The 56,698-nt window shown below is 44.3% G+C and overlaps 4 protein-coding genes across 6 annotated transcripts; 3 read left to right on the forward strand and 1 right to left on the reverse strand.

Moving 5' to 3' along the window:
• Positions 1-10,152: 10,152 nt before the first annotated feature.
• On the forward strand, positions 10,153-11,256 carry LOC134289651 (large ribosomal subunit protein mL64). Its single transcript, XM_062855839.1, has 2 exons — positions 10,153-10,627; positions 10,690-11,256. The coding sequence occupies exons 1-2, from the start codon at positions 10,267-10,269 to the stop codon at positions 11,169-11,171; spliced, it is 843 nt and encodes a 280-aa protein (XP_062711823.1). The 5' UTR covers positions 10,153-10,266; the 3' UTR covers positions 11,172-11,256.
• Positions 11,178-12,251, reverse strand: LOC134289652 (ER membrane protein complex subunit 10). The gene is made up of 4 exons (XM_062855840.1): positions 12,092-12,251; positions 11,768-12,031; positions 11,408-11,698; positions 11,178-11,348 (listed from the first exon to the last, which is right to left on the reverse strand). Exons 1-4 carry the CDS (start codon positions 12,146-12,148, stop codon positions 11,268-11,270), a joined length of 693 nt encoding a protein of 230 aa, XP_062711824.1. The 5' UTR covers positions 12,149-12,251; the 3' UTR covers positions 11,178-11,267.
• Positions 12,252-22,083: 9,832 nt separating this feature from the next.
• LOC134289649 (uncharacterized) lies at positions 22,084-51,769 on the forward strand. The gene is made up of 3 exons (XM_062855829.1): positions 22,084-22,794; positions 28,939-29,413; positions 51,063-51,769. Exons 1-3 carry the CDS (start codon positions 22,708-22,710, stop codon positions 51,506-51,508), a joined length of 1,008 nt encoding a protein of 335 aa, XP_062711813.1. The 5' UTR covers positions 22,084-22,707; the 3' UTR covers positions 51,509-51,769.
• On the forward strand, positions 39,192-44,664 carry LOC134289647 (uncharacterized protein K02A2.6-like). 3 transcript variants are annotated; one of them, XM_062855828.1, is made up of 2 exons: positions 39,192-41,679; positions 44,013-44,664. In XM_062855828.1, exons 1-2 carry the CDS (start codon positions 40,213-40,215, stop codon positions 44,193-44,195), a joined length of 1,650 nt encoding a protein of 549 aa, XP_062711812.1. In that variant the 5' UTR covers positions 39,192-40,212; the 3' UTR covers positions 44,196-44,664. The 3 variants fall into 3 exon arrangements, with proteins under 3 accessions (XP_062711812.1, XP_062711810.1, XP_062711811.1); XM_062855826.1 differs by having other exon boundaries at positions 39,193-39,530; positions 39,783-44,664; XM_062855827.1 differs by having other exon boundaries at positions 39,194-41,482; positions 41,540-44,664.
• Positions 51,770-56,698: the final 4,929 nt, after the last annotated feature.

Here is a 56,698-nt window from a genome sequence, read left to right on the forward strand (position 1 = left end):
GCCAGGGGATTCAGATGAATCCCGCCAGGGGATTCAGACGAATCCCGCCAGGGGATTCAGACGAATCCCGCCAGGGGATTCAGACGAATCCCGCCAGGGGATTCAGACGAATCCCGCCAGGGGATTCAGACGAATCCCGCCAGGGGATTCAGACGAATCCCGCCAGGGGATTCAGACGAATCCCGCCAGGGGATTCAGACGAATCCCGCCAGGGGATTCAGACGAATCCCGCCAGGGGATTCAGACGAATCCCGCCAGGGGATTCAGACGAATCCCGCCAGGGGATTCAGACGAATCCCGCCAGGGGATTCAGACGAATCCCGCCAGGGGATTCAGACGAATCCCGCCAGGGGATTCAGACGAATCCCGCCAGGGGATTCAGACGAATCCCGCCAGGGGATTCAGACGAATCCCGCCAGGGGATTCAGACGAATCCCGCCAGGGGATTCAGACGAATCCCGCCAGGGGATTCAGACGAATCCCGCCAGGGGATTCAGACGAATCCCGCCAGGGGATTCAGACGAATCCCGCCAGGGGATTCAGACGAATCCCGCCAGGGGATTCAGACGAATCCCGCCAGGGGATTCAGACGAATCCCGCCAGGGGATTCAGACGAATCCCGCCAGGGGATTCAGACGAATCCCGCCAGGGGATTCAGACGAATCCCGCCAGGGGATTCAGACGAATCCCGCCAGGGGATTCAGACGAATCCCGCCAGGGGATTCAGACGAATCCCGCCAGGGGATTCCGACGAATCCCGCCAGGGGATTCAGACGAATCCCGCCAGGGGATTCAGACGAATCCCGCCAGGGGATTCAGACGAATCCCGCCAGGGGATTCAGACGAATACCGCCAGGGGATTCAGACGAATCCCGCCAGGGGATTCAGACGAATCCCGCCAGGGGATTCAGACGAATCCCGCCAGGGGATTCAGACGAATCCCGCCAGGGGATTCAGACGAATCCCGCCAGGGGATTCAGACGAATCCCGCCAGGGGATTCAGACGAATCCCGCCAGGGGATTCAGACGAATCCCGCCAGGGGATTCAGACGAATCCCGCCAGGGGATTCAGACGAATCCCGCCAGGGGATTCAGACGAATCCCGCCAGGGGATTCAGACGAATCCCGCCAGGGGATTCAGACGAATCCCGCCAGGGGATTCAGACGAATCCCGCCAGGGGATTCAGACGAATCCCGCCAGGGGATTCAGACGAATCCCGCCAGGGGATTCAGACGAATCCCGCCAGGGGATTCAGACGAATCCCGCCAGGGGATTCAGACGAATCCCGCCAGGGGATTCAGACGAATCCCGCCAGGGGATTCAGACGAATCCCGCCAGGGGATTCAGACGAATCCCGCCAGGGGATTCAGACGAATCCCGCCAGGGGATTCAGACGAATCCCACCAGGGGATTCAGACGAATCCCGCCAGGGGATTCAGACGAATCCCGCCAGGGGATTCAGACGAATCCCGCCAGGGGATTCAGACGAATCCCGCCAGGGGATTCAGACGAATCCCGCCAGGGGATTCAGACGAATCCCGCCAGGGGATTCAGACGAATCCCGCCAGGGGATTCAGACGAATCCCGCCAGGGGATTCAGACGAATCCCGCCAGGGGATTCAGACGAATCCCGCCAGGGGATTCAGACGAATCCCGCCAGGGGATTCAGACGAATCCCGCCAGGGGATTCAGACGAATCCCGCCAGGGGATTCAGACGAATCCCGCCAGGGGATTCAGACGAATCCCGCCAGGGGATTCAGACGAATCCCGCCAGGGGATTCAGACGAATCCCGCCAGGGGATTCAGACGAATCCCGCCAGGGGATTCAGACGAATCCCGCCAGGGGATTCAGACGAATCCCGCCAGGGGATTCAGACGAATCCCGCCAGGGGATTCAGACGAATCCCGCCAGGGGATTCAGACGAATCCCGCCAGGGGATTCAGACGAATCCCGCCAGGGGATTCAGACGAATCCCGCCAGGGGATTCAGACGAATCCCGCCAGGGGATTCAGACGAATCCCGCCAGGGGATTCAGACGAATCCCGCCAGGGGATTCAGACGAATCCCGCCAGGGGATTCAGACGAATCCCGCCAGGGGATTCAGACGAATCCCGCCAGGGGATTCAGACGAATCCCGCCAGGGGATTCAGACGAATCCCGCCAGGGGATTCAGACGAATCCCGCCAGGGGATTCAGACGAATCCCGCCAGGGGATTCAGACGAATCCCGCCAGGGGATTCAGACGAATCCCGCCAGGGGATTCAGACGAATCCCGCCAGGGGATTCAGACGAATCCCGCCAGGGGATTCAGACGAATCCCGCCAGGGGATTCAGACGAATCCCGCCAGGGGATTCAGACGAATCCTGCCAGGGGATTCAGACGAATCCCGCCAGGGGATTCAGACGAATCCCGCCAGGGGATTCAGACGAATCCCGCCAGGGGATTCCGACGAATTCTGCCAGGGGATTCCGACGCATCCCGCCAGGGGATTCCGACGAATCCCGCCAGGGGATTCAGACGAATCCCGCCAGGGGATTCAGACGAATCCCGCCAGGGGATTCAGACGAATCCCGCCAGGGGATTCAGACGAATCCCGCCAGGGGATTCCGACGAATCCCGCCAGGGGATTCCGACGAATCCCGCCAGGGGATTCCGACGAATCCCGCCAGGGGATTCCGACGAATCCCGCCAGGGGATTCCGACGAATCCCGCCAGGGGATTCCGACGAATCCCGCCAGGGGATTCCGACGAATCCCGCCAGGGGATTCCGACGAATCCCGCCAGGGGATTCCGACGAATCCCGCCAGGGGATTCCGACGAATCCCGCCAGGGGATTCCGACGAATCCCGCCAGGGGATTCCGACGAATCCCGCCAGGGGATTCCGACGAATCCCGCCAGGGGATTCCGACGAATCCCGCCAGGGGATTCCGACGAATCCCGCCAGGGGATTCCGACGAATCCCGCCAGGGGATTCCGACGAATCCCGCCAGGGGATTCCGACGAATCCCGCCAGGGGATTCCGACGAATCCCGCCAGGGGATTCCGACGAATCCCGCCAGGGGATTCCGACGAATCCCGCCAGGGGATTCCGACGAATCCCGCCAGGGGATTCCGACGAATCCCGCCAGGGGATTCCGACGAATCCCGCCAGGGGATTCCGACGAATCCCGCCAGGGGATTCCGACGAATCCCGCCAGGGGATTCCGACGAATCCCGCCAGGGGATTCCGACGAATCCCGCCAGGGGATTCCGACGAATCCCGCCAGGGGATTCCGACGAATCCCGCCAGGGGATTCCGACGAATCCCGCCAGGGGATTCCGACGAATCCCGCCAGGGATTCACAGTAAGCGCAAGGGAACCGATGTTCGGTTAACATTGGAATATTATGCTTTTGGTCGAAATACGAAGTGACCGAACGTGCGAAAATTGATTTTTAACCTACTTAGAAATGTCGCAACTCAATTTGGATTAGTACATATTGTTGCTCTTAATTAGCTTAATGATGCGCAACAGAAAAAATAGATTCAAATTTACTTCGCAGCTGCAACTTCGCATGTGCTTCTACCGACGACTTCGATTTGGTGGTGCGACGATAATAACAACCGAACATGTTCGGTACATTTGACAATTGGTGCAATCAAAACGCTTTAACGAGGGCTCGGTGATAGCTTCTTGAACCGAGCAGGAAACCGAGCGTTCAGCAGATAAAAACTCGGTTCAAAATCAACCGAGTTCGGTTATATTTTCTAAGTGTTTAATTTCCGTGGATAGAATGACAGTTCAATCGATAAAGTGACAGTTCGGCCGGAACAAAAAAATTTCCACACACAAACTTTCAATGCATTTTAAAAATAGTTCTCGGGCATTAAAAATGATGAAATTCTTTATTTCAACTATTTTTTGGACGAAGATTTCGATTATGCAATACAGTCCGGATTCGCTGGTTGGGTCACGACTGCCCGGATAAAAACTAACCATAGGGTGTATGGTGAAACCATTCCTGCACCATACAGTGTACCAGCTACAATAAAGTGTATTGTAATGAAATGGTTCGCTATACTATACATTTACATTGGATTTTTATGTAACAATATATTATACTGTTTTTCTTACGTTTGAACCATTCACTTTTCCGAAACATTATTTTTCCGTGAATTTTTAATTATTTCTGGTGTTCGATTTGAATAGATCGTATGTTTGCTGTGATTCCTATGCAGATTCGACCTATTCAAATCGAACACCAGATTTATTCAGTTTAAGATTTTTTCCGTGCTTTGTTTTGTTGATGTTTGTGACTTTTTTGATGCAAAGGAAAGGAAAGAAAAAAAAAGTGAATAAGTTGAAACATCAATTTAACCTTCTGGAATCGATTTTTTTCGCCGCTGTTGACGCAACCTCGCTGGTGTCGAACACGTTTGTTATGCTCGGTTTCATCGCCGGGGTCATATATGACCCCTCCGGCTCCAAAGGGTTAATGCCAATAACATGTTTAAATCAGTGGTAAACCAGATGTCCTAAGAACTGCAGGTCCAAGCAGGGGTCCAAGAGATATGGCGGGCTCGAGGGCGGGCTAGGTGTGTAGAGTGCGATGAGAGAAATACTAATGCAATGTAGGCCAACCCGGAAAGATGCAGGTCAGATTACCGTAAATCAGTAGATGAGTTCAACACTTCAACACTATTCTTTCTGTATTTGCATTTAGGGGAGTTTTCTCCTCTTCTCTCATGTGAACTTGCCTTCGACCACAATCGAATCAAATGCGGTTGACAAACTTTATCTTTGACGTAGAGCCATCTTTAACATATGGACTGGACTGAACACTGAAATGACTTTTAATATAGGTTCGTCTGCGGGTTCGCTTTTTAACCTAACTTATATTTGAATCGAACTTGACAGTTATCTCATGAGTTATGTATTTCAAACTTTAGTCAAACTGGTGCCTCAATATTGCAATAACGGTTAAGCACGCTGTAATGATACCCACTTCATGCAACTACATTAGTGGTCTAATAACACTTAGCGCGCTCGGCATAGTTCCATCATGCCGCTCAAAGTGTTGCCACAAATAATGCTTAGTTTGCGAAACCCGGTTATCTGGCTGGTGGGGAATGGGAGCCTAAGCTTCAACTGTTAATGCAATCAGAGACTACTCAGACTTAGGCGTGGGCGATCCTATCCAGCTTTTTACGCTTGATGAGGGGTGATTATTTTTTGACGGATGTTGCCGACAACCCATGCAGCAACACAGTAGCCAAAAATTTCAGTTCATTGCTCCTGAATTGTCAAAAATTTTCACTATGAACTATTTCAGCTAGTGGTAACGTTTGTAATGAATTAAAACATTATTTCTTTTTAGGATTGTGATCGTTATCCGCCACATTCAACCGTAGAACCAGTTGATACCGAGAAACTGCAATTCTTTGTTACGCCCGCTCAGTCCCATGAACTCCCAGGCGCAAACATTCCACCGAGGCTTCGCGAGTAGAAGAAAAACAATGAATTACGATTGATGGCTTATATTGGGAGAGTTCTATCGTCCCTACGGGCCCATGTTCGCCCTATTACACCTTTAATTACGGGTAATACGTGTATGGTATCAATGCGGAGCACTGATGATAATGCCTGGTGTTCTGCCGCCCGGTCGTCCAAACTTCCGTTGAGCCCTAGTGGAGTAGCTTCACCGACCGGAATTGAACGAGGGGCTCTCGACTGTCGACGTGGCTTTCGGATACGGGACATTTTTGCTTCACATTCTACCAGGTTCTCTTCCGAAACCTGAACTTTCCTTCAGTTTCCGTCCGAGGTTGTGGGTGTGTAGTCTGAGTCTCCGAACTCAACTCAGGAGTATTTAACCTCGCCGTCCGTATAAGATTTCTTTTGTAATTTTAGTAATGATCTAAGAATTTCCGACGTTGTTCTGGGAACTTCCACCGGGGGAATCCGGTGGGAATTCCCAGAGTAATCGTTGGTTTGAAATCATCGGTAGGAATTCCTGGAGAATTCCCCGCTGGGAATTATTGGTGGAATCTTCGGTGAAAAAACTAAGATGAATCCGTGGTTGGAATTGCTTTAGGAATTCCTGGAGTAATCTCCAAAGGGAACTCATGGAGGAAAAATTCTCACTGAATTCTACAGTAGTTTCTTCCGAAAATTTTGCCCACTACCAATGAACCAAAAATTATTTAACAAGTTATTTTGGAGAATCTTCCTTACTGGAGTATCCGCCAGAAATTGCTTCTGGGGAATCCTCGAGCAATTTCTCCGTAAGCAGTATCTTTTGGTCAATCTTCTATCAGATCCATCGAAAAATCTGCTGGCGATCACTTTTGGGAGATGTTTACAAGGCAATCTCTTTGATGAATTTATAAAGTTTGTTGTGGCGGTAGCAATGGTAACAACAGGTGAAAATTTTTGACAGATCTGGAGCAGTGAACTGAAATTTTCGGCAACTGTGATGCTGCAAGGGCTGTCGGCAAGACTTGTCAAAAATGAATCACCCCTCACCACAGCGTAAAAAGCTGGATATATGAAGGGTTATCCAAAACGCTCTGGGAATTCCCAAAGCGCATTCTAATAAATCTAACAAGCCTAAGATGCCATTAACAGGAGGAAAATGGCAAGATAATATAACAATATACGGTTTATGTAATGTAAAACAATTCAATATAACAAAAGAGAACCATTCCAAAACCATTTGATTAAATGTATAACCAGTAGTGAAATTACAATTAAAACAATTTATTTACGGTACATTTTATTGTTTGAAACCATTCATGTACCATACAATGTACGGTATATTTAAACCCACGTATCAGTATTTTGAACAATTCATTAACAATAAAATGTATGGTTTTGCAAAAAAATATATATGGAGAAAAATATTTTTTTATATTGTTACGATACTTAACAACCTGTATAATATATTGTAAAAATCTTATTTACAATTCACGGTATGGTATCCTACATTACATCTTATTGTTTTTGTATTTTTATTTTTACAGTGGTGTCTATTGTAAAAATATGGTTCTAAATAGTACTGTTACAATATAACGTTCGGTTTTTCTACTGTATTTTTTATTCGGGTGCGCCCCGATTAGCGAATCGTGTTCGTTCGTTGGGGCAACTGACAACTGATAAAAATGCTCTAGACACACGCAAGTGACGAGAAATACGTCACGGAACACTCACATACTTGCGCAAACGTTCTGTATACAGGAGCTGTGATGCGACGGCGGTCAGACGTCAAACTCGTTTTGACATCTATTTTGACATTGACAGTGCTTTTTAGTTGGGTTTTGCCCCAACCAGTGAACATTCAACCATCGAGACAGCCCATCTAACGAGCTCTCAACGAACGAATCGGCACTGTAGAGTGTGACGTAATTTGTGTACAGCCCCTTGTAGTGAGCACAGATTTATGTTCAAAAGATTTATAATAACCAAATTTTAGGAACAGTTCATTCATATCAATGATAGGAAGAAGGAATCTTAAATTTCTATTTAATTTGACTAAATTGGATTTGTGATCAAAAAAAAAAAATAATTTGAAATTATATTTCAATGATAAGTTTTGTGCGCGTTTTGTTCAGTGTACTGCTTGCGAAATAAACATCGCATAGCCTGTGGGAAAGCTTTGTGTTGTGCTTTCGAAGCGAAAGCTTGTTCGAGCCTGCCTTCGGTTCGGGTGCGCTCGCTTGAGTCAGAAAGCAGAAACCGTTAATGGTATGACCTAGAGTGGCTTTAACTTAGAGTGGCGTCAATGTCAAAATTGGAACAGCGGTCATCTGTCAAATACATACAAATTCCTGTTCCAAACGAGCAGGAGACCTGTCAAAATGGGAACATGACGCCACTCTCCCTTCCAGTCACTCTAGTATGACCAACGCATGAATGGAATGGATGAGAATGAGGGATGTGATAGAGTGAGACAGGTACATGGTGGTGCTGAACATGGCTTCGGCACTCGCGTCGGTCGACCGGAATGGTGATTGCCATGAACAGTTGGGGAGTCAGTTTGTTAACGATTTTTACGTCGGACGGATGTTCGTAAATATGAAGTGAATGAACGGATTTTTCGGTCAGGTTACGATTGAACCGTCGGTTTTTACTGCGGATTGTGCGGATAATGCTGCGGATACTACACCCCTCACTGAAAATTTAACGTTTAAATGGTGCCGGCACCTCCCAAACGTCAAATTTTCTGTGAGAGTAAGTAGGCCAGCATAAATTTGTGCAGTGGACCATAGTCCTTCATTATTTCCAGCAAAGCAGACTTGCCTATGTTCGGACATTTTTCGTCGAGATTATTTTCGACCTTTTCAACCGCTCCAATTTTCTTTCTTCTTTCTTCCTGGCGTAACGTCCTCACTGGGACAAAGCCTGCTTATCAGCTTAGTGTTCTATGAGCACTTCCACAGTTATTTACTGAGAGCTTCCTCTGCCAATGACCATTTTGCATGCGTATATCGTGTGGCAGGCACGAAGATACTCTATGCCCAAGGAAGTCAAGGAAATTTCCTTTACGAAAAGATCCTGGACCGACCGGGAATCGAACCCGTCACCCTCAGAATGGTCATGCTGAATACCCGTGCGTTTACCGCCTCGGTTATATGGGTGCGTTTACCGCCTCGGCTACACTCAGAAACAATACAAATCGTGATCAGTTTAAAATTTATTATTTTTTGTCATATGTCCAACATACACTTTACTTATGTCGTTTTCGTTTTTGCGGCGGTGCTACACCGCTTCGTGCTACACTTTTTGCAGAATAAACGAACATTTTCGGTGCAGTTGCATTGGTGTGCGTGTATAAAAACCAAAATATTGACAACTTTGCAAACGCTGATTGGTGGACACGGTGTGCACCAGCTACACTCCTGATTTTTTGAGTGCTACACTATCATGCGCGGTGCAGAAAAAGTGCTGCACCGGTGTAGCACGAAAATCAAAAACGAACATTTTCGGTGCAAAAGTGCTACACCGGTGTAGCTCCACCGCAAAAACGAAAACGACATTAGTTTAAAAGGTATACTAGCTTCACATAATAAAGTAAACTTCGGCAGATTTTCATTAGATAATTTTGACCAGTGTTTAAGTTGTTGTTTGTGGCCGCCCAGATCAAATTGTAACGGATCGGAATTTGAAAAATCAGAAGTCCCGGGATGTGGCCAGCGCAGGGGCCAGCGTTTGCATATCGATGGCTAACCGCAGGTAAGTAATGTAAAAGTGCTCAAAATGGTTCAGTTATTGGAAATCTTGCGTTTCTTGTAGTTCTTGTAAGTTGCTGGAATTGCGCACGGATGGCAGCGGAAAATAATAGCACCCGGATGCTATTTATCGTCGTTAGTAGGACCCAACCCAGCCAGAAAATACCATCAAAAAGCAACAGTCGAAAATGCAGCAACCTGGCCAAAAAATGGAAGTAGCTAGAGCATTCAGAGAACAGTTGAGAAGCAACCCAAATACTTCCGGAGGGTGCAACCGTGATGCAGATGTGTGTGCATTTGTGCCGCACGACCTCGGAAGTGGATTCTGTCAGTCATCTGAATGTAGAAGCGCCGGGATATTGTGCCTGGATGAACCTGTTCTGTTCTGACTCTGGAAGGACCCCCCACGAAGCGGGTCATTAGCTCATCAGGCGAAGCTTCTCTCGACGCTGTCATCATCCGGACGGAAACCTCTGGATCCCATCATCTAATTCTCATAGCGTTTGTCGAGGCGGTGTGTCACAGCTATCGCAGCCGAAAACGTCGTTGAAGGATTTTTAATTTTATACTATAAATAAAAAGATCATATTTAGGATTGTTTACTATTTTTCGTTTTGTTTTTTTTTTCAATTTCAACAATATTAAAAAAACAGCCACTTCTACGCAGAATAACACTAAACCTGGATTAAACAGAACTAAATATAGTTTACTTATACTAGCATACGTTTAAGTGAAAGTTATACTAGGTTAGTTTGTTCTGCATTTAAACTAGGTCTAGGGTCAACCAGGCGAAATTGAATTAGAATGGGATTTATACTAAATATAGATTTTTTTCTGAGTTATATATATATATAACCGCTCCAATTGTCTGAAACATTTCACCCATATGGGAGCTGTCAAAATTTGTCCGGGAGCCCGTGACGATGATTGACCGACTGTCAAACTAAAGCAAAACAAAAACGAGGTTTTTCTTACACAACTTGTAGTTCCAGCGAATATTCTCAAATAAGTCGTACATTTATTAGATCTTCAGAGGAAACATTCAGGCGTAAGGATGTCTTCGATCCGGTTGTTAACCGCGAGCCAGAACAATCGGTTGTTCTCGGCATATCTGCGGCTTCCTCGATTCTACGCCTCGCAAGCCAAAGACGCTGCCACAGAGGAGAGCTCGAGTGCGACGACGGCTGCCGACTCTGATCTGCCGGTCACGTTCGTCGAAGATGAAGATCTACAAGCAGCGCGGGAGGCACGGATCGAGCAGCTGAGGAACAAATCCCGACTGTTACCGCAGCATCGGAATATGTTACACAACCAGCTGCCGTATGAGGGATCCCAGTCGTGGATCCATGAAACGGTGAAGTACAAACGCACTATGCTGGGTCGATATGGGCTGGAAGGGAGCAAGGTGGATCCGCGTAAGTTTGGTGGCTCAACCGTGCATACTTTGTATAGCTAACCACGCCCTTGTATATTCCAGGCATTTGTTTCCCAACAAAACAAGAAGCACTTGAGAAAACCGAATACGAGCGAGTGGCTTTCCCCAAAACCCTCCAGCAGATGATGGCCGAGAACAAGAAGTCGAAAGAGGAGCAGGTTGCTCGTATCCGAGCCCGTGAAGAGGATGTGGCCAAAAAGATGGAAAAGCTGGATAAATGGGTTTCGGATTTGAATGCCCGGGTTGCGAAGAAGGAAGCGGAAGCTCGCGCAGCTAAGGATCGCAAGGACCGACTGGTGGAAGAGGTGCGTCGACACTTTGGATTCCGGATTGACCCGCGGGACGAACGGTTCCAGGAAATGTTGGCCCAGAAGGAGAAGGAAGATCGCAAGAAGGTCAAGGAAGCCAAGAGGAAGGAGAAGGAACTGAAGATGATGGAGAAGCTGAAGAAGCGAACAGCTGACCTGGAGGACGATGGTTCCAAGGGTTCGCCAGCAGATGCCGAGGATGATGAGAAAAAGTAAGGAGTGTTGTATGTTATTGTAGCGAACTAGGTTTTATTAGATGGAAAGAGAACTGCTACTAATAAATAAAACTTGATGAAATGTGTATTCTTTGTCTTAACGTTGTCCACCCGCGGCTTCCGGGTTAGTGGCTCCGGAAATGAGAACCAGAATTGCAACCGGAACGATGTACATCCACTGAAATCAAGAATGTATTTAAGCTTTCGTTGGTAGATAATAATTTCATCACAACTTACATATTTAGCGAAGAAACCTCGGTTATCCTTGGTTTCACCACGCTCTCGAGCTTCCCGTTCCCGTTCCAGCTTCTGAATGAAGCTGGCCGTATCCGGAATCGGGGCACTTTCCATCGGTTTCACATACACATCGGTGTTGAATTCGTCCAACGCCTCGAAGTCCCGAGCGGTCAAATCCCGACAATTGTCCGTATTTCCGTTATTGACCGACTGCGTGATGGCCGTCACCGACCCGGCATGATCCAACGAAACCCACAGGACGTCCGCCAGCTGGGATTTGGCCAGTGCACACTGAAAGGAACACACGTAATTAACATTACCCTCAGTTGATAGATAGTGGGTGCGCAACGCAATACTCACCGCCTTGGAAGAGGTCATAAACTTGGACCGAGTCCCGTCGGCTTCCAGAACGTGAGCTTCCAGCCGATACAATCGATTCTCTTCCGCCAGTTTGCGGAGCTGATTTCGCTCGTGCACCGTTAGCGGTTCTTGCGAAACCGACGATGCACCGCTGTTCAGACTGGTGATGGTAACGTTGCCCCGGCTGGTGAACTTTTGCGGTTCGTGGACGTCCAGCGCGTGGTAAAGCTCGATGTTGAGCCATCCATCGTACTCGAGGTGGGTCTAAGAAAATTGAAGTTCTAAAAATAAGAGAACTTTTCATACAAACAAATGAAAACTTACCGCATGCAAAACCAAAACTAGATTGCACAGTATTGCGAAAAGCACTTTTCGCATCATTTTGGTTGGTTTATTTGATTAAACTTAACAATTTTCAATAAATAATTCCGGAATAAAATTTTATTGATCTGACTGCAGAACGGATCGGCTGATTTTGTGTTGACGTTTTAAGAATGACATTTCACCATTGAAATTGTTCGTTTTTATGTCAGATGAAATGTTTCACGTTTTGTGATAACCGTCAAACAGGCCGAAATCAAATTGGCCGAAAATGTAAATTTTTTTCAGATTCAGATTTTCATCATAATCACAGACCACCAGACTACTAATCCTACACTGAAATAAATTTAGTTGTGGAAACTACCGATTCCATAGTAAAATTACTAACCGTACCTATGATTCTCAACCGACAACAATTTCCAGTTAATTCCACTAAAACACTGTCAACTTAACTAGCAGTGCAGTTAACATTACCAAAAATAATCTTAATTTAACAAATGAGCATTGCATTTTTAACCATACTGTGTTGTAATATGCGTGTCCTGGAAAAATTAACAATGTTCTGTTGTTGAGACGACTATGCTTTTAGTTGAATTTACTTCAATGCATTGTAATTTCGAGCATATTACAGTTACCTTAACAGATTTTGTTGTCGGTTGAGAATCATAGGTACGGTTAGTAATTTTACTATGGAATCGGTAGTTTCCACAACAAAATTTATTTCAGTGTACATTATAGAGATCTGCGGAGGCGGCCATTGTAAGCCAATCGTGCAGAAAGAACTGTCAAAGTGTGAGCCACATGAACAGGCTGATCGTTCGTAAGAAGGCATCGATTGAACGGTATTGCAATCCGAGCTAAATAAATTAAAATTATTTATTTTTAATATCGAGAAATTGACGGTGTAAGTTTAGTAAAAAGATAGAATTTAATTAATTCTGCTTTCAAAAGCTCAAGCTTATGACGAAACTTTTGTTGCTGCACTTCTCGAAAAAACTTTCATTGCTGCTTCTTGCTTCAGTTCTGCCGATAATGTTTAGCTTAACACTTTACAATAAATATCAGATTTCATCGATTGCTCCGCTATTTTTTTTTCAAAATTTTGAAAAAAAATCTATTATAATTAGAAAATGTAAACAAAGCAACTTGAACCACTACGAAGTCACGCACAAAGTTTGAACATCTAGCTTTGCAGCAAGTGTTGGCAGCTGATGTAAACAAAATGAACAGCGTTGCCGAATCGACATATGTAACTTCCGCTTATCTCTATGGCCAGTAGTACACAGGGTCAAATATTTGACAAGGAAAGAACTCAAGAAACAACATCAGTTTGACACTAATGAAAATTCGATCGAGTCAAACAAGATGTTTGAGCATTGGTTTCTTTTTGGACAAATATTTGACCCTGTGTACTAGCAGCTTATGTAGAGGATTTCTACACCAGACGTATCACTTGCACGGAAAAAACAGATTACCTAAAAAATACGTTAAAAGAACGCAAAAATAAGTAAACCGCTGAACTTTTTACCCACTAGTGGGCAGTGTTGGTAAAAACTCAAATTCTCAAATCTCATGATTGAGTTGTTTCACGCGCGATTCTTGACTCGCCAAACTCACCACCGAAAAAATCATGCATGAGTTGACTCATGATTTCACTCATTACCTTATTTCTTAGTGTTCTTATTATTTATATCGAAACTTTTAGGATCGTTTGATAGAACAAAAGCAAATCTAACGTGCAACAACATTAAATGCCGTTCAAATTGATTTGGATTCGTTTTACAAGCGAACGAGATTTCGGCGCTTGACTCGTGATAGCGAGATTTTGGATGAAATTGTCGCGCGTGAGAAAACGATTCAAAATCGCGCGCGAGTTTGCTCACGCAGGAGCGGTTCATGAGAGTGCTTTGAGTGTGAGTTTACCAACACTGCTAGTGGGTTGTTTTCTCGCTCTCCCGCTCGCAATGTTGTCAAAAACAAAGCGAGAAGCAGCTACCTACCCGAATAGAAATTTATGGTTCATGGTAGGTATCACTCATATCATAACATGTCCATTCGCGGAATAATAATGATAGATTCAATAATAATTTAATGATTGAATGATGGAAATCCATGAAATGAGATCATACAGCACTTTTTAAATATCATAGTATTAATGATAACGATTCACGGTATGGTTTTCAAATAATTTTGAATATTTTTTTTTGATTACCATCCTGGCCATAATCAATTATTGATACTTTTTAACTGGCATTAGGTCGTTATCAAAACGTAATTATGACAGCATGCGTGTACCTACCTTTTGATCCATGCCCGAACAGCACCACTCAATAGAAATTATCTGGAAATATCTATTCCCAAACACCCAGCGCTTTGTTCCTGTTGCGTTCTTGTGGGGAATATGTTGATATCGCATGTTGCAGGCGGTGCGGCAGCGGAACATACCATCAGTCGGATCGAGGAAGAGTAGTTTCTTCGGAAATAATGTGTCCTTGCAAATCAGCTTCCGCCGTGATTCCTTCCATTCACGCAACTTCCATTGCCGTTCGACATCCAGACTCGCTTGCCACATAGTTTGTTCATGTCCAGATGGCCTTCCGGTAATCTTCCTCCTGGCCTCACCCTAATATTATTTTCTTTGGAATGCTTCCTTAGAAAAACTTCACAACATTATCACCTTCGAAACACCCGCGAGCACTTAGAGCAACATTAACGGCGGCTACTATTCGAGCAACCCGCGCAGCGCTACCATTTTGACTTAACCACCCTTTTCCACACCGGTAGCAATCAAATTAGTCACCCTGATTCGTATCGGGAGGGCTGCCATATTCCCATAGAATTTTTAGCAGCGCAACTGTCCCGCTACTATATTTGGTCACCCACCCATAGCGCTACTATTTTGCGAGCGCATCCAGCAGCGACCGGTAAAGTTTGCTGCAATGACGGAGGGCTGCCAAACGGGGTATAGAAGCGCACCGTTAAAGGTGCTCTTACTGTGTATAGCGTAATCGGTAACAACGTGCGGTGAGAAACGGAGCAACCCCGGGATCCAGAGTTCAATCACCAACTACCGACAAAAAACATTGGAACACAACGATTAACTCAACGGTAGCCCAATTTGACAGCAACGACATATGCGCGCAGGGGTGGACATTTTTTTAGTCGATAATGCAGAAGTTGTGAAATATTTCAGTTTTGTTTTGATGATTCCATGTATCATATAGCGAATGATAAAGTGATTATTGCATGAATGATATCATAATTTTTTTGTTCGAGAAAAAATGTGTTTTTGAATGGTAACGATTTAACAACCCATTCGGTCTATCATAAAAAGTTCGAAAATTGTACCTGCTATCATCCATATGATTCACGCTATCATTGGCTTACACACTTAGCAAAAATCACCGACTTCGGTAATATTTTACCGAAATCTCAACCGTTAAGTTTTTTACCGGAGAAATTCGGTGACGTTTACCGAACTTCGTTAAAATTTGACAGATAAACGATAACATTTTACCGAAATTTGGTAATTTTTACAGAATTTCGGTAAAAAACCATTACCGAACGTTCAGCTGTTGAGATTTCGGTAAAAATTACCGAACGTGGGTAGCTGTGTACAATCCATTGTATGATAACATGTATAATTAGAAAATGATAACCTGTATTAGCGCTGTATGATACCGTTTTATTCGGGTAGGCCACCGATCCGTGACGCGAAAACTAAATTCTGTATGGGTTGTTCTAATAGCGGTGGAAACCCAAATTTTCGGAACTTCGGAACTGGTACTAAGTATTGTTCCGAATCACGTTCCGAATGCTTTCAAGTTTGGTGCTGGTTTCTAATAAAGAAGTCTTCATGGACAACGATCACGAACCTAAAACGAAAGAAATTTGAAATCGTAATGAAGGTTCCCACTCAAACACTACTCAAACCGCTTTGAAAACATTCAGGGTGAAAATGTTTGACAATTCTGGAGCAGTGAACTGAAATTTTCGGTTGCTGTGATGCTGCAAGGGCTGTCGGCACGATCTGTCAGAATTGGATCACCCCTCATCACAGCGTAAAAAGCTGGATAATTTTTATTTTTTAGCCTTTTGTCTCGTCCCCGAGGGGAATGGCAGATCCGGATTTTTTGTGAATTTCGCTACTTTTCCTTCAAACCCCCAAATGATAGCTTCTAAGAAATTATTTTTTTAATATCCTTCCCAAACCCCCATCTATCCGTCGCTATCCGTTTCTAACCGTGTCCAAACCTCCAACGATTTGAAAGCGCTCACGGTGGTTTCATCGTGAACGCACTCTAGTAAGGATGTTTTAACGAAAGAGAAATGTCAAAACAAAAAAAAAACATTGATCAAAACAGAAGTCGGAATCCTCCTGATCGACTCGTTGATCCTTACCCGGGACGACCCGGAATCGGAATCATACGAAAAATCTCCCGCTCAGATGAAAAGTAAGTTATTATAATCTAAATCAAAAAAACATAAACGAACGATTTAATGGACTATAAACGCTCACACTCTCACTTCACGCATCAACCTGCCAGCAAGCTTTCTAGCTTCATCCCCCGATTAAATCTCGGATTAAATACAAGTCCAGCATACATACAGCTGTAACAAATGCGAACAACTTGAAGGTAATCCGGGAGGTCATGGACACACCAGCACGGAAGTACGTCCACTGGAATTGTGCCAGGAGTCAAGGTAGAATTGGCGATTAAAAGTAGAGGTTATGTCGTGAAAATTTGAAAGTTTGAAAGGGAAATACCAGTTCCCCATCAGTTTACTCATCATTTTTTTGGTGAATTTATCGATAAAATATTTTTTGCTACCCCGATCCCATATTAAATTTTATATGGAACGACTCAATCACTCAAATATGAAATGGGATTTCACAAAACTTAACCTTACTTTAGGAGGCCAATAGAACTAGTGAGATATTCCATCACAGAGAACAGACGTCTATCTTTGCTTTCTGCCTTGTGTAAAACTTTGTAACGGTCATATTAGAGTATGTGGTTATGCTCCCGTTGCGTGGCGCTAGCGTCCCATCACTTACATTGTTGTTGCCATTTTTGTTTCCAATGCTCACCGTTTTTGGCCGTTTGGCGCTCGTGTCGCTTTGTGGGCTAGTGTATTCTAACGCTGAACACTGCCATCGTGGGGTCAAATCGACTTTATAAGCGGGGCAGTCTCCGTTGGTGGCGTTGAAGTACACTTAAATCCTTTACACACGATTTTGACGTATTTTTGTTCGAGCTTAAACGTCTGTTCTCTGTGATTCCATCATCATTAAATCTGATTTACCACCAAAGAAAATACATATGCATGCCTAGGAAGGAACTGGAGCATAAGAGCCAAAGCCTGATCGATGTTGGAAGTCAAACGAGCAAAATATTTCTTCTTGGGTATTCTGTAGAGCAATTCCGCTGGAATCCTCGGTCTTAGCCGGCTGCTACGGACACCGCAAAAACAGCTAAAGCCATCAAAATTCTTTGTTCTTGTTCACATTTGACAGCTCGCTTGACAGTTTGTTGACAGGATGAAGAGAACTGGACGAAAATATCCGCCCATATCCGTTTCTAACCGTTCTATCCTCTTTGAAAGCGTTCACAGTCTTCTCTATCCCATACCAAATACACCGAAAGTAATCATTACGACGATATCCTCTTAGAACTTTTCAAAAGACATGGTAAGATTTTTGGAAAACGGCTGGTGCCATTCCCCTCGCTCGTCCCTAGCTTATAACACATACTTTGAGTGATTTTTTTCACCGTGTATTTCAGATAGGAACATTTTTGAAATCCCAGTGCGAAAAATGTCGAGCTCAGTCACACAACCCGAATAAAAAATACAGTAGAAAAACCGAACGTTGTATTGTAACAGTACTATTTAAAACCATATTTTTACAATAGAAACCACTGTAAAAATAAAAATACAAAAACAATAAAATGTAATGTAGAACCCAATACAGTATATTGTAAATAAGATTTTTACAATATACTATACGGGTGGTTAAGTATCGTAACAATATAAAAAAATATTTTTCTCCATATATATTTTTTTGCAAAACCATATATTATATTGTAAATGAATTGTTATAAATACTGATACGTGGGTTTTAATAAACCGTACATTGTATGGTACACATATGGTTTCAAACAATAAAATGTAGCGTAAATATATTGTTTTCAATTGTAGTTTCACTACTGGTTATACATTTAATTAAATGGTTTTGGAATGGTTCTCTTTTGTTATGTTGTATTGGTTTACATTACATAAATGTTATATTATCTTGTCATTTTCCTCCTGTTAATGGCATCTTAGGCTTACTAGCATTATGAGAATGCGCTTTGGGAATTCTCCAAAGCGTTTTGGATAACCCTTCATATTGGATCGCCCACGTCTAAGTCTGAGTCGAGGTCTGAGTAGTCTCTGATTGCATTAACAGTTGAAGCTTAGGCTCCCATGCCCCACCAGCCAGATAACTGGGTTTCGCAAACTAAGCATAATTTGAGGCAACACTTTGAGCGGCATGATGGAACTATGCCGAGCGCGCTAAGTATTATTAGACCACTAATGTAGTTGCATGAAGTGGGTGACGAGGTACATAAGTATCATTACAGCGTGCTTAACCGTTATTGCAATATTGAGGCTCCAGTTTGACTAAAGTTTGAAATACACGGAAATACATAACAACTCATGAGAAAACTGTGAAGTTCGATTCAAGTATAAGTTAGGTTAAAAAGCGAATCCGCAGACGAACCTATATTAAAAGTCATTTCAGTGTTCAGTCCAGTCCATGTGTTAAAGATGGCTCTACGTCAAAGATAAAGTTTGTCAATCGCATTTGATTCGATTGTGGTCGAAGGCAAGTTCACATGAGAGAAGAGGAGAAAATTCCCCTAAATGCAAATACAGAAATAATAGTGTTGAACTCATCCACTGATTTACGGTAATCTGACCTGCATCATTCCGGGTTGGCCTACATTCGTATTTCTCTCATCACACTCTACACACCTAGCCCGCCATATCTCTTGGACCCCTGCTTGGACCTGCAGTTCTTAGAATAGGACATTTGGTTTACCACTGATTTAAACATGTTATTGATTTTCAATTGATGTTTCAACTTATTCACTTTTTTCTTTCCTATGAAAGCTTTCCTTTGCATCAAAAAAGTCACAAACATCAATCCACTTATCCGCGAGCGGTAATGGCGGCGGCTTGCACAAATAACCGATTCGAATTATGACGTTTCTTGGGAATCGCAATCGGTTGGCGCCACCAAACGGTGGGTGAAGGGGTGAGGAGGAGAATGAAACTGTTTTGACTTTCCCCCAAGAAACGTCAAAATCCGAACCGGTTGGATATGCCCGGCGCTGCCATTACCGTTCGCGAATAAGTGGATAAAACAAAGCACGGAAAAAAATGTTAAACTGAATAAATCTGGTGTTCGATTTGAATAGGTCGAATCTGCATATGAATCACAGCAAACATACGACCTATTCAAATCGAACACCAGAAATAATTAAAAATTCACGGAAAAATAATGTTTCGGAAAAGTGAATGGTTCAAACGTAAGAAAAACAGTATAATATATTGTTACATAAAAATCCAATGTAAATGTATAGTATAGCGAACCATTTCATCACAATACACTTTATTGTAGCTGGTACACTGTATGGTGCAGAAATGGTTTTCACCATACACCCTATGGTTAGTTTTTATCCGGGAAGGATGACCTCAAATGTCAAAGTAGAACTATTTACCATTTTACTTATTTCGAATTTTCTCATTGTTTATAAGATAAGATGTTTATACATAAGATGTTTATACATAAGATCTATCTTCCCTCTTTCTGATAACGGCCCCCAGATGCGTAGTTGGATCGAGATGAGCCCTACAGCGACAGAAACAATGTTTGTTTACAAAACGAGTTAGACCCTTTAGATATGTTAATGCAGAATTTATTGTTTTTTTTTTCTGTTTGGTGACAAGCACAGTCCCAAGCACCGTGCATTTGTAACCGTTTGGTTACAAGATTGTAGATTTTTGTTTTGATATATGTTGTATGTGTCGGACCCTTCAAGTTTCTTGTGTAAAAACAGCAGATATACCACAGAAGTGAAAGGGTCAAGTACCGCTGTAATTGTGTTGTCGCTACCAATAATGTAACATAGCTGTACAAATGAGCGGCAACGAAATAGCGAATGACGGGAAAGGGAGAAAATTAAAATTTTAGCGGCCATTGCCTTAAATCGGCAACGATTTTAATCAGGCGTCCGTGTGCTGTGGATGTGCTTTGTGTCTTGCTTTGTGCAGTGGTGAACAATTTTCGTTTTCGAGGGACTAAATCACCCCCCCCCCCCCTTGACGTTAGTCAAGTGGAAACTTGGGAAGATACCCATTCAGGTAAATGCAAAACCCTGCACTTAATCTAGACCATCTTTTATAATGAATGTCCTGTCCAATAGGACCTCTTTGTATTGGACCTTAAGGTCTCCGTCCAGCACACGGCTCGGCCCGCGGAACCGGGAACGGTTCCCGCGCCTAACCGTTAAGGATTTCGTCCTCCAAGAAGGACCATCTCGGGCTAAAGCCCTAAACGCAAAGGAGATTTCCCCTCTCGGCCGTCCAAGGTGCTTAGTCCACGGCCGGCCGATTGCGTCCACGAGGGAAGACGCCTGCATCCCCCCCCCCCCAGCAACGCCCGCTGGCCCGTCGGCCGAGTACCGGCCCAGACACCGCTCGCCTAGCAATCCGGCGAGATTTCCGGCCGCACAGCTCGACTGGAGTCGCTGTGTCGGCCATCGAACCCACCAACCAACGAAAGCAGCGGTATGTACCGGTACCACCGAGTAGAATAGGTTACACTTAACAAATTTACACACTAAGATTATACACAGAACAACACGCACACGACACAATTAGGAACTTTTAATAAAATTATGTAAGAAACGTTAAAGATCTGTGTAGTTTTTGTATCGCGAAAGTGCCCTTGATTACCCAGTAGCTGGCCGACCCTAGGATTGCCGGAATCTCTTGCGTCTTGAGTCGGCCCGGCACTGTATAGTTTGTCAATTCGTTTCACATTACTCCCTGCGCCGTAGAGCTAGTGCTGCGGTTTGTCTCTCGTACAATTACGAAAGCTCTCACTCATACGTCTCTTGTCTCTCGGCAAAACGGGAGACAAGCACTTGAGATTGTGTGAAGCACACGCTTTTTTCGCACCGCACGGTGCATGCCGTCAATCCCTGCTTGCACGGTCAGAAAATTCACTCATTTGCTTTCTCATTTGTTGAGCTGTTCCCTTCCTTGGTTTCCTTGGCTGTTCCTTTTCAAGACCAACAATTGAAAAGGCCGCAACAACATTTTGTAAACAAACATGTTTCTGTCGACTTGAGGCCTTTTGAACCCCACCCACACATCTCACCAACACTCACAGTAAGCGCAAACATCAAGCTTTCTATATTCTCAATTTAGTTGAAAATCGGAGTTTTCGACTAGCGAAGTTGGGTTTTTCTCCAAATCCGTGCGTTGGATCTAACTTCGGAAGTGGTGCGCTGTATAGTAAACCTGGTCCGCTATACAGCGCACCACTTCCGAAGTTCCGACGCACGGATGTGGAGGAAAATCCAACTTCGCTAGTCGAAAATTCCGGGTTTCAACTGCACGGAGAATAAATGGTAGTGAGAAGCTTGGGTGGATCCCAGAAGGCCCCAAGCCGACAAAAACGTGGTTGTTTACGCAATGTTGATGTTGCCTTTTCAATTGTTGGTCTTGATTTTAGATCAGATTTGTGTGAATCCTGCTCATTTTTGAGTGACTTTTCTTATAGCAAAACTCGCCTGAAAATCAGCTTTTTCGGCGAGTTTCATTTTCGGTGACTCCAACCAGCTTATGGTAGCGAAATATTTCAATGCGTGCAAACACCTTCAACCGTCACTGTAAAATCGACCATTCTCATCGTTTCATTGTCATCCTTACAATGTTTACAAAAGGCTTGATCGGAACATTTTCCTTGCGTTTCAGTTGCATTTCAAGTTTAGCTCGCGAGTTGCATTTCGGTCAAGAAAATAGTGCAGTTTGCACCAATTGAAACTAAACAAACTGTAGTCAGTACGTTAGTGTAGTGTAAGTGCTCTTCATTCAAGTGAGTGTGTGCAGTGTGCAGAAGTTCTGTCGCTTTTGTGGACACTGTTCACCACATCCCATCCGAAAGCCGACGACAGATGCATCACCATCGAAAAACATGACATCATCTTGAGACGACGACGTTTGGCTGTGCTGTGACGGTCGGTCGGTCGGACGCGAATCAAATCGGAAATTATCCCGTATAGAAAAAAGAAGGTGCGATAAGCTGTGAACAAAAGTGTGTCATTGATCTGTTTGCTCCGTACTTAGTGCCGGCGATTTCGCGACGAACTTGAAGGAAAATTGCCATCATTGTCATCTGGGCTGGGTGCGTTCCTTGTTGTTTGTTGCCCTTGGCAAGAAGCTGCGCTTTTTGCGCGACAGTCGGAGGAACAAAGGCAAGAGCTCGAATGTGAAAAGGAAACGGCGAAGACGACGACGACAAAAACGACGGTCTCCAGGAGACGACAAGCATCGGGAGGACAATGGCTGCTGCGGCCGCATCCGGTAGCAGTAGCAGAAGCAGTAGCAACGGGACCATCAACAACTATCACGACATTTACGTTCAACAGGTAAGTTTCGGCGAAGCGGGAGGGCGTAGTAGAAGTAGGGTGAAGACATTTACGGTGCTGTCGCGGGGTCACCAGGAGATCAATTGGAATTGGTATCGATCGAAGGGTGGGTGTGTTCTGCAGCAGTGGAATTTGACCTTGATGTCCTATATTCTTCAATTGATCAGGAGTTATCGAGGCGCTTGCATAAGAAAATGAAATCAATCAATGAATGATTGCTTTTTATTGTTTTGAAAGACCGAAGAGGTGAAATCCTATCGGCTGATTTTATTATGGTTTGTCTACACTGAGAGAATTTTCCGTATATATTTCATGCGTGAAACTATATATTTTTTTGCAATTTATCATGGTAAATAAAATATGTATATGTCTATATTCTTTAAATCTATAGTTATCAGGTCGGTACCAGAGGCACGTTCTCCTCCATTTGGGAAATTTGTGCCATCGCCATGAACACGGGCCTATTACGGGCCATTTACCCGAGGGAGAGCATCGTTGAATCGCATAAGCGTACCACAATAAGATCAAATAGCGCCCTGAAGCGAGTATTTTAATAACGAATAAAGCGTAAAGATAGCCTAACAACAAACGTCCTGAAGATTCAGGTTTCTGAAGTCAGTTTTACTTAATACGACGCGTTTACCGAGTACTTGTAAACGCAGTTGCGCTAAAACTAAACAGTAATATTTCTAATGAAACGAAGCTCCATAATCGGATTCACAGCTATCACATACAAATGAATCAGCTGGCTATATATTAGCCATGTAATAGCTTGTCGGCAGTGGCCAGTTAATGCTTTGACTAGCATGCTGCAATTCTGCTTTGACAGATTTGTTAGATACTTCGCCACCCTTAGAGATGGTTCAGTACAATACAATTTTTTTGACGACATGATTCCAAACTATTCCAGTATAGACCTGACCGAGAACTATCTACGACGAGTTTGCTGCTTCATGCACACTGTGTACAACGGAAAGGCTTCTGAGTACATAGCACAACATGTACGGAGGGGAAACAATCAGCGTGCGAGGTCGTTCATCATACCACGCCACACAACGAGTACTCGCAGAAGTCTCCTAATCTACGGGGCATCTACCTGGAACTCACAACCACTGACCATAAGGAACCAAACAACGATGTCAACCTTCAAAGCTGCGCTTAATCGAGCATGAAGATGTATAATTAACACCTGAGACACTAACACCTATCCAAACCCCTAACACTAAAATATGTCATTTTGTAAATCTCAAATATTTGTAAGTGTCCTTGACCTGATGTATGGCTTAAGCTGGCAGGTTGCCGTATTATTTGAAAAATAAATGTAAAATGTAGATGTAAATGTGTTGAATGGCAGCTCAGGTCTCAATCTGAAGCTTTACCCAACACTTGGATACCGGAATAGCTGGCTCAAGGCCAATGAAGTCATGTGATGCTCCAGTGCAAGCTACCTTATCAGCAATTTCATTTCCAGCGATGGAAGAATGCCAAATGGTCAGGTACCTATACAAGGTGAACAGCGTTTGCTGCATTCAGCGGTGCAGTGTCTACCAAGTGAGTAAGACTGATACAGCCTTAGCACCAGCACCTGCTCGACCTTTGAGAAGGGAGCCATCAGTGTAACATACGATGCCGTCTGAAATACTTCTCTCCAGATAACCAGATGTCCACTCTTCCCGGGAAGGGAATTTCGTGGAAAATGTCCTATATGGAAAATTACAAGCAATTGTAAGATCACTTGGAGCAAGGACAACTTTGACCCAATTCACCAAAAGTGGAAACAACGAGGTGTGTGTTGATGTGCGGTTCACAGGAGTTTCCTCTAGTAGACCGAGTACCCATAGACGGTAAGTGCAAGAAAGTGCTTCTTGTTTGAGATGAATGTGTAGTTGGACAACGTCAAAGAGTACTTCGAGCGCTGCCGTAGGAGTTGAAGAGAACGCTCCAGACATCGCCATTAAGCACATCCTTCGGAGATGGCCTAATTTTGATTGGATCGTTCTCACTTCGCCCTTTTGCCACCACACCAGACATCCATAAGCCAATATTGGCTGGACCACAGTTGTGTAAATCCATTTGATATACTTGGGTTTCAGACCCCAAGTTGTACCAACAGTACGCCGGCATTGCCCGAAGGCCATACAAGCTGTCTTGATTCTGAACTCAATGTGAGGTGTCCAGGAAAGCTTGGAATCAAGAATGACTCCAACGTACTTTACCTGTTCAGTCACATCGATTTCAGAATCAAAGAGACGCAAAGGTCGAACGCCATTACGGTTTCGCCTTTCCGTGAAAAGAACAATAGGTGTTTTACTCGGATTAACCGAAAGGCCATATTGGCGACACCAACCCTCTACTACCTAAAGGGCACTTTGCATCAGATCGAAAAGGGTGCTGATGCTCATACCGACTAACAATGTTAGGTAGTCGTCGGCAAAACCATAAGTAGGAAAACCGCTATTATTGAGTTACCTCAATAGCATATCTGCTACGAGATTTCACAAAAGTGGTGATAAGACTACTCCTTGGGGCATCCACAAACGCTCGATTTCCTAATCGCCGCTTGACGCAATGTCGAGAAGAGATGTCGGTTTTTGAGCATCTGGTGAATCTAATTGGAAAACCCCGTGTGGCTTCCAATATGGCCTCGAAAGGCACCCTCGATATCTAAGAAAACACCCAAACAAGATTGCTTTTGAGCAAATGCCTTCTCGATATCGTAAACAACTTTGTGTAAAAGAGTCACAGTGGACTTTCCAGATTGGTAGGCATATTGGCTCACATGAAGAGGCACGTTGGCCAGATGAACATCACGGATGTGATGATCTACAATGCGTTCTAAGCATTTCAGAAGAAAAGAGGTCAAACTGATAGGTCTGAAACTTTTTGCTTCTTCATACGACGCACGACCCACTTTCGGAATAAACTTTACAGTAATATCCCGCCAAGATTTGGGTATGTACTCTGTAGCAAAACTGCAAATAAGTATTTTTTTTTCAAAACATGTTTGAAATATGTAATCAAATCCCTTCTGAAGCAAAATAGGATATATTCCATTTGCTCCAGGAGATTTGAAATGAGCAAAGCTGTTAAGTGCCCACTCAATCGATTCTATAGTTATGATACTCCGATCCGAAGCTAAAGAATCAGAACTACAAGAAAAGACATCAGGTTCATCCGAAGATGTGATATCCACACATCCAGGGAAGTGTGTGCTGAATAAGCAATGCAGAACTTCCTCATCAGAGCAAGTGAAAGCGCCATTAGGTAAACGAAGTTCGTTCACTCGAAAATCCTTAGATTTCGCTAGGATTTTGTTCAAACGACTGACTTCACTCAAACTGGAAACATTTGTACAAATGTTTTCCAGCCGGATCGTTTAGCAGACCGAAGAGCTTTCTTGTAATCCTTGCGAGCCATCCTGAAAGCCTCCGATGCAGCCGAAACTTGTCTGCTCCAACTCTTCCTTCATTGTTTCCTGAGCTTCGCCAGATCAGAGTTCCACCAAAGGGTTCCTCTTGTGGTCTTCACAGACCGCAGAAGGCAAGCTGCTTCGAAAGCTTCCATGATGAAGGCCGTTGTAGTATCAGCAGCAGCATCTAAATCACTTGGAGATTCCAAGCTAGAGTGTCATAATTGATGTTAAGTATCCAGTAAAGAGATCCCAGTTGTTTGTCCGGGGATTCCTGAAGCGTAAGGTTTGCGAAGCAACATTCAAGTGTTCAAAAAAGATGTAGCGATGGTCAGATAAAGATTTTTCATCTGGCACATGCCACTTGGTCAACTCGTGACTAATAACACTAGTTTACAGCATTTTTGAACTCGGTAAGCTGATGATCATTTTTGGTGTAGAATCATGCCCTGAGTTCGAAAACGCGAAAGAAATAAATTACAGTAGAGTGGAAATTTTTTCGACTTTCCATACAAGGTTGATGATTTGAAATCGATTTTTGTTCTATTTTTAAGCAAAGTCGCTCACTTCAAACATGTCATTCTTCGTAACCAATGCTCCGATTGAGCTGAAATTTTTACTGTAACTCGCCTACATATGATATGTCAAATAAACGTCGAGAAAGAATTTTTAAGTTGATTTGTTTTTATTAAAAAAAATACATTTCTTCAAAAAATTTTGGGAATTTTGCTAAAATTTAAGAAGATTGTCCCTAAAAATCGTCAATATCTTGAATTTCATCAATCTGACGCAAAACCTGTATTCAGATGATCGAATGGTATTGTATTCAGCTTTCCATTTATGGAAAAAGATTCAAAATTGGTTGAACAAAACGCAATATATTTGAATTTTAGTAAATTACATATTTTGAAAAGTTGTAAAACTCGATATTGAACTAAAACTCAAAAACTGTTCTACTTTAAATTTTTTGAAGGTCGGTTTCGAAATCAGCACTAAATTGTGCTTCAAAAATTTTGGTCGTTGACAGAAGTTCACGACTTTCATTTTATTTTGTAAACTTGTGTTATGCTAGAGCAAAGCGTAATGTCTAACACTGCCTCTTTAGCAGATACCATGAAGGTTAGGCGGTTACCTATGTTAAGTAATGCAAGATATGTACTACTTAAGTATTCCATCAGTCTCTCAAGTTAATGTCTGAGCTGACCCAGATGATATGGTGAGCATTAGCATCACTGCCAACAATTAGCGGAAGGCTTTTTGACGTGCAGTGTGCGATAACTTGTTTGACAGCATCCGTAGGGAACCGAACAATAGACGTATTTTCTGTTGAGGTTTCCAACAGATACATCAATGAACTAACTACATCGGTTGTTTTCCTACTCTCCGCATCGACTAATGTGGCGCTATAGCTTCTATGCGCGAAAAATCGCTAAAAGTAAAATATTGTATGGCGAATACCATCTAAAGGCAAATTCTTCAACGTGGAACACATTATTCGAAAAAATATTTGGTAGGGTAGAAGCTTCAGTTTTGGCCAGTCCGGAGTTTTGGCCATAGTGCAGTATTGAGCCTGTTGCGATCTAAATCGGCGTAAATTTAATTTTTACTAGTAGATCCTAATACAATATGATGATTGCAGCTGTGAAAACCACAAATTTTGATTAAAAACTAGAAGAAAAAAAATATATTTCCTTAAAAAATCTGCTCCCATATATCTATTTTGGCCAGGGTGCTTCTAATTTGGCCACTCCCATAAGAAATACACGTGATTGGCCAAAATAGAAACCAAATTTAAGAATATGGCCAAAACTGCGGCAGAGCTTCTATTTTGGCCAGTGCCACTTTTAATACAAAAATCAAGTATTGGTTTGATTTCTGCATTTTTCCTTTAAAATATAAATTGAAATTTTTCATTTGACGCATTGGTTGTTTTCATAGGATTATTGGTTATTTTAATAAAAATGATTTCCCTTAGACTGGCCAAAACCGGTGCCCGCACCCTAGTGGTTGTGCACAATGGTGACCACTATTAAGCCTACCAAATATTTTTTCGGGAAAAGCTTTGTATTTCATGTAATTCAAGTTTAGATGCATTTCGCCATACAAAATTAATGACTTACTCCTGCTGATCAACTGTGGCTGCGCGAAAAGCGGGTAGTCCATTGTGATAGCACATACATCTCTGGTGGTTAGTTCAGAAATGAGTGTAGCAACGATTGCGTTGTTAACAAGCACACATGCTCGAGGCATAACACGCGAGTTTGCCATTTCATTTTTACTGAAAGTAGCAAACACCGGGTTTTCAAGGTTTCCTGGATAGAAACATCCCTTACGAAAGTAAGACTCTTGGACTAAGGCCACTTGCTGTACAATTTTGCATTAGTCTGCAAACACTACACTGGGTAAATCGTTTAATGCGAAACCATGTAGGTGAAAATTTAAACTAATTAACAACGTCTTCATAATCTCGCCCTTATTTAGTCTCAAGTTTGAGACTAAAGGGGGTCAGTTGATTGTCTCGGAGAAACACTGGTACTCCACAGGCTCCGTTAGCGGTTAGGTTTTTATTAGACCCCCCTAGCCATTCATTCTTAGGAACGGTAACCATATAGCCGCATCACACCATGAATTAGGGGTCACCTGTTGGTGGACTCTTACCACCGGAACAGGCGGTCCGTAGTGTTATCGTCCTTTTTTTTTGAATTAATATCAACGTGTTTTTCGTTTTGTTCCAGGTCGGTGTAAACACACGCAGCAGCAACAACGACGACAGCGAATTAGATAGGATAGAACAAATAATGAGTACAAATCCGACTGCTCCGCCTTCATACAATCAGTTAGTTGTGCCAGTAGCGACCTCAACGGGGATCAACGACAGCAGCAGCAACAGTAGACTAGTGATGATCAGCAGCGAACAGCGGTATCAGCTGCCTGGACCCAGTGGCGGCAGCAGTAGTAGCAGTACCGGTAGCAATAACAGGTCCGTCCCGACGGCGTCAAACGTCATCATAGTGCACGGAAGCGGTGGCAGTGGTTTCACTTCCGGTTCCAACCGCCGCGGCGATCCCCCTAGCTATGAGGATGCAATAAACCGCGAGGAACCGCCACCGTCCTACGATTCGCTGTTCGGGCGAGTCCGCGAAGCGCACAAAGCGTCCACCGGGGTGATGGATTTTTTGAAGAACGTTGTGATACTGCTGCTGGGAACGCGTGAGTATTGTTGTCGAGTTTGAAAAGTTATCTTCGTGTAATGAATGTTTAAGTGGTCCTCTAGGAATTTTCCAGGAATCTCTTCAGGATTCCTTTAGAAATTTCTTCTAACTCCAAGGAAATTCAAAGAATCCTTCAAAGGTTGTTTTTAAGTTTTTCTCCATGAGCTCTTACAGGAATTGCTTCAGGAATTCCTTGACGAATACCACTATGGATGTATTGAAAATCAATCCAGGGTTTCTGAAGAAATTCCTCCAGTAATACCTTTGGGACTTCATCCAGCCATCCCTTCAGGAGTTTCTTCAGTGATCCCTTAACAAATTCATTCAGGAATTTCTCTCGAGTTTCTTTTAGGAATGCATCTAGATATTCCCTTAGGAATACCTCCTGGGTTTCCTTCAAAAACTTCTTCAGTGAATCTTTGAAAAAATCCCCCAGAGATTCTCTGAGGGATTCCCTACGGAATTCCAATATAGATCCCTTCAAGAATTGTTCCTGGGAGTCATCGAGGATTTCTTACATTTGATTAGAGCCTTCCTTCAGGAATTATTCCAGACATTCATTCAGTAATTCTTCCAGAGATTCATTCAGTTATTCTTCTAGATACCGTCAGGAACTCCTTCAGAGATTTCTTGAGAACATCTACCAGGTTTTCCTTCGACAATTCCTGCAGGAATTCTCGGAGGGATTCCCTCAGGAATTCCAACATAGATCCCTTCAAGAGTTTTTTCCAAGGGGTTTTTGAGGAATTCCTACAGATATTTTCCAGTGGTTCCTTCTGAAATTCCAGAGATTGATTCAGGAATTCAGCGATTCTAGAATTCCTTCAAGAATCTGGAACTATTTCAGCAATTTCTCTAGTAACTTTCCTATGAATTTCTCCAGGTTCCCTTTTGGAATTCGACAAGAGATTCGTTTAGAAAATTTCTCCAAAGATTTCCTCCAGAAATCTCTAGATGAATTTCTGCTAGAGTTTTTTTTTTTGAATTCATCCAGGGTTTCTTTGATGAATATCTCATTCCTTAAGTCTAGGGAATTCTTCCAGATAAATATTGCTCGAGTATTTCCTCCAGGACTTCCTTCTGGAATGCCTCCAATAACTTCCAAAGATTCCTTCAACAATTCGTCCAGGGATTCTTTCAAAATCCCTTCAGGAACTCTATTGGTATTCCTTCAGGGATTTATTGATCGATTTTCTTAGCGATTTCTCCAGAATTTCTTCTAGAGATTCTTCAGGAAATCCTCAAGGACCTCTTTAGGAATCTTTTCATGGATCCCTACAGGAATTCATTTAGGGTTTCTCTCTGCAATTCCTCCGGGGGTTCCTTAAGAAAGTTCTCAAGAGGTGCCGTCGATCATTCCTCCAGGGATTCTTTGGAATTTCAACATGAATCTCTTCAAGATTTTTTTTCCAGGAAGTGCATGAGGAATTCCTACATATATTTCTCCAGGGGTCTCTTCTGAAATTCGTTGAGGATTTCTTCCAGGCATTCATTCAGTAATTATTTTAGATTCCTTTAGAAATTCATCCAGAGATTCCTCCAGCGATTCTAGAATTTCTCCAAGAATCTTAAAATACTTCAACAATTTCTCTACATAGTGCTTCTTTCAGGAATTCCTCCAAGGATGCTTTTAGGATTCCTCAAGAGATTTCTTCCATAGTTTCTCCATAGATTCCTTCCAACATTCCTCCAGAAATTTCTTAAGCTTCCAGGACGCGTTCCATCAAGCCACCGAAACTGCACCGTGCTCTATACAAGCGCGATTTTTAGGTAGTGCTATACTTTTTAGAACAGCGTGAGTCCTAAAGGGATAAGAAATTTCTGCTAGAGATTTTTTGTTTTTAATTAATCCAGTGTTTCTTTGAGAAATATCTCAAGAAAATCCAATGATCCATTAAGCAATTACTTATGGAATCCGTTCAGCGATTCCTCAGAAATTCTTCCATATATGTCTTGATTAATTCTTCTAGGAGTTCTTTCTGTAATTCCTGCAGAGATTCCTTCTGGATTTCCTTCGGGAATTCCTCCGAAAATTCTTTTAGACTTTTAGAGATTCCTTCAGAGATCCCTTTAATAATTCCTTCAATGATGCCTTCAAATATTCGTTCAGGGATTTCTTTTAGCAATCAGTTCAGGAATTCTATTGGTATTCGGGAATTTATTGAACGTTTTTCTTAGGCATTTCTCTATAGGTCCTTCCAGAAATTCTGCTAGAAATCACCCAGGAAGTCCTCCAGTGATTCCTTGGGGAATCCTCCAGGAGTTCCTTTAAAAATTCCTCCTGGAATTCTTGAAAGAATTCTCTCAGGAATGCCAAGGAGTCCTTGAGGAATTCCTACAGACATTTCTCTAGGAATCCTTTCTGAAATTTGATCTGGAATTCTTCTAAAGATTTATTCAGTAATTGTTCCCATTGGCGTAACTAGGAATTTTTCCTGGAGGGGGTCCAGGGGGGGCCTGGCTTGAGATAAATTTTAAGCGGGATGGGCTCCCGATATGTGAATATGCAAATTGGTATTGTAGTTTTGAGTAATCAAAATGACTTTTTTAGATTTGTTCATAGTTTCGTAAACTATATGAGTACGAACAATTCCTCCAAGATTTTTTTTTCCATAGCTTGCTTCAGTGATTTTATCATGGCTTCTTCCAGAAATTCAATCAAGGGATTCCACTAGACATTTTTTCGGGGATTTGACCTTTAGAGGTTCCTCCAGTATTTTTTTTCGAGATTTCCTTTAGGAATTTCTCCAGAGATCCTTTAAGGTGTTTCTGCAGGGATAATTCTACAGGGATTTCTTCATATATGCTTTCCAGAATTCCACTAGACATTGCTCCAATAATTACATCTGGAATGATTCGAAGTATTTCTGCAGGAATGTATTTACAAATTCTTCCAGGTATTCGTCAAGAAAGCTCTCCTGAGATTCCATAGAGTTCCTCATGGGATTGCTTCCGGGATTGCTCATCGGGTTTCTTCAGAAAATACTTCGAGTTCCTCCAGGGATTCACCGAAAATTTCTTCTGTTATTCTTTCAAATACAACTTCCGGGATTTTTTCAAAAATGCCTGCAAGAACTCTTGTTGGGATTCCTTCAGAAACTCCCCCAGGAATTAATCCAGGATTTCCTCAGGAATTTTAGCGGTTTCTTCAGTATTTCCTCTGAGAATTCATCAGAAACTCCTCCTGAAGTTCTCTCAGAAATCGAACTTTGTATTTCATCTGAAATAAATCTTGAGATTCCTCCAGAAACTCCTCAAGGGATTCCTTCGGAAATTCCTCCCGGATTTTTTTCAAGAAATATTCCAGGTATTCATCCTGCCAATCCTCTACGATTTCATTCAGGCATTTCCCCAGTGACTTCTGCAAGAGTTCTACCAAGAATTTCTACAGGAATTACCCCAGGTATTTCCTCAGGAATTCCTCTGGGAATTTATTCTAGAATGGATCCAGGAATTCTTCCAGGGTTTCCTCCAAGAATTAATCCAGGAATTTGTTCTCTAGGGTTTCTTCTACACATTCCTCCAGGAATTATTTCATGGATCCCTCCAGAAATTTCACCGATGATTCCTGCAGTAATTCCTCCTGAAAATCCTTCTGGATTCCTCCTGGAATTTCTCCAGAAATTCATCTGGAAATTCCTCCTGGAACTCCACCAGAAATTCCTTTCAGAATTCCTCTAAAAATTTCTCCAGGAACTCCTTCAGAAATTTCTCCATGGATTTCTACCAGAATTGCTCTAGAGATTCTTCCAGGAATTCATTCAGGGATTCCTCAAGGCATTCATTTAGGGATTCCTCTTGGAGTTCTTCCATTAATAGTTCCACGGAATTTCCCCAAGATTTCCTATAGAGATTTGTTCATGAGTTCCTCCTGAGGTTCCTCCAGGAATTGTTTCAGGGATTCTTCCAGGTTTATTTCCAAGAATTCTGTAGAAGTTCCTTCAACCGTTATATGTCCGACAAACTTTTTGCTTTTTTCTACATCGTGCTTTTTAAATGGGCGCTGGGTACCCGGGTACCCTGTCGGCCACATAAGGGTTAAGGATACCTCCAAGAATTCCTCAAGAGGTTTCTTAAGAATTACCCCAATAATCTCGTCAGAAAGTCCTCCAGGAATTGATTCAGGAACTCCCATAGGAATCGCTTCATAAATTACTACCGCAATTCCTCCAGGAATTCCTCCTGGAATCCCTCCAAAAATCCCTCTGGGAATTACTCTACAAATTTCTCTTGGAATTTATTCAGAAATTTCTCTTGGAATTTCTCTAGAAATTTATCTTGGAATTTCTTCAGAATTTCTCTCGAGATTCCTCCAGGTATTCATTCCAGGGATAGTTCCTCGGAATTTCCCCGAAAATTCCTTTACAAATTTATCCAGGAATTCGTCCTGGGATTCCGCAAGGATTTTGTCCAGAACTTTCCAGGCATTCCTCCTGAGGCTCCTCCAGAAAATGCTTCAGGGATTCTTCCAGGGATTTTCCCAGGAATTCTTCCAAGAATTTCTCTAAGGATTCCTCTACGTATTTTTCAAGAGGTTTTGTTCCGTCGGAGGAACAGACACACAGGACCGGTAGCTCGATGGGAAGGAGGGGAACTTAGCCTTTGGAAAGGCTGTGGCTTCCACTGGGGAGGAAAAGGCGGCTTTGCACTACAAACTACTTAACTCTATATTTCGTGTCTGTACAGGTCGGTGTTTGAATGAAGACTCTTTTATGTTCGCGCACGCAATCTTTTTGAAGGACGGGTAGCAACTCAATGGAGGTAGAAAATTGCGCTGCGCCTAATGTACATAGGCAGTGGTGCGATGGTTCGGTCGTCGTCGGCTGGCACATAAGGACACGCGGCTACGCGTGGTTGGTCGGTCGATCCTTGCATGATCAATCATTACGTCGTCGCTCGGTGGGCAGGCACAAACGACGTGGTGTGTGTGAGGGTGATAGGGTGATTGTTAGTGGGTTTGGAGCCGTAAATTACTCGCGGCGACTCGAGGTTAGTTTGGTTGGGGAGACAGGGTCAAAATCTAAATGGTACTTCGCGTTGGGAGCGAACATACTCCCCGGCCAGAAAAGGTGGGACTTGCTAGGATGGCTAGATCAGGGAGGCAACTTATCTTAGGAGGACTAACAATCAGGACACTTTCAAAAACATGGCTAAAGGCTTCAGAGAGACGACAAGGAACTTTCAAATGGTCTTTTAGGGGGATTCATCATACACGAGGGTTCTTAGGACAGGTAACATAGGAAAACTCAGGCAACTTCTTAGGTGGACCTTTAGGGTAAACTATCTTTGTAGGGTTAGAGCATATCTGTCTTGAGGTAGGGAGGAAATTCAAGGAGTGGGAAATCTATCTGTTAACTTCTGGAAGAAACTAGGAGGGCTATCAATGACAAATTCATGCTTCATGTTGGGAATTCTACGAGAGTGGACTGTATATTGGGTTCTTGGATATCTTGGTAGGATTTGGAGCTTAGGGTACATGAATTTCATTCAAGGATAGGCAATCTGACTTGTTTTGGCAAAAGGACTTAAGGAAAGGCATTAGATTCAAATAGGTAATTTTGGATTCTTTGATTTAGGATTGGAGGTTGGGTTTACTTTGCACACAGAGGAGCGCATCTTAGCACGTTGGAAGGCAAAATTCAGTCAGGTGGAATTTCTAAAAGAGGCATATCAATGTTCAACGGCAATTCAGGAAAGGTACTTGGATTCTTAGCAGGGTCTTTATCTTCGGAAGAACAGGAAATCACAAGGCAATCAGGTTTCAGACTATGGCATGGGCTCTAGGTGTTATTAGGAGATTCAAGGGACTCAAACTTCACAGGGAACTATTTCATGGGATGGAATTTCATTCTGGGTTAGGCAAGGGTACGAAAGGCAAAGGAAGGCAACACGAAGACGACAGAGACAGGGAACTTGTCAATTCGTTAGGGGTTTCAATGGAGGACTGGGGGAACCACATAAAGCCAGGATAGGGAATTCACACACCACGGATCGAATGTTTGCTCACCTGTGGCGTCTGGATCGTCTTCCTTCGGGTCGTTCGGTGGACGCGTTCGGGGCACGCGCTCTGGGATTTCTTCGCTGGGTCGGCATCGCTTGGGTGGTCCATCGGGTGGCTTCCTCGGCCACGGGTCGGAATGGAGCTGCTTGCATTCACCAGTCGGGCTGACCGGCGGCGGATCGAGTAGTGGTTGGTTCATCATCGACAACACCACGATCCAATTCTTCTTCTCGGGAGGTTCTCTAACTACCGGACGGGTTCCGGCTATATTCGGACTAGGGACTTGTTCTTCCTTGTTCTGGATTCGCTTGAATGCCGGAAAAGTTCCAGCTGTCGTTGGAGGTAGCTTCTTGGTTGGATACATCTCGATCTTCGGAATAGGCTTCGCAATTCGTTGGATGCCGGCTGACATCACAGGAAGGAGCACCGGCGGGTTCACTGTAGGAGTGCCGGTTGACATCAGGCTTGACTCGGTCACCGGACAGGTACCGGCGGGCATCGGGAAGGGCATATTCACTGAACGGCTTCCAGCAAACATCGAAGACGGCTTGGCTACCGGACGGAGACCGGCTGGCATTACGAAGGGCATGGCTGCCGGACCAGTTCCGGCGAACAACACGGTCGGCTTCACCACTAGACTTGTTCCAGTGGACTTCGGAAACGGCTTGGGCTTGATCATCGGACTGGTGCCGACGAGCTCCAGGAACGTCTTGGCCAGCGGGCAGGTACCGACGGACTTCGAGGACAGCTTGACCACCGGACGGATACCGATGGCTATCATGATGGACTTCGTCACCGGACGGGCACCGGCGGACGTAAGAACTCGCTTTCGCATTGGACTGGTACCAGTGTGTTTCGGAAGTGGCTTGAACACCGGACAGGAACCGGTGGACATCTGGTAGGACTCGACCATCGGACGGGCACCGACGGACTTCAAATTCGGTCTGGTTGCCGGACACGAACCGGCGGGCTTGAGAGCGGAATTGTCTATTGGACTGGTTCCAGCAGACCTCGGGATTAGCTTCACCATCGGAGTGGAATTGCCCACCGGACTGATTCCAGTGGATATCGAAATCGGCGTGGCTACCGGAGGAGGACCGGTGAACATCGTGGACGTCTTGGCCGCCGAACGGGTATCGACGGTTGGCTTGACTACCGGGCTGGTACCGATAGACGGTGGGCGCAGGATCTGCTTGTCCACTGGACTGGCACCAGCGGACATCAGGAGTGGCTTGTCCACCGGACGGGAACCGGAAGACATCTGGGAGGACTTGACCACCGGACGGGAACCGATGGGCATCAGGTTGGCTTCAACCACTGGTCGGGAACCAGCCGGTATCTCGTGCGACTTGACCACCGGACGGGAACCGGCAGACATCTTGGACTTCTTGACCGCCGAACGGGTATCGACAGTTGGATTGACTACCGGACTGGTACCGATAGGCGATGGAGGCAGGATAGGCTTGCCCACTGGACTGGCACCAGCGGACATCAGGAGTGGCTTGTCCACCGGACGGGAACCGGCAGACACCTGGATGGAATTGACCACCGGACGGGAACCGGCAGGCATCTCGTTGGACTTGACCATCGGACGGGCACCGATGGGCATCTTGGTAAGGTTGACCACCGGACAGGAACCGGCGAACATCATGGCGGAGTTCAACACCGGACGGACACCGGTAGAACTCTTGGTCGTCTTGGCCGCCGAATGGGTATCGACGAGCATCAGGGCGGAATCCACCACCGGACTGGCACCGGTAGTCCTTAGGATCGAATTGGCTGCCGAATAGGATCCGGTTGCGCGCTGGAACTGTTGGTGTACCGGATAGGAACCGGTCGTAGGCTTGAGCTGTGGGGTTACCGAACGGGATTCGGTCACGAACTGCAGCTTCTGGGATACCGGATAGGAACCGGTGGTAGACTGGAACTGCTGGGATACCGGAAGGACACCGGTCGGGTTCTGTTGCGGTTGGAATGCCGGAAGGGAACCGGCCTTACACTGGAGCGACGGGGATACCGAACTGGATTCGGTCACGGACTGCAACTGTTGGGGTACCGGAAGGAGACCGGTCGGACTCTGTTGCTGCTGGTATGCCGGAAGGGAACCGGCCTTGCACTGGGGCGGCTGTGGTACCGGAAGGGATCCGGTCGGATACTGGGATACCGGAGGCATTCCGGCTGGCTTCGGGATCCGCATGGGCTTGGAATGGAATCCTGGTGGTGGTCGGAACGGCTTCAGCACCGGATGGAATCCGGTAAGAATCGGAATCGTCAGCTTCGGATGAACTCCAGTCGGGTCGAATGGAATTCGGAACGTATTCACCACTGGGTTGGTTCCGGAAGGCGCATTGCCTGACGTCGGTGTCTTTGGTTCTTCGGATGGAATGCCGACAAACTCGGCTGGCTCGTTGCCGACAAGGACACCCTCCTGGCTCGTCGAAGGATGCTTACCTTCACACGTTGGACGCTCGAAGGCAACGGCTGTCACCTCTTCTTCACACTTGGCTGCTTCATCGGCCGGCGTGGTTGCCGACTCGGGAATAGTGACCTCGGCGAAATCACTCTCAGGTTGGACCTCGGCTGGCCCACGCAAAGGAATCTTCTTGTCGGTGGAATCTTCGCCGCGGTGCGGCTTTTCGGTCTGGATTGGATTGGTAACACTCGTACTCACCTTTTTCGGCAATGACGAGCGTGACCTCTCAAACACGTCAGGACTCGGAACGAGCTGTTCCGTCGTTGGACCCGGTGACTGGCTTCTTCGGATTGGAGGGCTGAGCCAGCGTGAAGTGGTCGCATCGAAGCAGGTGGATGTGGACTTTCGCTTGGTTAACCTGTCACTGGTGGTCGGGCAAGAAATCAACAGGGTTTCCACCAGAACACAGGCTTCGTTGTGGGTATCTTCGAAGCGCCAGTAATCCTCATCTAGCTCTTCGAATCTTTCGGCTGGGAGTGCAGACAAAAGTTCACCGTACACTCTCTGGTACTCACGATAATGGCACTGGAGTTCACTCTCAAATGTCTTCACTCGTGCCAAACTCGGTTGGACGACACCACTTTCTTCACTGATTTGTTCTTGGAGCCTCTCAATTCTTGCCTCAACGTGGCTACGCTGGGCGAACAGCCTTTTTACTTCGGCCATTCTGGGTTTGGGAACCGCTAGTGTTTGGGAACCACTACACACGCGCGCGATTCACTTTCGGGATGGATGGTTCGGACTTCTTTTTCACTCTTGCTTTGCGAAACACTCTCTTTCTCTCCACCAGAGAAAACCACGGAAACACACATCTAAACACTGGGATCGAACTACCGGGGCAGGAACACCAGCAATCCTTTCGGTATGCCGTCCGTTCCTGTATGCCGTCGACGACAGCAATGGAAGGGAATTGTCCCAATCGGCTGATTGGCGACAACACAGCTGCGGTTGCAGCTTCACAGGGCACTGGATCCTTTATCCGGTTCGCTAGGACCAAATGTTCCGTCGGAGGAACAGACACACAGGACCGGTAGCTCGATGGGAAGGAGGGGAACTTAGCCTTTGGAAAGGCTGTGGCTTCCACTGGGGAGGAAAAGGCGGCTTTGCACTACAAACTACTTAACTCTATATTTCGTGTCTGTACAGGTCGGTGTTTGAATGAAGACTCTTTTATGTTCGCGCACGCAATCTTTTTGAAGGACGGGTAGCAACTCAATGGAGGTAGAAAATTGCGCTGCGCCTAATGTACATAGGCAGTGGTGCGATGGTTCGGTCGTCGTCGGCTGGCACATAAGTGTAGCGTAACGCTTTACTTTATAAATTTATAGCGCTCGGAAGAAGGTACAATCCCTTTCGTTATACGGGCAATGGCCGATCGATTAATAATATGTTAGAAAGGATTCTGAAATAAACCCAGCAGCAGAACATTCTGTGATCTGGTAACAGCAGCACGTATTCGTTCGTTTCAACTACGTCTAAAAACCCCAAGAAAGAAACTTCTTTAAAAAGTAGTTTTAAGAAATAGTTAAGAGGTCTTAAAAACTAAAGTGAATACATTACAGCTGGCGACGAGGAAAAAGAAGTGACAGTGTTTCTCATACGGAATATTCCGTGTAGCAAGGAAATTCCAGAGTGAGCTGAGTAAGTAAACGGCAGAGTTTTTGTGGAGAGTGGTAAGCTCTAGAAAACTTGTGCTTGACAGTGTGCTTGTGACTATTTTGAAGAGGTCAAAACGCCTTGATCAAATTAGAGCAGCTGTTGAATAAATAAAAAAAACGCGCAAACGTCGTGTTTGGTGTATAAATGCATATGTAATAGCATATTTGAATTGTGATATCAAAAGTTCCATTTTGTACATCATTTTCACCATTTTATTCTTTCCATTATTCACAGAACTCCCTTCTCGCTCCCACCGATTTGGCCATTTTGGTTTTACCATCGACCATAGTGTTCGAGTTTGCATTCTATCAGAGAGTCGGCGTGCCACCCAGCCACCCATTATACCGACCCACTCAGCCACGACGGGCGGGAATCCATCATCTGGAGGTGATCAGTAGTGAGCTAGTGAGAGATCGTGTGGTAGAGCAATTTGCGAGAGTGAGTTTCTGTTGAGCTCGGGGAGAGTTTGTAGAACTGGTGAGTGAGAGATTCCGCGATTGCGAGTAGTGAGAAAGGCTGAGCTGGCTGTGTCTCACTTGAGTCTCGCTTGTAAAAGTAAACAGTGCAATCAACTGCAGCTGGTAGAGTTGCATCTGCGGTGAGGAAAAAGTGCATCAAGTAAGTGATTTTAATTTGGTTTTCTGCTGGTTGTTACTAGTACACCATGCCCTCCTTTGGAACGTTAGACCATTACGTGAAAGGCACGTCCTTCACGAATTATTTGGAGCGTTTGGAACACCTTAGCTCCTTTAATAATTGGACGGAGGAAAACAAGAAATCGGTGCTGATTGCTCTTACCGGCCCGGTTGTTTATGATGAACTTAAACTGATGTTTCCAACCGTTGAATTGGGAACGTTAAATTATGCGGACATGGTGAAAAAGTTAAAGGAAAGGTTCGACAAGGTAGATCCCGATATGATGCAGCGATTTTATTTCTATAATCGATTCCAAAAACCGGACGAATCTGCTGAAAGCTTCATTTTGTCAGTGAAGTTGCAGGCAGAGTTATGCAATTTTCAGCAGTTCAAGGAAACTGCAATTAGGGATCGATTGATAATGGGGCTGCATGATCGGGAGTTGCAAAAGTCTTTACTAATGTCGGAGACACTGACACTAGATGCAATTGAGAAGAAATTGCTTAGCAGTGAGGTAGCCAACAGACAGACCAAAGCAATGAACAGTGAGCCAAGAAGGGACGAAGTGCATTCAGTGAAGAGCAGACTAGGTAAAAAAGTTGGTGAAAGTAGCCGTGACTATGGGCGTGATAGATCGGACAGGCAATACAGGGGCCGTATTGTAAATAGGAATGAAAAGCGAGTTAGTTTCCGTGGTAGATCTCCGTCTGAGTCCAAAAATCGCAATGCATACGCTAATGCAATTTGTAATTATTGCAAAAAGCGAGGACATTTGAGAAGGGACTGCTATAGTTTGCGAAATCGGAACTCGGTGTATCATGTAGAGAAGGTTGAAAAGGACACTAGCTATGATTTTAAACGGTCAGGCGGGCATGATAGTTCAGGTGAAGAAACAGATGGAATGGAGTGTTTGATGATTTCCACCGTTAACAAAATTAATGAACCGTGCATGATTAAAGCAAAAGTGCAAAACTGTATGCTGAAGATGGAAATTGATTCGGGGTCAGCTGTTTCTGTGATCAGTGAGGCCGACTGTAGGAAATTTTTCAACGCTATTCCAATACGCAGCTCTAGCAGACAGCTGATTGTTGTTGATGGAGCACGCTTGAGGATTACAGGAGAAATTTCTGTACAGGTTGAATTGAACGGGTCAATAGCAAAGCAAAAGCTTGTAGTTCTGCAGTGTAGCAACAGTTTTGTTCCTTTGATTGGAAGATCATGGCTTGATTGTTTCTTCCCTGGATGGAGATCGGGTTTCACGAGCACAGCGATGGTGAATAGTCTGAACGAGAAGAAAGGTATTGATGACATAGTTAACAGTATGAAAATGAAGTATAGGAAAATTTTTGATAAAGATTTTTCAGAACCTATCGTAGGCTATGAGGGGGAACTGATCCTGAAGCATGAACAACCGATTTTCAAGAAGGCGTATACGGTACCCTACAAGTTAAGAGACAAACTGGCGGAGCATTTGGAGATGCTGGAACAACAGAAGGTAATCACACCTATAAAGGCTAGTGAGTGGGCATCGCCTGTGATAGTGGTAGTTAAAAAAGACCAAGATATACGCTTGGTAATAGACTGCAAAGTTTCAATCAATAAAGCGATAGTACCAAATACATACCCACTACCACTAGCACAGGACATATTTGCTTCTCTAGCAGGCTGTAGGGTATTCTGTTGTCTAGATTTGGCAGGGGCCTATACGCAAGTTCCTCTCTCTAGGCGGTCCAAAAAGTTCACTGTCATCAACACTATGAAAGGCTTATTTACCTATAATAGACTTCCACAAGGGGCTTCAAGTTCAGCGGCAATTTTCCAACAAATTATGGACCAGGTCCTGCATGGACTAGAGGGAGTTAGTGTCTACTTGGATGATGTCCTTATTGCGGCCGAAAATTTTGAAAAGTGTGCAAAAATTTTGGATTTGGTTCTTGAACGACTATCTAAAGCAAACATCAAAGTAAACTTTAAGAAATGCAAGTTTTTTGTGACGCAATTGCCATATCTAGGACATCTTATTACTGACAAGGGACTTTCGCCATCTCCTGAAAAAGTGTCAACAATTAGTCAAGCAAAGCCTCCGACTAACGTACCAGAACTTAGAGCATTTCTTGGTTTGATCAATTTCTACAATAAATTCGTTCCACACTTGTCTTCCAAGCTAAGGAGTTTGTACGCTCTGCTGGCTAATAACAGTACCTTTGATTGGACAGAGGATTGTGAGGAAGCGTTTCAGTTCAGTAAGAAAGCCTTGTTGAAAGCAGATTTGCTGGAGTTCTATGACCCTAAGAAACCGCTAATTGTTGTCTCAGATGCTAGTTCATACGGATTGGGTGGAGTTCTAGCCCATGAAGTCGACGGATTTGAAAGACCCATATGCTTCACATCGTTTTCGCTGAATTCTGCACAGAAACGATACCTTATCCTTCATTTAGAAGCGTTGGCGTTGGTTTGTACCGTGAAGAAATTTCATAAATTTCTTTTTGGGCAAAAGTTTAAGGTTTACACCGACCACAAGCCTTTGGTTGGCATATTCGGCAAATCCGGTAATAATTCGTTATTTGTAACTAGACTCCAGAGATATACCATGGAATTATCCATTTATGACTTTGAAATTGCATATAGAGCATCAACAAACATGGGAAACGCAGATTTTTGCTCCCGATTCCCGCTGGAGCAACCTATTCCTAAAAGCCTCGACATAGGTAGCATTAATAGCTTGAACTTCTCGGATGCTTTACCTTTGGATTATAATTTGATTGCCAGAGAAACTGAAAAAGATTCTTGTTTGGCAGAGGTGATGAGATTTGCAGAAAGCGAGTGGCCTGACAATGTTCAAAGTTCATTAAGAAACTTTTACTCAATTAAAACGGATATAGAAGTTGTGCAAAAATGCCTTTTATACCAAGATAGAATCATCATACCAGCAATTCTAAAGGACGACATTCTCAAACTCCTACATGCAAACCATATTGGTGTCGTGAAGATGAAGCAACTAGCGCGCCAAACAGTCTTTTGGTCAGGCATAAATTCGGACATCGAAAAGTTTGTAAAGACTTGTGAGGCATGTGTCAAAATGGGAACAGTTCCTGCTAAACCTGAACATAGTAAATGGACTCCAACATCGCGACCTTTCAGCAGGATACATGCAGATTTCTTCTATTTCGAAGGGAAAACATTTCTGCTTATTGTTGACAGTCACTCAAAATGGGTGGAAGTAGAAGTAATGCTGCATGGAACAGACGCAAAACGAGTGATCAACTCACTCATGACAGTATTTGCAAGGTTCGGTCTTCCTGATGTGATGGTAACGGATGGAGGCCCGCCATTCAACTCGAAGGAATTTTCCTCGTTTTTGGAAAAGCACGGCGTTAAAGTTATGAAAAGCCCTCCATATAATCCAAGCAGCAACGGGCAAGCAGAACGTTTAGTTAGAGTTGTCAAGGATGTTTTTAAAAAGTATTTGTTGGACCCTCAGTTGCGAGAGCTAGATTTGAATTGTAAAATCAACTATTTTCTTATTAACTATCGAAGTCAAATTGCTACCAAAGAGGGAGTCCCACCATCACATAAAATTTTATCATACAAACCAAAGATTTTACTTGATTTGATTAATCCAAAGAAGGATTATAAGCAATTTTTAGAAAAACCTATTTGTTTAGACAATCCTACAATATCTCCTCCTAAACCAGATCCATTTTTGAAATTAGTTGCTGGAGATATGATATATTACAAAAACTTCAAGAAAACTGATCCACAGAGATGGATTGAGGCGAGATTTGTAAAACAAATTTCTAAAAACACCTTTCAAATCTCCCTCCACAGGACGACGATCATGGCCCACAGGAACCAATTAAAGCTGGCTCACCTTCCGGTTCGAAGCTCGATGTTGTTACTCCCAGAAGTCAGTCGGAAGCGCGGTCGAGCGGAGTCGGAGGATTACCAAGGCTGTGCGGATTCCGAGGCCGAGGAAGAGCCATTCCTAGGGTTCCCGGATGTGGCGAGTGATCAGATCCCCAACAGGACGAAACGACAGAAAACGAGCGGCAGCCTGATGATGACCAGGAGTCGCGCTCGGAAATTAGAAGTTTAACCGGTCTGGTTTTGAAGAAAAATATGCACCTAGTGCGTTCGAATCATAATGTAGTCGGAAGTGAAAATGAATTTTTGAATGATTTGATAGTATGTAGTTTCTCGAGAAGGAAGGACTGTAGCGTAACGCTTTACTTTATAAATTTATAGCGCTCGGAAGAAGGTACAATCCCTTTCGTTATACGGGCAATGGCCGATCGATTAATAATATGTTAGAAAGGATTCTGAAATAAACCCAGCAGCAGAACATTCTGTGATCTGGTAACAGCAGCACGTATTCGTTCGTTTCAACTACGTCTAAAAACCCCAAGAAAGAAACTTCTTTAAAAAGTAGTTTTAAGAAATAGTTAAGAGGTCTTAAAAACTAAAGTGAATACATTACAATAAGGACACGCGGCTACGCGTGGTTGGTCGGTCGATCCTTGCATGATCAATCATTACGTCGTCGCTCGGTGGGCAGGCACAAACGACGTGGTGTGTGTGAGGGTGATAGGGTGATTGTTAGTGGGTTTGGAGCCGTAAATTACTCGCGGCGACTCGAGGTTAGTTTGGTTGGGGAGACAGGGTCAAAATCTAAATGGTACTTCGCGTTGGGAGCGAACAGGTTTCTTTAGAAATTTCTCCATGGACTCATCCCAGGATTTCTCTAGGAATTCATCTAGAGATTGCTCCGGGAGTTCTTCTAGAGGTCCCTCCCAGAATTCTTCTAAAAACTCCACCAGGAATTCATCAAGGAATTTATCTAGAGATTGTTCCAGGCATTAGTCCAGGAATTTCTTCAGGGATTCTTGAAGGAATTTCTCCAGGGTTTCCTCATAGGATATCTTAACGAATTTCTCGAGATACTCCTCCAGCAATTAATACAGGCATGTCTCCAGAAATTCATCCCGGGGATTTTTTTTTCTCTCCTGTTGGGGAAATTAAGCCACTGCGTCCAATAGGCTGAACTTTTGTGGCAGGGGTTCCTCCAGGCATTCCTTCAGAAGTTCCTCCAGAGATTTCTATAGGGATTCCTCCAGGCATTCCAGGATTCCATCAGAAATTACTACCACAATTTCTCCAAGAATTTATTTATAAAATCCTCCAGGGGTTCATTAAGAAATTTCCTCAAGAATTCCTCCCAGAGTTTATCCAAGATTTATTCCAATAATTTCTCCTGGGATTCCTGCATCAATTCCTCCTGAGCTTTCTCTAGGAATTCCTTCAAATATTTTTTCAGTAATCCTCCAGGAAATCCTCTTTTAAAAATTTCTCCAAAAATCCTTTCCGGAATTCATTTAATAATTATTCCAGGTATTGCCCCTGGCATTCTTCCAGGATTTCATCCAGGCATTTCTACCACGAATTTCACCGGAATTACCCCAGGTATTTCTTCAGGAATACCTCCGGGAATTTATTCAGGAATGGATCCAGAAATTCCTCCAGGCATTTCTTCGGAAATTCGTACAGCAATTGCTTCAGGAATTCTTCCAGGAATTCCTCCAGAAATCCTTCCAGGGTTTCCTCCAAGAATTAATCCAGGAATTTCTTCTCCTCGGTTTCCTCTACACATTCCTCCAGAAATTATTTCATGGATTCCTCCAGAAATTCCACCGATGATTCCTCCAGTAATTCTTCCACAAATTCCTTCTGAAGGTGCTCCTGGAATTTCTCCAGAAATTCCTCTTCAAATCTTTCCTGGAGCTCACCAGAAATTCCTCTCAGAATTCCTCTAGGTATTTCTTCAGAAATTTCTCCTTGGATTCCTCCCAGAATTCCTCTACAGATTTTTCCAGGAATTCATTGAAGGATTTTTCAAAGAATTGATTTAGGGATTCCTCCTGGAATTCGTCCATGAATAGTTCCATGGAATTTCCCAAGATTTCCTATATAGATTTTCCGCCTGGGAGCCCGCCTGGAAGTAATCCGGAAGTTCCTCCAGGAATTCCTTCTGAGGTTCCTCAGGGATTCCTTCAGAATTCTTTCCAAGAACTCCCCCAGGGATTCCTCCCGGAGTTTTTCCAGGAATTATTCCAAAAATTTCTCCAGGGGTTCCTGCATGAATTCCTCCTGAGATTTCTCTAGGAATTCCTTTCAAGGATTTCTTCAGGAATCCTCTAGGAAATCCTCCATTGATTCCTTCAGAAATTCCCGCAGAAATTTCTCTGGGAATTTATTCAGGAATTATTCCAGGTATTCCTCCTGGATTTCATCCAGGCATTTCTCCAGGGACTTCTCCAGGAATTTCACGAAGATCTACCCCAGGTATTTCTTCAGAAATTCCTACAGGAATTTCTTCAGAAATTGATCCAGGAATCCCTCCAGGATTTTCTTCGGTAATTCCTACAGCATTCCTCCAAGAATTTCTGCAGGAAATCCTTCAGAGATTGCTTCAGATATTCTTTCAGGAGATTTTCCAGGAAATTTTATAGGAATTTTTCCAAGGGATTCCTCCGGAAATTCTTGAAGGTTTCCTCCAGGAATTAATCCATGAATTTCAACTCCAGAGATTTCTCTAGAAAGGGCCCATATACACAGAAAAAATATGTAATTAAAATTCAGCGAGAATTCATGCACATAAAGGGAATGCTAGAGTTAGTGCATATTTACATGAGATATCATGTAAAATCACGTTGCGTTCGTGTGAATTTCCGCCAATAGTCGCGTAACCGGTTGGAGTCCATGATGGTTTACGCGATGGTTGGCAGAAATTTACACGATGGTAATGTAATTTTACATTATATCTCATGTAAAAGTGCACTAACTCTAGCATTCCCTTTATGTGCATGATTTCTCGCTGAAATTTAATTACATTTTTTTTTCTGTGTAACCAAGGCGGTAAACGCACGGGTATTCAGCATGACCATGCTGAGGGTGACGGGTTCGATTCCCGGTCGGTCTAGGATATTTTCGTAAAGGGGCATAAAGTATCTTCGTGCCTGTCACACGATATACGCATGCAAAATGGTCACTGGCAGAGGAAGCTCTCAGTTAATAACTGTGGAAGTGCTCATAGAACACTAAGCTGAGATGCAGGCTTTGTCCCAAAGAGGATATTACGCCAAGAGGAGAGAGAGATTCCTCCAGAAATCCGTCCAGGAGTTATTTTATTTTTTTTATCTGTTTTAACGAGATTTTTAGCCCTAGGCTATTTCATCTCGGGACCCACGCTTTACTTCCCTTCCGAAGGAAGAACTCACATTTTGCGAGTTTTGTCGGGAGTGGGATTCGATCCCAGGTCCTCGACGGGATAGTCAACTGTTCTAACCATCACACCAGGTCCGCTCCACCCAGGAGTTATTTTACGGATTCCTCCAGAAATTCCACCAGGAATACATCAGAAATTTCCTCAAGGATTCCTCTAAGGATTCTTCCGTGAGATTCCTCCAGTAATTCTTGCTGAAATTCCTCCAAGAATTCCTCATAGAATTCCTCCTGGAATTCCTCCAGAAATTCCTCTGCGAATTCTTTTAGAAATTTATCTTGGAATTTCATCAGAAATTTCCCTAATGCTCCAGGAACTTCTCCAGGGATTCCGCCAGGAATTTGTCCAGAAAATTCTCCAAAATTTCGTACCAATTAGTACGATAATAAAAAAAAAATCACATAGATTCATAGATTCTTAAAGATACTCATCAAAGAATTCCTGGAAATTATCATTAAGATTTAATTTTTAAGCGATTTAAAAAAGATGATGTACAAAGCATTGCTATTTATATAATTCTGGTTATATAATTTTGAACAATGATCTTGTAAAGAGTGACAAGTTGAGAATAGTCTCCAATAACTGTCAATTTAAACACATATTATGCCATATAAATGTCTATTACACAAGTTTACAAAATAAAACGAAAGTCGTGAACTTCTGTGAACGACCAAAATTTTTGAAGCACAATTTAGTGCTGATTTCGAAACCGACCTTCAAAAAATTTAAAGTAGAACAGTTTTTGAGTTTTAGCTCAATATCGAGTTTTGTAACTTTTGAAAATATGTAATTTACTAAAGTTCAAATATATTGCGTTTTGTTCAACCAATTTTAAATCTTTTTCCATGAATTAAAAGCTGAATACAATACCATTCGATCATCTGAATACAGGATTTGCGTCAGATTGATGAAATTCAAGATATTGGCGAATTTTGGGGACGATCTTCTTAAATTTTAGCAAAATTCCCAAAATTTTTTGAAGAAATGTATTTTTTTCAATAAGCTAAAACCAACTGAAAAATTCTTTCTCGACGTTTATTTGACATATCATATGTAGGCGAGTTACAGTAAAAATTTCAGCTCAATCGGAGCATTGATTACGGAGAATGAGATGTTTGAAGTGAGCGACTTTGCTTAAAAATAGAACCAAAATCGATTTCAAATCATCAACCTTGTATGGAAAGTCGAAAAAATTTCCGCTCTACTGTAATTTTTTTCCTTCGCGTTTTCGAACTCAGGGCATGATTCTACACCAAAAATGATCATCAGCTTACCGAGTTCAAAAATGCTGTAAACTAGTGTTATAGATCTATGTTTGTCACCACGACAGTGGTTTTCAGATTTTTTTTTAATTTTTGTATATAAAGTCATGAAAAATTTCTGGGGGGGGGGGGGGGGGTGGTGGGGGCTGGCCCCCCAGGGCCCCCCTCTAGTTACGCCAATGATTGTTCCAGATTCCTTCAGGGATTCCTTCTGAGTTTTATCCAGCGATTCTAGAATTCCTTCAAGAATCTGGAAATACAACAGGAATTTTTCTAGTGCTTCTTTGAGGAATTTCTCCAAGGATCTTTTTAGAAATTCAACAAGAGATTCCTTCAGACATTCCTCCATAAATTTCTTGAGGAATTTCTGCTAGTGATTTTGTTAGGAATTTTTCCAGGATTTCTTTGAACAATATCTCAAGGGGATTCAATGATCGCTTAAGTAAATGCTTAAGCAATCCTTTCAGCGACTATTGAAGTATTTCTTCCAGAGATTCCTTGAGAAATTCTCTCAAGATTTCCTTCGGGAATTCCTTCTGAAATTCTTTCAGAGACTCCTTCAGAGATCCCTTCAATAATTTCTCCAAAGATGCCTTCAGTTATGCGCCCAGGGATTCCTTTAGAGTAAAGTGGGGCAAAAGTTCGACCCTAGTTGAAAATTGAACTTTTTTTTCAAAGAATCGAAGCAGATAAAAATAAATGAATACCGTGTGGTGAATCTATAGTATACCATCCATGAGCTAAAATTTTGCTGAACACAGTAACGCTAAATGTCTTATCAATTTTGAGTTACAACACTTTTTGTATGTGTGTGTCTTATTCGAACTCTTGCCCCATTACTGGGGCAAAAGTTCGAATCTAGTGTTTGTGGAATTTCGCTAATCGTAGCACACTATTTTGACACTTTTGTAATATGAATATCTGAAACCACTTGATATTTGATGTTGGAACTGGAATACACTTTAAAGTTCGATCTGGATTTTACCCAATTCAGGGTTAAATTTATTACACCAAAAATTAGTAGTTTTCCGCCAAATCCAAATAAAACAACATTTTTTTCAACTTTGATCGAATTTTCTTACTAATTCCATCATTCTTAGAGATAATATGTATATATTGCACAATTTTAGGTTTTTACCTGAAGTTGCCACATGACTCGAACTTTTGCCCCACAATTCGAACTTTTGCCCCACTATGTGTAAAATATGATTTCCAAATCTTTTTTGCGAGAAGTTATACATGCTAAAGCATCTTCAAAATATACCTAGTTACGCCCCAAAATAAAATATCGAATTCGATTTCATTACAATTCCATTCCATCAGTGGCGATTCCCTAACCTCAACTCTACCTGTTCAACAAGTGTAAATTCTTGATTTTTTTGGACAAATTAACTTGTAATTAGTAGAATATGACGAGAATAGTTGTTTTCGCCCCAGGGATGGGAACACTCACTTGCGAAGAGTTACACTCACTTGCTGTTTTCTCAGCTCAGAAACTTGCTATCAAGAAACAATGTATGGACGACTTTTGCCTTTTGGTTTTGTCTAAAAGTTTGCCGAACGAAGTATGGGTCGCACACGCATATCGAAGGCGTGAGGGAGCTGCGAAGGCAACTCTCCATGAGGTGAATGTAAATTACACTCACCTCGTGGAGAGTCGCTTTCGCAGCTCTGTCACGACTTAGGTATGGGTTTGCGACCCGTACTCTATTCGACAAACTTTTAGACAAAACCACAAGCCAAAAGTCGTCCATACATCGTTTCTTAATAGCACGCTTCTGAGCTGAGAAAACAGCAAGTGAGTGTAACTCTTCGCAAGTGAGTGTTCCCATCCCTGTTTCGCCCATTTCCAAATCGATTTTGATAGCAAATTCTTTGCAATTGCAAGTTTTTGGGTCGTTGAACAGGTAAAAAGTGAGGTTACGAGACGCCACTGCATTCCATGCGTTGGAAGGACCATGACATGTTACAATTTTTTGATCAAAAACCAACATTTTGTCATAATTTTTCGAAATATTGATCAATTCCCATAATTTTTGGAGTGAAAGACTCTTTTTCTAAAAGGCTTTGAACAATCTTGACACCCGAAAGAAATAATTTGAATTGTGCTCAAAAACTTCAAAAGAAACTCTTGCCCCACTCGAACTTTTGCCCCACTTTACTCTAAGGATGTTTTGAGGGATTTCCTTAGCGGTTTCTTCATGGTTCCCTCCAGAAATACTACTAAAGATCCCCTCAGGAAGTCTTCAGGCAGTCCCTTCCGGAATTCCATCGGCATTTCTCCAGGGAAGAACTAAAAAAAAATAAAACCTAACTCATTCAACCATCTCATTCCAGTGGGCTGCACAATCATCCTGGGCATCACGATCGTCATCCCGGTGTGTATGATCGTGTTCGGGGCCGTCTACCTGTACGACTGCCCCCAGGGCGAATACATTCCGGTGTACCTGCTGGTCGGGGGCGGCTTCGGAGTGCTCAAGCAGCTGTTGCACCTGTCGACGCGGGTTCGCAGCCGCGAGGAACAAGCCCTGGAAAGGCTGCGGCAATCACCCACCCAAACGCTGATCAACTGCTTCATGCTGGGGTGGTTCATTATCGGGTCGTTCTGGATCTACCGGATCTACGAGCCGAACTACGATCCGGCCATGGGCAAGTACTGCAACAAGTCGCTGTATTTGTTTACCTTTTGGCTGATCACGTCGGTGTACATGACGCTCGGAATTGTGACGGTGGTGCTGTGCGGAGTGAGTATCATCAGCATTGCCATCCACCGGAGGACATAACAGTTGAATGCGCTGTTTGAGGTGTGAACTGGGTAAGGAAGGAGCTCCGCGTGTACAGGTGAAGAGACAAAGAATATACTGCTTTTGCAACAACAAACTTTCAACGTGAAGCTGTGCGTGTGTAGATTTAACGATCGAGTTCGAGAAAAATTAGCGGTTTTTGGTTATTCCACGTCAAATCGGCAAATTGATTGAATGACTCATGGTTATTCGAAGTAAACGTTCTATTGTTTCCGACACGAATAAAACAATGGAATGTACAAACTAGAAAAAAAACATCTTGTAAATGATATCAAGATTTTTTCCCAAGAATTCATTTCGGAGTTCCAGCAAGAGATCCGAGTTTAGAGTTTTCCGGAGTGCCTTTGGGAGAGCGATGTGTAAGTTTTTCAGTAATTTGTGAAGCTGTTTTTCTTAGAATTCTTTCCAATAGGATTTCAGGAAATTTTTCCTGATATTTTCTGTGGGGTTTCTCGTAATAATTCCTCTGATTGTTCATCGTGTTATTTCATTGCTTCTCCAGAACCAGGATCCCATTAGAAGTTTATCTATGACTCCCAGACCTTACTCAGATCTATTTAAGTGATTCAGGTCTGATTCTCTTCACATTCAAGTGATTCAGGATTGGTCCACCTCATATTCAAGTGATTCAGGTTTGATTCTTTCCATATTCAAGTGATTCAGAGCTGGTTCACTTCATATTCAAGTGATTATGGTATGACTTACTTGATTGATTGATTTGTCTTTATTAAAGAGACTTTCAGCCCTTGGCTGGTTCGTCTCTGACTTACTTAATTTTCAAGTGATTCAGGTCTGATTATCTTCATATAAAAGTGATTCTGGTCTGGTTCACTTCATATTCAAATGATCCAGGTTCGATTCTCTTCATATTTAAGTGATCCAGGTCTGATTCTCTTCATATTAATGTGATTCAGGTCTGGTTCACCTCAGATTTAAGTGATTCAGATTTGATTCTTTCCACATTCAAGTGATTCAGGTCTGGTTCACTTCATATTCAAGTGGTTATGGTATGACATACTTAATTTTTAAGTGTTTCCGGTCTGATTGAATTCATATTCACGTGATCCAGGTCTGATTATCTTCATATAAAAGTGATTATGGTCTGGTTCACTTCATATTCAAGTGATTCAGAGCTGATTCTCTTCATATTCATGTGATTCAGGTCTGATTCAATTCAAATACAAGTGATTCAGGTCTGATTCACTTCATATCCCTTTCGTGACGAACCAGCGCAATTGTGCTGTTGAGCGGTAACAGGTTTGCGTATTTTTTCGTCTGTTCAGACTTTGTTTTAAGTGATGTAAACTGTTTCCATAAATCAACCATTACCCGGCAAGCCAGCCGGTGGAGGTTATGGACGGAGCGTGGTTGTTGAGGGCCGTCAACCGAGGATCCAAAGGACGGTCCGCAATAGAGGTGGCTGAGCAGCAGCTTGGCAAAATCATCGACTTTGCGTCCACTAAGTCGAATATAAGCAAGGACCTGAAAACGGCCTTGCTTCGACTTAGGGCGTCGATCGACAATGCCAAGCAGGAGCACGCGGCACTCGCGTTGCTGACTGCTGCAGCAGCGGAGCCTGCAAATGAGAAAGTGCCGAAGTTTACCCAAACGGAGGCCTTCTCCTTCGCAGGAAGTCCGAATAAGGCGGAAGCGACTGCTCGCGACAAACGGGGCAAGCAATCGCAGAAGCGGGCGAGGCAACCGTCAGGCGAGGAGCTGTCTGGCGGTGCCCGCAAGGCCAGGCGAATCATTACCCCGAAAGTCGGTAATAATGCCGGAAGGTCGGACCCCAGCCAGGGTTCCCGGAAAGCTGGGAAGGGTGGGCCTGAAAAGGCTGGCCCGTCCCGGAACGATGGGAACAAGGGGTTGCGACCGCTAGTGGGCCCTCAACAGCCACAGAGTAGGGCGATCCAAGGGGTGGACCCCCCTTGGACGAAGGTAGAGCGGAAGAGGAAGAAGAAGGCGAATCCGCAGGTAGTAGCGCAGGACGCCAAGCCAAGGCGTAGGAGGGCAGGTGCCAAGCGCGAAAAAGGTGACGCTATCGTCATCAAGACGGAACAGTCCAAGTACTCGGACGTCTTGAAGATGATGCGAAGCGACGCCAAGCTTGAGGGTCTTGGAGCCGACGTACGCAGTATTAGACGTACTCGTACGGGCGAGATGATCCTGGAGCTGAAGCGCCAGAAGGAGCACAAGGGCGCCGCCTATAAGAGGCTGGCAGAAGAGGTCCTTGGTGAGGGTGTGCAGGTGAGGGCTCTGACACATGAGGCGACTCTGAAGGTCAAAGACATCGATGAGATCACCGAAGTGGAAGAGCTCGTCACGGCACTGCGGCAACAGTGCGATGTGCAGGTGGCCGCCGCAGCCGTTAAGCTACGGAAAGGGCCAGCAGGGACACAGATAGCTTTGGTTCAGCTACCTGTGGCGGACGTCAAAAAGTCCGTTAAAATAGGGAGCATAAAGGTGGGTTGGTGTGTATGTCACCTGACATTCCACGAGCCACCAGAGGTTTGCTTCAGGTGTCTGGAACCAGGACACAAGTCGTGGGACTGCAAAGGCCCCGACAGGCGCAAACTGTGCAGGCGATGCGGCGCTGAAGGTCATAAGGCCCAAAGCTGCACGAGTCCGCCCATCTGCATGATCTGTACCGGGAAATCCTCGAACAACAGACATCCGATGGGTGGTCCAAGGTGCCCGGCCTTCAAGAAAGCCGCAGTGAACAACAAATCACAGTGCAGGTAACGCAGCTGAACCTAAACCACTGTGATGCGGCTCAGCAACTGCTTTGTCAGGCAGTTTCTGAGTGGGAGACGGATATCGCCATCATATCGGACCCATACCGAGTACCCGCCGGCAACGGCAACTGGGTCGCGGATGGGACCAGAAAAATGGCGGCGATATGGACGACGGGTAAATACCCCGTTCAGGAGTTGGTGTCTACTACCTATGAGGGCTTCGTGGTCGCCAAAGTAAACGGGGTCTTCTTCTGTAGCTGTTATGCGCCTCCGCGGTGGCCGATCGAGCAGTTCACGCAAATGCTGGACCGCTTAACGACCGTGCTAACAGGGCGAAGGCCGGTGGTAATAGCGGGCGACTTTAATGCCTGGGCCGTGGAATGGGGAAGCCGTTTCACGAACCAGCGGGGTCAGATCCTGCTAGAAACACTGGCCATCTTAGATGTCGACTTGGCTAATGTCGGTACCAAGAGTACCTTTAGTCGAAACGGAGCGGAGTCAATTATTGACGTGACCTTTTGTAGTCCTGGCCTAACAAGTAGTTCGAACTGGAGAGTAGATGATGGCTACACTCACAGCGACCACCTGGCGGTTCGCTACAGTATCGACTACAATAACAGCAGACAGCGGATAGAAGAAGAGGCGGCTAGGCCAAGGCCAAGCCCTCGCAGGTGGAAGACATCATACTTTGACGAAGGGGTATTTAGGGAGGCGCTCCGCCGTGAGCGAAACTTAATCGGTTTAGACGGCGACGAGCTGGTAGCGGTGCTCTCACGTGCGTGTGATGCGACCATGCCTAGGCGAGTCCACCCTAGAAATGGGAGGCCACCGGCTTACTGGTGGACCGACGCGATTGCGGACCTGCGCCGCGCCTGCCTACGGGCTAGGCGGCGGATGCAGCGAGCACGATCAGAGGAAGAGCGAAACGAACGGCGGGTGGTGTTCGCCGCTGCAAAAGCCGCGCTTAAGACCGAGATAAGAGCAAGCAAAAAGGCCTGCTTTGAGGGTCTCTGTCAGAGTGCCAATACGAACCCGTGGGGTGACGCCTACAGGATCGTTATGGCCAAGACGAGAGGTGTGATGGCTCCTACAGAGCAATCTCCAGAGATGTTGGAGGGGATCATTGGAGGACTTTTTCCGCGTCATGATCCTAGTCCTTGGCCTCCTTTCGTAGGACAGCCGGGGACTGGGGCTGGCGATGAGGAGAGGGTCACCGATGTGGAACTTGCGGGGATAGCTAAGTCCCTTAGCGTAGGTAAGGCTCCAGGTCCGGACGGAGTTCCGAACCTGGCCTTAAAAGTAGCTATTGCAGAGGCTCCCGAGATGTTCAGGTCTGCTATGCAGAAATGCCTGGACGAGGGAGTTTTCCCAGAAGCTTGGAAGAGGCAGAGCCTGGTACTATTGCCAAAGGCGGGGAAACCACCCGGAGACCCGTCGGCATATAGACCAATATGCTTGATTGACACGGCGGGGAAGGTGCTCGAAAAGATCATCCTCAATAGAATGTTGCGGTTCACCGAGGGCGAAAATGGTCTTTCGAGTAACCAGTACGGCTTCCGGAAGGGGAGGTCCACCGTAGACGCTATCTTGTCGGTTACAAAAACCGCCGAGAAAGCACTCGAGCCTAAGAGGAGGGGAATTCGCTTTTGCGCGGTAGTGACTCTGGATGTAAGGAATGCGTTTAATAGCGCCAGCTGGTCTGCTATTGCCGATGCGCTCTTGCGTCTGGGGATACCGGAGTACCTGTACAAGATTCTCGGAAGTTACTTTCAGAATCGTGTACTAGTCTACGACACGGAGGTGGGTCGGAAGTGCTTTCACATAACCTCAGGAGTCCCGCAAGGTTCCATCCTGGGTCCGGTGTTATGGAATGTCATGTACGACGAGGTGTTGAGGTTAGAGTATCCAGTGGGAGTGGTGATTGTCGGATTTGCCGACGACATTACGCTCGAAGTCTACGGTGAAACGATCGAGGAGGTAAAGTTGACTACCAACCACTCGATCAAAGTTGTGGAGGCGTGGATGCGGTCCAGGAAACTGGAGCTGGCTCACCACAAGACAGAGGTGACGGTTGTTAACAACCTGAAGTCGGAGCAGCAGACGGAGATCAGTGTAGGAGACTGTACTATCCTGTCAAAGCGCTCCGTCAAACACTTGGGCGTGATGATCGACGATAAGCTTACCTTCGGTAGCCACGTCGATTATGCCTGTAAAAGAGCCTCCACAGCTATTGCGGCACTGTCCCGGATGATGTCCAATAGCTCTGCGGTGTACGCCAGTAAGCGCAAGCTTCTGGCTAGTGTTGCTACATCCATACTTAGGTATGGCGGCCCGGCGTGGGGCACCGCGCTAAGTACTAAATGCTACCGACGGAAGCTGGAAAGTACTTACAGGCTTATGTGCCTGAGGGTTGCGAGCGCGTACCGTACCGTGT

This window comes from Aedes albopictus, chromosome 3, assembly GCF_035046485.1.
Source record: "Aedes albopictus strain Foshan chromosome 3, AalbF5, whole genome shotgun sequence".
In the NCBI taxonomy this organism is placed as follows: domain Eukaryota; kingdom Metazoa; phylum Arthropoda; class Insecta; order Diptera; family Culicidae; genus Aedes; species Aedes albopictus.

What these genes read in the sequence shown, in the direction of transcription:
- LOC134289651 (XM_062855839.1), top strand. Translation starts at nt 10,267, where the DNA reads ATGTCTTCGATCCGGTTGTTAACCGCGAGCCAGAACAATCGGTTGTTC. An exon ending in AGGGAGCAAGGTGGATCCGC is followed by an intron (nt 10,628 to 10,689) that starts GTAAGTTTGGTG and finishes TGTATATTCCAG; the next exon opens with GCATTTGTTTCCCAACAAAA.
- LOC134289652 (XM_062855840.1), bottom strand. Translation starts at nt 12,148, where the DNA reads ATGATGCGAAAAGTGCTTTTCGCAATACTGTGCAATCTAGTTTTGGTT. An exon ending in TAGTTTTGGTTTTGCATGCG is followed by an intron (nt 12,032 to 12,091) that starts GTAAGTTTTCAT and finishes CAATTTTCTTAG; the next exon opens with ACCCACCTCGAGTACGATGG. An exon ending in GAGGTTTCTTCGCTAAATAT is followed by an intron (nt 11,349 to 11,407) that starts GTAAGTTGTGAT and finishes TCTTGATTTCAG; the next exon opens with TGGATGTACATCGTTCCGGT.
- LOC134289649 (XM_062855829.1), top strand. Translation starts at nt 22,708, where the DNA reads ATGGCTGCTGCGGCCGCATCCGGTAGCAGTAGCAGAAGCAGTAGCAAC. An exon ending in ACGACATTTACGTTCAACAG is followed by an intron (nt 22,795 to 28,938) that starts GTAAGTTTCGGC and finishes GTTTTGTTCCAG; the next exon opens with GTCGGTGTAAACACACGCAG. An exon ending in GATACTGCTGCTGGGAACGC is followed by an intron (nt 29,414 to 51,062) that starts GTGAGTATTGTT and finishes ATCTCATTCCAG; the next exon opens with TGGGCTGCACAATCATCCTG.
- LOC134289647 (XM_062855826.1), top strand. Translation starts at nt 40,213, where the DNA reads ATGCCCTCCTTTGGAACGTTAGACCATTACGTGAAAGGCACGTCCTTC.